The 70,328-nt window shown below is 52.1% G+C and overlaps 2 protein-coding genes across 4 annotated transcripts in view; one reads left to right on the top strand and one right to left on the bottom strand.

Annotated features, from left to right (window-relative positions):
- Window positions 1-5,450, top strand: part of NAGK (N-acetylglucosamine kinase) — a 16,928-nt gene extending 11,478 nt beyond the window's left edge. Inside the window, exons 6-10 of the mRNA XM_084625468.1 lie at window positions 1,037-1,149; window positions 2,638-2,725; window positions 3,617-3,714; window positions 3,872-3,950; window positions 5,041-5,450. Coding sequence (XP_084481594.1) covers window positions 1,037-1,149; window positions 2,638-2,725; window positions 3,617-3,714; window positions 3,872-3,950; window positions 5,041-5,228 — 566 coding nt within the window. The 3' untranslated portion in view covers window positions 5,229-5,450. The remainder of the gene's footprint in view (window positions 1-1,036; window positions 1,150-2,637; window positions 2,726-3,616; window positions 3,715-3,871; window positions 3,951-5,040) is intronic.
- Window positions 5,451-14,731: 9,281 nt separating this feature from the next.
- PAIP2B (poly(A) binding protein interacting protein 2B) lies at window positions 14,732-57,933 on the bottom strand. Of its 3 annotated transcripts, XM_084627628.1 has the most exons (5): window positions 57,813-57,933; window positions 35,474-35,604; window positions 30,168-30,322; window positions 18,405-18,581; window positions 14,732-17,788 (listed from the first exon to the last, which is right to left on the bottom strand). In XM_084627628.1, the coding sequence occupies exons 3-5, from the start codon at window positions 30,312-30,314 to the stop codon at window positions 17,732-17,734; spliced, it is 381 nt and encodes a 126-aa protein (XP_084483754.1). In that variant the 5' UTR covers window positions 30,315-30,322; window positions 35,474-35,604; window positions 57,813-57,933; the 3' UTR covers window positions 14,732-17,731. The 3 variants fall into 3 exon arrangements, with proteins under 3 accessions (XP_084483754.1, XP_084483753.1, XP_084483755.1); XM_084627627.1 differs by lacking the exon at window positions 35,474-35,604 and having other exon boundaries at window positions 57,813-57,927; XM_084627629.1 differs by lacking the exons at window positions 35,474-35,604; window positions 57,813-57,933 and adding an exon at window positions 47,196-47,273.
- Between the last annotated feature and the right edge of the window lie 12,395 nt (window positions 57,934-70,328).

Raw genomic sequence — 70,328 nt, 5'->3', positions numbered from 1 at the left:
CAGCGTTGTCCTTCGGGGGAGCAGTGGCAGATCAGGAATTGAAGGGTAAAAGCTCTTACGGGAACATCGTTGTTATAATATATAATGCACGGGAAATCCAGAATTACGGTTACAAGGCACTCGGATGTAGGGAAACTAGCAGGTATGGGATCTGAATGTCCTTAATTCTGCCCCCCCCAAAGGGAGATGCCCAGAGAGAACCAGAAACTCAGGCTCCCTTTTCCATCCGTAACGATTTCCTCTTGCCAGTGATCTCACAAATGACAGTGTTCTCCGTGTAGCCGTTCCATGGTTGTGCTGGCCCCAGCCTCCTTTGTGCTCCGTGTTCCATGGAGACAAACCTGATCAGACAAATGGCCAGCAGATGGCCGCATCTGATTCTGTGGGGGTCTGTCGCTGGCAGTTCTTTGCAGCTTGCAGAATCGGGCCCTATAACGTCCCGTGATCTAAGACATGAGACATGGAACTAGCGTTTCTCCAGTGGAGACATAAAACCAGTTATAGACCATGGGGCATGTTTTCAATTCTCCGCCTGCAAAGCTGTCCAAGTGGGCTGCTGTTCGGAACTAAAGCCAGGGGCTGTGGATTTCCTAAAGCTCTTGATCTGAAAATAACACTTCTTAGGGCTTGTCTGCATGGGGAATCTATTCTGGAATAAGATAAATGTGAATTTAAAGGGCTGCCGCTATCCTGGTCAGTTTCCCCATGTAGATAAACCCTTAGGGTAGCTATGAAACGAGCAAAGGTGGGAGGCCGGTGTTGTGAAGGGGGCAGAGTTAAGGTTACCTGGGTACTTTCTCTACTTTCTAATGTTTGGGTTTCTTGTCAATTTTGCCTGTTAAATGCACAATTTCCTGGCTCTGTACTGGTGGCTTCTGGGTACCTCCAGCATCCTCGCAAGGGTATTTTACTGACCTGTCCTCTCCACCAAACCCAAGTCCATCACTGGCACTGCTGGATCCGTCCAGCAGCAGCTCAGCTCTGGATTAGTGAAGCCAAGCCTAACCGCCTGCCTCGTGTGGCCTCTGTTCTGCAGCTTTCTGGATCGCACACCAGGCTGTGAAGATTGTGTTCGACTGCCTGGACAACCTGGAAGTGCCGCCCCACGACATCGGCTACGTCAAGCAGGCCATGTTCGATTACTTCCAGGTACCTGGCCGAGTCACGCGGGTGCTGCCGGAAGAGGGCACGGCTCGAGGCGGGGAGATGGGACCAGGCTGGGTCTGGCGTCTCAGAGGGGTGGCGAGCCTGATGCTTTGCTGGGTGCTTGGCACCTCTTGTGATCAGGGCCCCGGGTCATAGCTGTTAGTCTCCTGCTTCTCCAGAGCCCTCTGAAGGGCGCTGCTGTGCGGCTTGCAGCATGGCATGCACCGGCTTCTCTCCTCGGCACGCTTGCCCGTGGGAACGCACGCAGCCTGGCCCCCTGGAGTGACCACGCCTGGGTTAAAGGACGTGGGGGCCCTGTGCCCCCCCACCTTCCATAACTAGATAGCAAAGCACCCCCACCCCATACATCCCCCACCTCCTCAGAGAGCCACATAAGCCCCTCACCCCACACACAGACCCCCGAATGCCCCCTCTCCATCAGCCCCCACTTGTCCTGACAGCCCCCCCCATCCCAGCAGCCTACATCCCACTCACCACAGCCCCAAATACCTCAGTCCCATCACTCGTGCCGTCCCACTCCCACCCGACATCTGCCACTGCCCCCCAACTTGCCACCAACATTCTCCACTCGCCCCAACTCCCTCCCCCCAAAGACTCCCCACTCACCCTGTGGCCCCTATCGACTTGTCCCAGCCCCTCACCCACCACCCTGGGACCTTCCTGGCCACTCTCTGGTGCCTCCCCCAGCGGTTTAGCACTTCATTCCCATCCTGGATTAATGTGGCTCCTCCCAATCCTGGCCACTTAGCCCCACGCCACTCAGGTTTGGCACGGCCGTCCCTCCGTGCCGGGGAGTAGGGGGCAGCCCCCAGCTTGGCAGCCATTGGTACGGGAGGGAGAGGGGTCTGGCTCGGGGAGCTGGGTCTGACTCACCCTTTCAGTCTTGCACTCTCCAGTCGCTGCCTGGTGTCTCCCTCTCCCGCACTGTCCAGCCACCACCGTTCCCACGCGCCGCGTTGCCGTGGGTACCTGGAGCCGAGTGTGCCAGCAGACTGGGGGTGGCTGGGATGGGCAGTGGGGTGGGGACACTGGTTTCTTAATGGCAGCCCCCACAGTCTGAGGAAGGGGCCCCGAGCAGAGGGTCAGGCTGGGACCCTCCCTTCGCCACTTCACACAGAGCAGGGCGGCCCCCTTCCACGCCTGAGCCACGGCCGAGGGGAGGCTCTTCCAGCCCTGCCCACGGTGCCCAGCTTGCGAGCGCCAGCAGCAGCCCCAGGGGACCCTGATCACGGGCCAACGTGGCTGTGGCTTCGGCTTCCAGGTTACGCTCAGTGGCTCCCCTCCCATCGCCCCACAGTGGAGCTTTGCCACACCCGAGCCTGGCTGAGAAAGGGCGGCGAGAGGTTACTTTGTTAAGGGATTAGTTTTGCAGAGTCCAGCTAATGCAGCCCTCGGGCCCTTTCCCCTGCTCCAGTCTGCACTCCGGCTACAGCCACACGCATCATCCCTGCGTATCTTGTGTCCCTCCAGGTCTCTGACAGGATGGGCCTCTTGACGCATCTCTACCGGACGTTCGAGAAATCCAAGTTTGCGGGATTCTGCCAAAAACTAGCCGAGGGTATTGGAGGGACTTTGTCCTGGGTGGTTTTGGTTACTTCTCCATTCCGGTTCTTGGGCGGCACCCATCCCCTGGGTGTCTGGGCACGTGGTAGGGCAGAGACAGCCTGACGGGAGACCTGGGCAGGACTTTGTTCAAAAGGCTGGAATCGCTGGGTAGTAGATTTCTGCTGCTGGCTGCCAGCACAAAGAGGGGGCAGCGTGTGGGAGCGGAGGGCCCAAACCTTGGGCCGTATCTGCAGAGCACACGTATTGCTCTGATCCCATCACGTACTACTTAACTCTGCCTGCTGGGATGGGGGAAATCTGTACACCTCCCATGCAATTTACAGTAAAGCTCCCTGGGGCAGCTCTGACGTGGCTGAATAGGCTGCATTGCAAACGGACATGGGGTGTGAACAGGCCACCCCCCTGAGCGACAGAGTTCTGTGACCAAACCCTGGTCTAGACAGGGCTATGGTGGGAGAGCTTCTCCCGGTGACAGCGGTATTGGCTCTCGCGGACAGGAGCAGCTCTCCTGGCCCCATGCTGGTGTCTTCACTAAAACCCTGCTGCAGTGGTGGACAGGTAGACGCGCCCTGGGTCTCCGCAGTGCAGGCTATAAATTAGCCTCCTCTATAATCCCCTTTTGGTCTCGGTCACTCAGCTTTGAGACTCTTCCCCTGCGGCGTGAAGTCTCCCCGGCACGTGCTCTGCCCTGTTCGTTAGAGAGTTCGAGTCAAATCCCTTTGGCCGCTTTTAAATTATCCGGGTGAAAACGTTCATTGTAAACCGGCTGCTGCCTCTCTCTCTGGATGGGAGCAAGCCCAGCAGCATTGTAACCGGAATCGCTCCCCCTAGTGCCCCTCTGTAGCCACCACGGCCCCTGCTTTCCTTCTCTTCTCCTGCTCAGGTGCCCAAGCGGGGGACCCTCTTTGCGGTCATGTTTTCAACAAGGCTGGGGAAGTCCTGGCTCGACACATTGTAGCCGTGCTGCCAAAAATTGACAAGGTAACGACCAGAGGGCCCGACTCCACTGGGCCTGAAACGCGGCCGAGAGAGCTTGCCAGCCTCAGGCCTCCTGCTCCGTCTGTGCTGTGCAGCATTTTGCCCTGATTCTCAGCAGCACGGGCTTGGGTTACAATCGGTAATTCTGCTTTCCCCCTAGAGCCTCTTCCGAGGCGAGCTGGGGCTGCCAATCCTGTGCGTGGGCTCCGTGTGGAACAGCTGGGAAATGATGAAAGAAGGTGAGCCAGAAAACCGGGCAGAGGGGGAGGCCTTGGGGTGAGGGTGCGGGAGTGGAAGGGATCTGGGTCCTATTCCTAGCTGTGCCCTTGGGCGAGTCACTGAGCCTCTGTGCCCCGATCCCTGCAAATTCTGAGTCTGCTGTCGTGTGTCGCCTGACCCAAAGTTGGGTAAATATAATTGTAACTTGAGGATTAACAGGTTCTTGTCCCAAGATCAGGCCCAGTTGGATTATTATAAAATCATCATATAATTGGGAACCCTGATGTGTACATGTGCAATACTCACACCATAGGAACTCTTTATATGTATTTATAAATATCTAATTTATTAATAATTTAGCAAAGTTATACACACAAACTCAACAAGGCAGATAGAGACAATACAGAAAGTACATTTGGACGACCACACATACACCCTTATCTATCTTAATCTACTTAACCATTATCTTTCTCATCACCGTCATTGTCCTCATCTTCCCCAGTGGCCATCATTCTGGCCTCTCCCAAGGGCTACATCTCTAAGCTTCCGCTGCCCTTGGGATGTTACTTTTATAGTAGGTGACAGTGCTGTGACCAATGCATATTCAATAGAGATCCTTATTTGTATTTCCTCCCCTTGAGGTGTCCGTTTTCTATAGGTTAGTATATGTCTGGTGTTACCCTATTACCAGACACGTCCATTTGCTGTCATGGCACCTTTGCAGTCGGATGTTCTGTCCAGGACCTTCCGGATGCTGGTGTCAGTTATGTTCTGTGAGTGGCTGAGGTTGGTATTCTGGACAAAATTCTGCCTCTTGCCTGCTACTTCCAGTTCCCTAGAACTTACGAGTTACTTAAGTTTATCTATGCCAAAGGTTATAGGCCTCAAGCCTCCCACTATCTACTAAAGCCAAATCGTACAGGATAAAAGCATTACTAACAACTCTCATAAAGCAGGATAAGAAAGCAATGAATAGAATACAGGTAAGCCGGCCCACTGGGCTACACGCCTCCTGGCTCCCTGCCCTTTCACGCGTCCAGCCCACCCACTGCCCTTGAACGGCACCAGCTATATCGCAGCGTGGCCAGCTGATGCTCTCCCCTCTCTCAGGGTTCCTCAAAGTCCTGGACCAGGCCCGGCCGAAGGAGCTACACAGCATCTTCTCCAAGTTCACCCTCTTGAAGCTGAAACACTCGTCAGCGCTGGGCGGAGCCAGCCTGGGGGCCAAGCACATAGGCCAGGCACTGCCCCTGGACTACACTGCCAATGTGGATGTCTTCTACACACACTCCTTCTAGGGCCCCACGGGGGGACTCCTCTCCTCTCCTCTCCCTCCCTGCCCTGGCCAGTGCGCTCTGCCTGGGCAGCATCCGGCCCCTTGGCCCGATTTTTAAAATTGTTTCTTGGTTTGTGTCTCTGTCGCAGCCTGGGGTGGGGGAATCTAGTTACATATCGGCGGGAATTACAGCTGGCTCTTGTATCAACATGTTTTATAATTTGTCAATAAAAGGTAGCAGACACAGCTGACTCCGTCTGTCTCCTGGGAGCAGAATCTGTTCCTTCTTGTAGGACCTACAGGCCAGAAGGTGGGCCCTGCTCTGAGCTCACAGGAACAACTGCAGACCCCTGTAGACAAATCAGCTCTATGCATTCGACGGCAGCAGCTCTCCGAGGATGGGGTGGAGGGGTGCAGGGAGGTGAGTGGATGACAAGCGAACCATCAAGCTGGCTAAAATCCTCCCACTGAAGCGGCCGTGATGGCAAACTGACCGGGAACTTCTGTGGGCATAGTTTCCATTTTCTCAAACTTCTGCGCTCCCTTTTGGCCAGCTGAGAATGTTTTACTTGCCGAAAACTAAAACCACCTTCCTCGAACGAATTTCAGCCAACTTGAATTTTTGCTAAACCTTCTCATGAGGAGTCACTTGCTGATCAGCCCAAGTAGCCAAGGCTGGTGGAGTACAGGGAGCAGGAGGTCAGTTAAATGGTTGGAACAAGGGCCGGTTAGGCCACAGGATTCCTGGGTTCTCTCTCCAGTTCTGGACCCAGCTAGCTTTGGAGATCCACACCGGGAGTCCGGTCGGCTGTTGCGCTCCCAGCAGGGACCTCTGATGGCAGCCCAGATCAGAGTGGGGAGCCAGGACCCAAGGGGGCAGGAGGCTCCGCTGGGGAGTAGGGACCCCAGGTGCCGGCCTGAGCCAGGAGCTTGGGTAGCGTCCAGCTGGGAGTAATGACTAGGCAGCAACGGAATTGACAAGAACGACAGGCAACAGATGTAAGTAATGCACTGTCCAGAGGGACACTGTTGCCCTAACTACATCAACGAAAGCCCTGTGGCTCTCCTGGAGATGGAGTTATGTCATCGGTGTAGAAGGCCAGGGGTTCTCAACCTCTTTCTTTCTAAGTCCACCCCCCCCCCCCAACAAGATATAAAAACTCCACAGCCCACCTATGCTACTGTTTTTCTGCATATACAAGCCAGGGCTGGCGTTAGGGGGTAGCAAGCAGGGCAACTGCCTGGGTCCCACGCCACAGGGTCCTCCGTGACACTACGTTGCTCAGGCTTTGGCTTCAGCCCCAGGCACTGGGGCTCCAGCTTTCTGACCTGGGCCCTAGGAAGTCGAATGCCAGCCCTGCTTGGAGGGACCCCCTGAAACCTCGTCGTAGCCCCCCAGTGGGCCCCAGGCCCCTACTTGAGAACTGTTGCAGTAGGGCACTTACATGGATGGGAGCAAGGCTGTCGTGTAGACACTCTCAGAGCTGAGTCGGTGTAAGCTGCTTTACGTCAACCTGACGCTGTAGTACAGACCAGGCCTTCGTGGTACAACAGTCGGTTGGGGTTGGGGAACCCTCTGACCGAGTTATCAGCACAGCGCTCGTCTGCCCGTAGCTTTACTGGGAGGAAGGTGCCTTATAGCACTACCATTTGTTCCCCTTCCCCTCTGGGATTACGCTTGAGTGTTGGTTATCCATGAGGATAACTACACCGGTGTAGCTAAAGCAGCACACCTTGGCTGTAGGTGAGACACCTTTGCACACCTGCCATCTAGCTGCAGCGAGTACCCCGGTCTTACAGTTTTGGCTTAACCCCCTCCTCTGCCCCCAAAAGTCAACTGAGTATAAAGACGGGCTAGAGCAGCCTTGAGCGATGGGCGGATGTTGCTGTGAAGCCGACACAACTTTCGAAGTCTAGCTTTAGTCCGAAACACTTCCCAGGAGAGGTTAAATAACTCCCCTACTTGCTGTAGGGAGTTATTGACTCGGTCCCTTGGGTAATCGACCGGGAGCTCCTGCGCGGGCAATGGGGCGGTTCCCCCACGCAGCGTGCGCTTCGCACACTCGAAGGCGCCAGGAAGCTATTTGACAACTGGGGAAAGGTGATGGTAACTGGACAAGTGCAGCACCTCACACTACTTCTGCCACCTTTGGAACCTGGCTGTTACCAGCTGACTGTCCCAGCTTAAGTGGTAGGAAAAAAAATGTCCATGGTGAGTGTAGGTTAATGCACAGCGATTCGGGACCGCCTGCTGAAGGGCATAAACACCGCAGAAGCCACCTGGATGGATGGTGCTGCAACACTGGGAGTAACCATTCCACCCAGGAATGAAATCTAGCCCTTGATCAGCACAGAGCAGTGCTTCGCTCTGCCAACCGCTGAGCAAGCATTAGAGTCCTTTTCACTGCAAGGTTTTCTACCCCATGTCAATTGCCAAGAGTTGTAGCCTGGAGCCAGAGTAGGAGTGGCTAGAGTAACCTTTGCGAATCTGGTACCAACTGACTTAATCGGGACTTAAATCAGGGGCAAAATAGTTCTAACACCTGCACCAACCTCCCACAGTAGCCGGAACTTGTGCCTTGCTCCTCTCATCTTATGATGTTTAGTGTTTAAAGCCCCAGCTTCCACCGTCATGTGACTACCGGGGCTCTGCTTTCATTTTAATACAAACCCCAGCCACCAGCAGTGCTAGGCAGCAGTTCTGCAGAAAAGGACCTAGAGGTGACAGTGGACGAGAAGCTGGATAGGAGTCAGCAGTGTGCCCTTGTTGCCAAGAAGGCCAATGGCATTTTGGGATGTATAAGTAGGGGCATAGCGAGCAGATCGAGGGACGTGATCGTTCCCCTCTATTCGACATTGGTGAGGCCTCATCTGGAGTACTGTGTCCAGTTTTGGGCCCCACACTACAAGAAGGATGTGGATAAATTGGAGAGAGTCCAGCGAAGGGCAACAAAAATGATTAGGGGTCTAGAACACATGACTTATGAGGAGAGGCTGAGGGAGCTGGGATTGTTTAGCCTGCAGAAGAGAAGAATGAGGGGGGATTTGATAGCTGCTTTCAACTACCTGAAAAGGGGTTCCAAAGAGGATGGATCTAGACTATTCTCAGTGGTAGCAGATGACAGAACGAGGAGTAATAGTCTCAAGTTGCAGTGGGGGAGGTTTAGGTTGGATATTAGGAAAATCTTTTTCACTAGGAGGGTGGTGAAACACTGGAATGCGTTACCTAGGGAGGTGGTGGAATCTCCTTCCTTAGAAGTTTTTAAGGTCAGGCTTGACAAAGCCCTGGCTGGGATGATTTAATTGGGGATCGGTCATGCTTTGAGCAGGGGGTTGGTCTAGATGACCTCCTGAGGTTCCTTCCAACCCTGATATTCTATGGTTCTATGCAGAGAAAAGCCTGAAAGCCCCAGGCCCAGCCAGCATGTTCAGCTCACGTTTTTGAACTCTTGTAATTGACACTGGTTATTTTATGTGGGGGACACAGCTGTGGGTGGCAGTTCAGGCCAACTGGTAAGAAAACCAGACTTGCTCTCAGAGTTCTCCCCCCAGCTGAGGAAGACAGACAATCCTTGGTGGGGATTCATGACGCAGAAGAATCAAAAGAACATTCTGCAAGGGACAGGTGGACAACAGCAGAGTCAGGAGATGTCACTGCAATCAATGGACAGGAATCCAGTGGAGATCGTTAATATCAGCACTAACAGCACTGCATTGCTGGGTTTCCCAGGCAATAGGTGACTGCAGGGAATGCAGAAGCATGCTGAACAAGAAGGTCGAAGCCATCTTCTCCAAGATCCTTCCTGCCCCCTGAGTGAAGGAAGCCAGAAGCTAGGGGAGAAAAGGCTGCATATATAAGGTGATCTCCGTTGCAGCAGAAAGGCAGCTAGTTCCCTCAGGGACAGGCCAGTTAAAGTAGGCAGGATGGGGGTTAAACTAACAAAAAATAGGAAGGTCACAAGAGGGAAGGTGGAGCACTCATTTAGCACAAAATCAAGATGTTGAGATGAAAATTCATCAAGGAACCCAAGGAGCTGAAGAGAAGAAATTAGGCTAGGAGCTTGGGTAACAAACAAGAGAAAGTGGAATTGCTCATTTATTAGCATAAAGTTGGCATCACTTAAACTTGGTGAGAGGACTCCCATGAGTGGAATGTTAAAATCACTGGTTAGAACTGGTATAGGATTGAGTCGGCAAAAGGGCAGGGGGAGGGCACTCTGTGTCAAAACTGGCATTACCTCTCTCCAAGTCACTGATAACTTGGAAGAAAATGATCTTGAATGCTTATGGGTCAACGCCCTAACAGGAAAAGCACAAGATGGGGGATTAAATGGGATCTTCTAGACACACCAAATCACCCTAGGGAACAGGCTGACTGGCTCCTTACACACGTATCTACAATGTGTAGGGGGAAAGCTGCATGATCATGTGGGACTTCAGTTTGAGTGAAGTATGCTGGTAGCCTCCCACTACCAGTCCTAAAACATCCTTGGGATTTCTAAACAGTAATTTCCTAACCCAGCAAGTGTTGTATCCAACACAGGGGAATTCTATATTCAGTCTCAGCTTGAGGTATAAAGATGAACTGAGCCCAGAACTAGAAGAAATTATGGTAATTTAGGTACAAGAGTTCATGACTTGATCACATAATTTGAAAGCAGAATAAAGTCCAGATTAGTAATATATACTCAATGCTTGAAAGGGGCCCATTTCACAAAGCTGAAAATTATGAGCTAAAATATCTAAGGAAAAAAGAGTGATAATGGAGAATGTTTAAGAACACTTTCCTGAAAAGCCACAAAATTGAGACACACAAAAAAATGATCTTGTTTAGAGGGAAAGTGAAGGCAACTATAAAAAATAATAAATACAAAATGTAACAAATGGAAGAAAGTGGAAGTTGGTAGTAATGAATATAAATTAGAAGCTAGAAATGGCAGAAAATTGATAGGGGAAGCAAAGGGACACAAGGAAAAAAATCTGTGGCCAGCAGAATTAAGGACAATCAGGAGTTTTTAACATATATTAGGAACAAAATGAATCCTAACACAGGTGTTGGTCTACTACTAGATGGAAATGGTAGAATTATCAATAATAATGCCAAAAAGGCAGAAGTGTTGAATAAATATCTATTCTGGATTTGCAAAAACAGATGTTGTATCATACAGTAACTCTTTCCATTCTGTGAGCATCTCAGGAGCATATTAAGCAGCAGCAGCTAATGTTATTTTTAAATCAGCAGGTCCAGATAACTTGCATCCAAGCATTTTAGAAGAGCTGGCTGAGGAGTTCAGTGGACTTTTAATGCTGATTTTCAGTAAGTTTTAAAACATTAGGGAAGTTCCAGAAGACTGGCAGAAAACTAATGCTGTGCCAATATTTAAAAAGGGTCAACAGGATGATCTGGGTAATAAAAGACCTGTCTGTCTGATACTGATCCTGGTCAAGATAATGGAGCAGCTGATATGGGACTCTGTTGATAAACAATTAAAGGAGGGTGATATAATTAATGCCAATCAACATGAGTTAATGGAAAACCAATCCTGTCAAACTAACTTGATACCTTTTTGTATTGAGATTACAAGGGTGGTTGATGAAGGTAACCGTGGTCAGGGATATAGAATTCTGCAAGGCAGCCGACTTGGTACTACCCAACAGGTTCCTTAGAGAACTAGAATAATAGAAAATGAACATGGCACACATTAAATGGATTAAAACCTGGCTAATTAATAGGTCTCAAAATGTAACTGTATCAGAGAATCATCATTGAATGGGTGCATTTCTAATGGGGTCCTACAGGGATCGCTTCTTGGCCCTACTCTATTAAACATTATCAATGACCTGGAAGGAAACAAAATCATCGCTGATAAAGATGGCAGATGACAAAAAGCGGGGAGTGGTGATTCGTGAAGAGGGTGGAGCACTGACACAGAACCATCTGGATCGCTTGGTAAGCTAGGCCCAAGCAAACAATATGTTTTAATACAGCTAAATGCAGATGTATTCATCTACAACCAAAGAATGCAGGCCATTTTTACATGATGGGAGACTCTATCCTGGGAAGCAGGGACTCTGAGGAAGGTTTGGGGTCATGGTGAATAACCAGCAATTTCCCAATGTGATGCTAAAGGGGCTAATCCGAACCTCGGATACACAAACTGGAATCTTGAGGAGCAAAGAGGTTATTTGACCTCCGTATCTGGCACTGGTGCAGCCACGCTTGGAATCCTGGGCCCAGTTCTGGGGTCCACAATTAAAGGGTGTTGATACATTGGGGAGGGCTCAGAGAAGAGCCACGAGAATGACTAAAAGATTAGAAAACCTACCCTATCGTGATAGACGCAAGGAGCTCAATCAGTTTAGCTTTACAAATAGAAGGTTATGGGGTGATACTTCCAATTGATAAGGACCTACACAGGGAACAAATACTTGACAATGGGCTCTTCAATCTAGCAGAGAAAGGTCTAACATGGTCCAGGGGCTGGATGTTGAAGCTAGACAGACTAGAAATAAGGCATACATTTTTAAAGGCAGGAGTAATTAACCATTGCAACAATACCAAGGGTTGCGGTAGATTCTCCATCACTGGCGATTTTTAAATCAATATGGAATTTTTTTCAAAAGGTCTATTCTAGGGATCATTGTGGGGCTGGTCTCTGGCCTGTGCTGTACTGGAGGCCAGCCTAGATGCTCACAATGGATCCTTCTGGCCTTGGAATCTAGGAATCTTCCCTTTCCTTCCGCACAGCGGAAACCACCCGCCACAGCTCTAGGCACTGGGCAGACAGGCAAAGCTTCCTCCGGGAGCACGGCTTGGCGCTGCTGTTTATTCAACAGTTTCCTCTGGCCCCCCGTTTTGCAAATGGAAGAAATGGATAAAGAAAACAGGGCAGGTTTTTCTCATTCATCTTCCTGGGATGGTGAACTGCCAGCAGCGTTGAAGCTTTTCCAGTTCTTATATAGAAAGGAGGTGCAACAGCTCTCTTCTCTTAATTGGTTGTACCGTATTTGAATTAAATGTGTCCCCAACAACCCCCAGACTTGAGAAAAGATCATTTCCCTTTGCAGTAGATCAGGACTTACTTGGTACTGGGGACATCATCTAGCTGCCTAAAGACACAAAAAAAGAATTTTTAACAGTGTTCTCCCCCCCCCCGTTTTAAAAATATAAAACTTCCCTTTAGCCACTGTAAGGCAAAGAAAACCCATTTTCTTCCCTTTCCAGATCACCTTTAAAATCTAGACCTGCCCAGGGTCCGTTTCTGTTAGGGACCCAGGACGCGGAGGGACGACTTCCTAGTCAGACTTCCTGCTTGAGCCTGCTCTAGCGAACACCCATGTGGTTGTGATAGGGCCACAACTCTGGCCCCCCTGAGCGCAAAGATCAGTGTTTAAGACCCAGAAAATGCATCCACGACCGGGCTCAGGAGGCGCAACCATGATAAACAGGAAATCCCAACAAGTCGCTGCAGCCGCTCGCTTTCCCTTCCCAACGGCCCGGCGTTGATGTCGACAGGCCTGCAGGGAACTAGCCTCACTGCATCCACATCTGGATTTGCACAAGTGGCCCCCCAGAACAGACTTCCTGAAGCTGCACCCCAGGTAGTAGGTCACCCATTCTGCAGACCAGCTTTGAGCCGAGCACCTGAAAGGCATGGAAGCACAGGGGTGACTTTAAGCATGTGACTTCGGTGGGACCCCGCGTGAAGTACTTGGCGGAATTAAGGCCTCTGGGCGTAATGCCACCTCTGTCCTGGTGAGGGTGCACAGTGCCGGCACTCCCGTGACTCCTGCAGTGCGGCTCTTCCCTCCAGCGAGGCTCCCCAGCTCTCAGCATCTCCTCGTTCTTAAAATAATTGCAACCCTTACCTTGATCATCATTAAGTAAATTATGAGTAATACTCAGGGCTGGTGTGGGGGGCTCCAGCAAAGCTAAGTTACATGCTTCAGCCCAAGCCCTGCTGTGGGTGGGGTGGGGTGGGGTGGGGGGGAAGGGAGACACTGAAGCCCAAGCCCTGCAGTGCGGGGAGAGAACAGAGGGACTGAAGCATCTAACTTCGCTATGGCGGGCCCCCGGGGAATTGCCCTGTGCGCCACTCCCTAATGCCGGCCCTGCAGTTGTGATGCCCCTAAACCCAGCCCGCGATCCTCCCCCGATTAAGTAACCACCTGCTTTACCGAGCAGTGGGGGGCGGGGGGGAGATTAGGGAAACAGGCCCGTGGCAGCGTGCGGCTGAAAAGCCAGCGGATAGGATAGAGTGGGCAGACACGACATCCTGCTGCTGGTGTGTCGAGTCACAGCAGCCCCGTTTGGAAATCCCCACCAGGCTGTAACAATGTTCAGAGAACTCTGAACGCTCTGCTTGAATCTGCAAGGCCCAGGTGCAGGTCCACAGACACTGGGCGGGGCCGTGGCGATCAGACCCACGAACTCCCCCATGGACAGCGCAAGCCTCAACCACGTGAGCCAACAGGGAAAGGCCCAGCTACCCCTCAGAACTTGTTACACACAACAGGAGAACGGCCAGACTGGGTCAGACCAAACGTCCATCTAGCCCCATCTCCTGTCTTCCGACAGTGGCCGACACCAGGTGCCCCTGTGGGAATGAACAGAACAGGGAATCAAGTGATCCATCCCCTGTTGCTCATTCCCAGCTTCTGGCAAACAGAGGCTAGTGACACCATCCCTGCCCAGCCTGGCTAATAGCCATAGATGGACCTATCCTCCATGAACTTATCTAGGTCTTTTTTGAACCCTGTTAGAGTCTTGGCCTTCACAACATCCTCTGGCAAAGAGTTCCACAGGTTGACTGTGCGTTGTGTGAAGAAATACTTCCTTTCGTGTTTTAAACCTGCTGCCTATTCATTTAATTTGGTGACCCCTAGTTCCTGTGTTATGAGGAGTAAATAACACTTCCTTATTTACTTGCTCTACACCAGTCATGATTTTATAGACTTCAGTCATATCCCCCCTTAGTCACCTCTTTTCCAAACTGAAAGGTGCCAGTCTTATTAATTGCTCCTCCTAGGGAAGCCGTTCCATACCCCTAATCCCTTTTCTGAACCTTTTCCAATTCTAATATATCTTTTTTGAGATGGGGCAACCACATCTGCACGCAGTATTCGAGATGTGGGCGTACCATGGATTTATATAGAGGCAATAGACTATTTTGCCTACCCCTTTCCTAATGATTCCCAACATTCTGCTCGCTTTTTTGACAGCCGCTGCACATTGAGTGGATGTTTTCAGAGAACTCTCCACAATGACTCCAAGGTCTCTTTCTTGAGTGGTAGCAACTAATTTAGACCCCGTCATTTTATACATATAGTTGGGATTATGCTTTCCAATGTGCATTACTTTACATTTATTAACACTGAATTATGGGTGTCTTTTCCATAACGAGGACTTGTGAAAGAACAAGTTGACACAAGGCATCCTACTGGGATCTTGATGTTTGTGGGAGTTGCCCATGGATTAGGAGCTTACCCGGCCCTTAGAAAGATCTATGAACTGCACTGCACAACTCCAAAAAGATTTATTTTTAATAATGCGTATCTTAAAAATGTACAGCACGTCATCAGAAAGTGTTTTCAAAAGTCAGAAAGAAGCCAGAGCAAGGTGGTGGTGGGGAATTGAGAACTCAACCAGTGATACAAAAGAAGTTTGACCTGTATGCCCACCCTTACCACTCCCGCACAGTCACGTGGACATTATTCTCTCATGGCAGTGGAATCCACGCTGACCCAGAAGACTGGGCTGTTCCAAAGGGCAGCTGGGATTTGAACATTTTTGTTCCCGTGCCACAGTCCATTCATAGCTAGATGCGTAGCAAGGCGTGCGCTCTGGCTCCAGATAATGGAAAAACCCCTTTTAGATGGGGCAACAGAAAGTAGGCACTAAAGGCAACGGTTGTACCCAAGAACAGGAGGACACAACACAACCAGGCCCAATCCTGCCACTATGTAGCAATATTCATACAGGTACCTGCAGACTTCAGTAAGACTCCAGTTTGAGCCACTTCCGATCCTGGGTGAAGTTTGCAAGGGAGTTTAGTGCTGGTTGAAGGCGTCAGCCCGACAGCCACGGAGATTGGATCTCTCAGTTTAATCCCAAAGCAGGTCCCATACAGAGAGCAACAATGCCATGTGCTTCGACTATGCCGTAAGGGGTAGTCATGCTCCATGGATCCTTCTTCTAAGATTGTCAACAGGCGCAATGGGGTTTGCCAGGTCAGTGGGAACCAGCCTGAGAACCTCACTCACTTCACATAGGCCAGTGGGCAGCTCTCTGATGTCATTAAATTTCCAGCCCAGGTGAGATCTGAAAGGACTCCAGAATCCCCATTGCCAATCTAATGAAAAAGTTCCAAGGGACGATATAAAAAGCTGCAGCAGGGAGAGGAGATTAAAAACCTGGTCGCACTCTGAAGCTGGGTGTTTGTGGCCTGTGTTGTACATGGACAAAGCAGAGAACCCCAGTCTACTTCACCAAGGCCAGATGTAGTAAAAAAAGCAAGCGTCAGCCAAGGCAACCTCACTGAGAGACAGCTGGGTCCACCTGGCGCGGAGGTTGCAGACCTTGGTTCCCAGAAGGAGGAAACCACCAACCTCCCAGAAGATGGTTTAAAACCCAAAGAGGCTGGGGCTCTGCTTTGGGGAAGCTGAAGCCTGGATCCTGGCCTCCTGCTGCAAGAGGAGATGGCTTCGGCTTGGCACAGAGGAGAGGGAAGCTGTGAGCTTGTCTGTTACAAATGGAGCTGGGCCTGCGGTTTACCAGCTCATGTGAAAATTCCTGGTATCTGCTTCTAGAGAGCTTGATCCTGCAGGCCCTCCGTCAGCCCAAGGACAAGGTGGTGGGCAATGCCTCCTAAAAGCTGCTCCCTCTCACCTTTATGCTGAAGGTTCCCCAGCCTTCCATACGGCCCCAGCAAGTCCATCTGACAGCTCACAGGGGACTTGCTCTTCCCACTCCTCCAGACTAGTCTGAGGCTGGAAATCCCTTCCTGTTACAGGAGGTTCCTGTGTTTCCCAGACCATGTGTCTAACCGTGGCTTGGAGGGCTTCAGAAGTGACATCAACTCCTGCAACCCAGGATGCTTTTAATCTCTAAATACCTGGATGCCTAAATTCTGAGGGGACCGTACCACTGCTGAGACACTCCCCCAAGCCCAATGGTTAAATCCCAAACCATGGGACCATTCAGAAACACTGGTTGACAATATGGGCAGAGTGTCCTGCTCCCAGCTGGTTCCCACAGGTGTCCTGGAGTCTCTGGTTTGTTTGCCAACAATTCTCATCAGCTCAAAGCATTCGTTATCAAAAGCCAAATTTGCCTCCACACCCACCGAGCATCTCACATGGCAAGAGGCAAATTGTGGGGCACAAGTCAGGACATCAAGCCAGGCCCTTCCTGTCTGGGGAAGGTGATGACCAGCAGCCCCAATGCTTCTCTCAAGCCAGGGAAGCATTCTCATGAGACACTCGGGCATGCCCAGGGAGCAGACAGACCACACTCCAAATAGCCAGGGCCTGATCTTACAAGCTGCTGAGTATCTTCTTCTAAGGGGAGCACTGCACCGTACAGGATGGGGCCCATAAGGAGCGCACCAGACGTGGATGGATCATTCTCCTCTCCAAGGAGGGTTTGCCATGTGAGCTGGAACACAACTCCCCATAGAGCCGTTCAGCAGCATGCTGGGGAGTGGGGAGTATTTTAGTTCCCTTTGGGTTTGTTTTTTGTTTACGCCAAAAGGTGGGTCACTTTGCCTAGTGATTTGTAAACAGCAGATGCTGGAGGTTTCAGAGGGGCAGCCTGCAGCACTGAATAAGCCCAAGAACAGAAACAAAAAGCCAAGGCGAATGGACATTCTGTAGAAGGAGCCATTTCCCCAGTGGTCGCTTGGCCTCTTGCCGATCTGATCTCCCTGGCTTGAGAACTTCCACCAACAAGAAAAGCAGGCCGGACTTCTCTCCTGGTCTGCAGAGAGTTACCCAGTCTAGGGGTCGGTGCACGCAAAGGAAGGGCGTTTGTTGTGCTTCCAGAGGAAAGCTGGGAAATCCAGCAAGCTGGAAGGATTTGCGTCGCAGCCTCATTACGCTTCAGCTTTTCTGAAATCCCTGCTGAATGGAAATATGAAGCGTACCCAATCCGGATCCTTCCCCAAGCCCCACCCTTCCCCACAGCATTTCCTGGCATGCTGTGGATGGGAAGGAGAGCAGGAAACCTGCTTTCAAAAATGGCCTCTGCTAGCTGGTTTGAAGCACACACCTGGACTTGGCTGTCGATGGAGTAGCAGTCACAAGATAAGCCCGCAGGGCTCCGAGTCCCAGAAAGCCGCCTGCCCAAACAAGAGATGCTATAAAGGAAAAACAAAAAGGTACCCGATAAGCTTATAGAGCAAGATTTCCCTGCATCGCGGCGACTCCATTCACGTGCCGAGTTCAACTCTAGCCTGGATCCTATCCCACCCCCCTCTCCCACTCCAAAAGCCAGGGACACAGTCTGTTCAAAGTTTGCCTGAAGGTTCAGTACTTCACTCCAGGAACAAACTCCTTGGCGTCGGGGTTCAAGTTGCTTTTGCTCTGAAATGGAGAAAAGGGAGATGGATCATTCCTCTCACCGTGCATTTCTCTCCACCTCACCCCCCTCTCCTCCTCTCTACCCAGAGATCTGGCTACTTAAGATGCCATGTAATGGGAACTGATGCAGAGCATCTCCCCTGCCCCCAGTCTGTGCTGCAGGATGATAACACCCACAGGCCCCTGCAAGGCCCCACAATCAGCAGTGTTTTCCAGATCAGGAAATCCCAGTACAGATTATCTCAGATGCCTGGGGTTACCCAAGTGATGGGCATAGCTCATTGGTATGACAACCAGCCACCCCGCCTCCTGCAGACCCAGGGGAAGCCCTGCAGAACGTAACCCCTCAGACATACCAAGCTGGGATGGTTACTCCTGGCCTGTGGGACCGTCATGGAAGGAAATGGGGACTCATCAACCCTGAGGGGGGTGTATTCTCACCATGCAGTGCATGCGAATCCCACCAGTGCTAGTGAGGATTACACAATGGCTCAGTAAACCCCACCAGCGAGAAGTGCTCTGCCCTCATTGGTGCTCCCCACCCTGAGACAGGGCCCTGCTGAGGGTAGGGAAATCCCCAGGGACCACTACCGCACACAACCTGCTCCCAGATCTTTACCAAAATATCCTCTGAACTGCAACTGTCGCCCACCGAGAGGCCATTCAGCTGCTGCTGCAGCTGCCCGATGCCCTGGGGCAGGTCGCGTGATGGAATGAACCAGTCCTGGTCCTCTTCATCCAGCATCTCCTGGAAACAGCGGTCAAGGAAGTCCTGCTCCTGCAGCTCCTCCTCCACCTGGCCAGGAAGGGGAAAGAACCATCAGGGCTGAGGGTCGAACGCCACCTGCCTGAGTGCACCCAGCATGCTCAGCACAGTATGTGCTACCGGGGAGGGGTCAGACGAGATGATCACAGTGGTCCCTTCTGGCCTGGAAATCTATGAATGAGAGTACATCTCCCCATGCCCTGGAGAAAAGCTGTGGGATGGACACTTTAGGAACATAGGTGTGGCAAAGCCATGCCACGCTGAGACATGCTTTTACCATGCCGGAGCCACGGTTTAATCCTGGACTAAGATCTGGCCGTGCCGGAGGCAGGTTCTTAACACCTTTGAAAATTAAACTTGGGGGCTTACGTAGCTGGCCTGAAAGTGACTGGCCCAAAGCCCACCCAACAGGTGGGTGATAGAGCCAGAAACAGAACCCAGGAGTCCTGCCTCCGAGGTGGCGAGGCAAAGCCATGTGTAAACATGGCCCTTAGGGTGCACCGACCGTGTCAGAGGGACCGTGAACGGCAAGCAGCAGTCAGTTCAGAAGGGAGCACTACAACTTTGGGTCCATCTACACGCCCCACCTAAACTTGCCAGCACGGCACTCCCTGCCACAGCCACGGTGCACATGTTCAAGCAGAGCTTGCTCATCGCATGCGTCGAATTGGGCATCCAAGCCAATTAGAGGACTGTGACAGTGGAGGTTAGGGTGTAATGTGGATGGGGCTCAAAGCAGGAACCCCAACCTTTGCAAGGCATTAGCCCTGGGAAGGCAATAGGATTCTACAGCTCTGCCTTCAATTGCTTGTTTGCTTCAGTCTGCACCGGCCTATTATTAACACGCACTACAAGACGGAGCGTTTTGGACAATTACTGTAGAACGCTGGGAGGGAGTGTGCTCTAGTGGCAAGAGTAGCTGCCAAGGAGCCAGGACTCCTGGGTTCCATCTTTGGCTCTGCCACCAACCTGTCGGGTGGGCTTTGGTCAAGTCACAGGTTTCAAAGCTGGGGACCTAAGCAGCTGGCCTGAGTCTCAAAAGGCACTAAGGACCCGCAGCTCAGTGGAGTATAGGCTGCCGCTCCAGTCTCCTATCTGTGCCTCAGTGAAGTCCACATGGACCACTCATGGGACCAGTGGCTCTTCACGAGAACGAGGGCCCAACTGGCTCACGACGACGCTGTGGGCGACACCTGGGAGCACTCAAGTGCTCCAAGTGGCAGCCCTGTAGCTAATTGGCAATGGAGCAGCTGAGCTAGATAGAGGCTGCTCAAGCTGTATAAAGAGGGGCACAAAGGATCTCTCTAGAGAGACCCAGCAGCTGCTGCAGGCTGGAAGGAGCCCACAGGAGACAGAGCAGGCCTCTGTGAATGAGGGCTCAGAGTGCAGGGTGAGACCCAGAGAGAACTGCCAGGGTCCCCCAAGAAGGGGGACAGTGGCACGGCTCCTGTCATCAGGTTCTGGGGGGAGGAGAGGGCACTGGCCTACAGCATCCTAGAGGGGGAAACCGGCTTCTGGGAAGGGAAAGGAAGGAGAGGTCAAGTGAGAAGAAATCCATGGGGAGCTGAGTAGACTCCTATGGGGGAAGTCCTGAAACAGGGCTCCTACGGGGGAGCAGGGCGACCCCAGGGCAAACTGCCAGAGACCCTGCAGATAGCAGGCAGCATGGGCAATCCGGCTGCAGAAGTAGCTATTAGTTTGGCCCACAAGGGGCAGAGGAAAAACTACTTGGATTTGTTAGGATTTTCACTTGGACCTTTCTGTTACTCCGGAAGGGGACTGAACTTTTGACTTGGCTGGACGGCTGACACCTGGAAGACCCGGCGAGAGGCAGGCGGTCAGCATGAGGTGCCGGAGAGCAGTGCTCTTTGCAGCTTCGCACCTGGACACAAGGGGCACACTATGGGTGGAGGGTACACTACCTTTCAGGCCCCTTTCTGTCTCTAGCGCAGCTCAGCTCCAGGGTTCAGTGGAACATTAGATTTGCACAGAAGTGACAAAACCCACTGCAGAAGTAGCTCAGCCTGTCACTTTTGGTGTCATCCCACAGGGCAGCTCAGATAAACATTCCCACTCTGTGTGCAGGGAATAAGAAGTGAGACTCTTGGAGTTTGCTCTGGGAGCGGTCCATCAAAGAACACATAATCACTCGTTAAACCACACCAGCAGTGTGTTTATGCCGACACGTGGTGGCAGGCTACTCCTACGGAGTGCACGCTGGAGAAGAGGGAACTCCTCCACTGGGGCTCAAGCTCTCCAACACAGCCAGATGGTGGAGGTTCACTGGCGGTCTAGAGCAGAGATCCACCAGCCACAGCAGGAATTGAGGACAAAAAACGTAACTGCAGATATTCAAAATCAGGAGGTAGAAGGATTGAAACACAGAGGATGTTTTCAGAGAACTATCCACCATGACTCCAAGGTCTCTTTCTTGAGTGGAAACAGCTAATTTAGACCCCATCATTTTATATGTATAGTTGGGATTATGACAGGTTTCAGAGTAGCAGCCGTGTTAGTCTGTATTCGCAAAAAGAAAAGGAGGACTTGTGGCACCTTAGAGACTAACCAATTTATTAGAGCATAAGCTTTCGTGAGCTACAGCTCACTTCCTCAGATGCATATCGTGGAAACTGCAGCAGGCTTTATATATACACAGAGAATATGAAACAATACCTATTCCCACCCCACTGTCCTGCTGGTAATAGCTTATCTAAAGTGATTTCCAGCACAAATCCAGGTTTTCTCACCCTCCACCCCCCCACACAAATTCACTCTCCTGCTGGTGATAGCCCATCCAAAGTGACAACTCTTAAATAGGCTTAAATAGAGACTTGGAGTGGCTAAGTCATTATGCAAGGTAGCCTGTTTCCTCTTGTTTTTTCCTACCCCCCCCCCCCCAGATGTTCTGGTTTAACTTGGATTTTAACTTGAAGAGTGGTCAGTTTGGATGAGCTATTACCAGCAGGAGAGTGAGTTTCTGTGTGTATGGGGGTGGGGGGATGTGAGAACCTGGATTTATGCAGGAAATAGCCCAGCTTGATTGTCATGCACATTGTGTAAAGAGTTGTCACTTTGGATGGGCTATCACCAGCAGGAGAGTGAATTTGTGTGGGGGGGTGGAGGGTGAGAAAACCTGGATTTGTGCTGGAAATCACTTTAGATAAGCTATTACCAGCAGGACAGTGGGGTGGGAATAGGTATTGTTTCATATTCTCTGTGTATATATAAAGCCTGCTGCAGTTTCCACGATATGCATCTGAGGAAGTGAGCTGTAGCTCACGAAAGCTTATGCTCTAATAAATTGGTTAGTCTCTAAGGTGCCACAAGTCCTCCTTTTCTAGTTGGGATTATGTTTTCCAAGGTGCATTACTTTCCATTTATCACCATTGAATTTCACCTGCCACTTGGTAGCCCAACCACCCAGTTTTGGGAGATCCCTTTGCTACTCTTCACTGTCAGCTTTGGACTTAACTATCTTAAGTAATTTTGTAATATCAGCAGATTTTGCCAGCTCACAGTTTACACCCCTTTTTCCAGATCATACTGGGTTTTCTGTTTTCCCAGCCTCTCTGATCACCCCCACCCTCCTGGTCAGGGGGTCGGTAGTATATTCCTACTGCTATGTTCTTATTGTTTAAGCATGGAATTTCTATCCTTAGAGATTCCATGGTACAGTTTGATTTATTTAAGATTTTTACTGTATTTGACTCTGATTTCTTTCACATACAATGCCACTCCCCCACCAGTACGACCTACTCTGTTATTCCTATATATTTTGTACTTTGGTATGACTGTGTCCCATTGATTACCACTGTTTCACCAAGTTTCTGTGATGCCTATTATATCAATATCCTCATTTAACACCAAGCACTCAAGTTCACCTGTCTTAATATTTAATCTTATTACATTTGTATATAAGCACTTATAAATTTGTCAATACTTAGTTGTCTGCCTTGATGTGATATAAGTGAGTGGGACTCTTTTTTGGTCTGACTGTTTTTCTTCAGCTCCTACCTTATCAACTTCTATCCTCCCTCTTTACTAGGATGTAGTACTTCCCACCCCAAAGGAAGTCTATGTCCAAACTGCATGCTCCTCTGTACCTGTTGGCTTTCCCCTAGCCCTTAGTTTAAAGACTCCTCAATGACCTTTTCAATTTTACATGCCACAACTTGATTCCATTTTGGTTTAGGTGGAGCCCATCCTTCCTGTGTAAGCTCCCCCTTTCCCAAAAGGCCCCCCAGTTCCTAATAAACCTAAAACCCTCCTCCCTACACCAATGTCTCTCATCCATGCAGTGAGATACTGCAGTTCTACTCTAGAACTGGAAGCATTTCAGAGACTGCTACCATGGAGGTCCTGGACTTTCATCTCTTACCTAGCAGCCTAAATTTAGCCTCCCATGACCTCTCTACCACCTTTCCCTATGTCATGGATACCTACGTGTACCATAAGAACATAAGAATGGCCCTACTGGGTCAGACTAAAGGTCCATCTAGCCCAGTATCTTGTCTTCCGACAGCGGCCAATGCCAGGTGCCCCAGAGGGAACAAACAGAACAGGGAATCATCAAGTGATCCATCCCGTCGCTCATTCCCAGCTTCTGGCAAACAGAGGCTAGGGACACCATCTCTGCCCATCCTGGCTAATAGCCATTGATGGACCTATCCTCCATGAATTTACCTAGTTCTTTTTTTAACCCTGTTATGGTCTTGGCCATGACAAGTGGCTCCTCCCCAGCACTGCACACAAGTATGTTTAGATGTCTTAAGAGGTCTGCAACCTTCACACCTGGCAGGCAATTCACCACTTGGTTCTCCTGGCCTTCACAAACCCAGCTATCTATGTTTCTAATAACCAAAGCCCTCATGACTATTACCTGTCTCTTCCCAATAACTGGAGTCCCCTCCTCTGGAGGGATATCCTCAATGCGAGGACACGGTGACACCATCTGAAAGGAGGGTCCTAACTATGAGATTGTTTTCCTCCATTCCAGCTTAATATTCTCCTTCTGAGACATTCATCCTTCTCAACAGCCCCGCGGTTGTCAGAGTGGGGATGGGGCTGCTCTGCCATGTCCCTAAAAGTCTCCTCTGTGCACCTCACTGTCTCCCATCGCTCCTCCAGTTCAGCCACTCTGGTCTCCAGAGCCCATAGTTGGTCTCTGAAGGCCAGGAGCTACCTGCACTGAATGCACACGTATGCCACAATCGCGCATGCAGCATTCAGCGCAATAAACCGGATATCCTCCCCTGCCCGCACTCTGCTGCTGGACTTCTGCCGGCATTCTTTTTACTCTTGTAGGACGTTTTTGTTCTTCAGTAGGGGTGAGAAGTGATATCGGTCTAAGTTTAGAGAATGTTTGTTAGGTGCCTCTCGCGCACACACACACACACACCCCCTCAAACTCCTGCGCAAAAGTCTCCTGTTTGCTAGCTCCTCTGGTTGCTTAGGAGCTGGTTTCTTAAACCCCTCTTCTCCCTGAGCAGCCCCATCCCCGGCAAGGGATCCTAAACAGATCAGGAATCTAAGGACAGCAGGCTAGAGCCTCCTTAGGAGCTCTCAGCCTTAGGTAGCAGGCCCCCACGCTCAGCACACAGTCCCCTCAAGCAGACCACACTCCAGCGAGGCACAGCAAGCGAGCAATAGAATCCCTCTGCTCTGCTCCACACCACAGCTTGCATCTTCTCCTGCCGTCCACCCATACATGGAAAGGCTTCGTGGTCCCAGTACTCCTGGCTCCCCACCCCCAATCGAATCCCTCCTAAAGACTTGCTGCTTCCACATGGCCCAAAGGGACTAACCACCCCCAGTCAGCCAGAGGCCTTCTCCATCACAACGCTGCATCACAGAACAAGGCATCGGAAGTACCACCTTCCTTCCACCTCCCAGTGCATCTTGTCTTATCTGACTAAGCCCTTCAGGGCAGGCACTGTGGTTTTTGGCTCGCATAGCCATCAGGGCATAAGCAATGCATTTTAAACGCCCAATAGCCCATTTCACAGATGGATAAACTGAGCCATAGCAAGAGAGCGCATCCTGCCCATGACCACATAGGACACTGGTGACAGAGCTGGGATACTGTGTGTTCTGTTCCCAGCTCTTAGTCCCATGCCTTAAACACAAAGCCACCCTTACTTCTGCACCACCACTGGAGGGGGGAGTCTGACCTGGCCCTGGGAGCGGCCCGTGCAGGGGAAGAGGAAGTCCCATCCCTCCGCAGCCCAGCCAGGACTAGCAGCTAGAGCCTGGCGCAGGGTCGGCGCCCCCAGCCAAGACATCCCCAGCCCTGCTCCTCCCCAGCACTCAGGGGTTATAGGGGCCTTGGGCTGGCTGTATGTCGATGGGTAACCACAGCACCTCTCTGTCCACGGTGCCCTGGGCAGTCATCCACGTTGCTCACCCACAAGGCTGGCCCTGCCCCTCCCCAAAAGTGAGGGTACCTCCCCAGACCAGGCCACCCTTACTTCTGCGCTGCTCCTGACGGAGGCTCTGCCTTCAGAGCTGGGTGCCCAGCCAGCAGCCACCGCTCTCCGGCTGCCCAGCTCTGAAGGCAGCGCAGAAAGAAGGGTGGCAATACCGCACCCCCACAATAGCCAGATTTCACAGAGGAGATCAGATTTCACAGGCCATTGTGTGTTTTTCACGGCCGTGAATTTATAGGGCCCTACTTATAACCTACTGCACCAAGCAGGCAATTCATCAGGGAAGCAAATGTGCCACAGGGTCTTTAGCTGGACTCCAGCCACACCCTAGCTACTTCAGAGCCACATGGCCAATTTAGTTACAAAGTTCTTCTTAAAAAGTCTCAGGCTATTCCCCATCCAACAGAGGCTTGGCAAAGATTATGAAGGCAGGGGGAAGCGCTCACCTCTCTGCCCCAGTAGAAACCCTGACTCACTGCAGGCCACAGGGGAGCAGGGTCTGCTGTGTCTGGAAAGAGCCATTCCTTGACCTTGCAATCGCAATAGCATTTAGCAAGCCCTTGTGAAACTGCAAGCCAGAGGCCTGCGTTGGAAGCATCTGTCAGGAGACAGAGCCAAGCCCAGCCTAAGCCTGGAGCAAAAAAAAAAAACAAACCCAACACTTCAATATGTGATCTGGCCTGAAATCCTACAGACCAGCTCCTCCTGTCAGCTCAGGACTGAGTTAAGTTTCCCCACAGTACAGGGCCCTTCAGCTGTAACAGCTGATCAGAGACTTCTCTGATCTGAAGGTTATTCTACAGCAGGGGTAGGCAACCTACGGCACGCGTGCCAAAGGTGGCACGCTAGCTGATTTTCAGTGGCACTTACGCTGCCCGGGGGGCTCTGCATTTTAATTTAATTTTAAATGAAGCTTCTTAAACATTTTAAAAACCCTTATTTACTTGACATACAATAGTTTAGTTATATATTAACGACTTATAGAAAGAGACCTTCTAAAAATGTTAAAATGTATGACTGGCACGCGAAACCTTAAATTAGCGTGAATAAACGAAGACTCGGCACACCACTTCTGAAAGGTTGTTGACCCCTGTTCTACAGCAATGCAGGCTAAAACCAAGTCTCCGCATTAGCCTTGTAAGCCAGCTCTGGGACACCTCCCCTGGGGGCAGGTCATTCCCTAGCTGTCTCCTCAGGGTTTCTAGAAGCTTACTCTGCAACATCTAGTGGTACAGGCCCCTAGAGTCAGGATACAGAACTAGGTAGGTCCTGGTCTAACAGGGTCTGGCCATCCCTATATTGCTGTATTCTGCAAGAAGTTTATTGCAGATTGTCTGACGAATGTTAACTTAGACTTATTTCAGCAGTGACTGATTGCCACAGAGCTCCCCCAGTATGCACAGGACTGGCATCTGCTGCTGCAGCTGTCTGATAGATGAATATCATCAGATCCAGATTAGTCCCCCAAATCAGCTGGTTAAACAACTGGACTGCACAGAGGCTGCGAAAGAGCGCAGCGTGGGCTCCCTCCAGGTCCTTGAGACTAGTGAGGAGAAACAGAGGTGAGGAGAAACAATGAGGAGGAGGAGGAGGAGGTTCCATGATTGCCAAACTCCCCGCTCCCAAACGAGCTGACTCTGCTCCAGTACATCCCACCTCGTGCATTTTTATTCCTAGAGCAGCCTTCTTGCTTCCTCTTTCCTGTCATTTAAATACCCATCAGTGTAACCCTGCCACCCCACGCCTGCTGGTTGCTTTATGCAGGCGCTCAGAGCCTTCCTTGCACGTCAAGCCCCGCTCTGGATCCCACCCTCCTGAGGATGCGCAGATGAATGCACGGTACTGGGTCTCAGACTGGCCACAGTAGGTAGAACCCCGCCTTAACCCAGTCTGAGCTACAGATCCAGGCAGGAGCATGGCCCCCGAAGGCTGAGCCAACTGCACCTCCAGCTACCGCGCAGATTCATTCAGGGCTTTGCATTTTTGCTGTGGATACTGGAACGATGCAGCTGAGCTGTGGAACAGACACAGTCGAGTTGGTCATGGAGATGCCAGTGCTTTCTCCCGAGCTACACAGGGGGGTTGGTTGCCTGGTGGGAGGGAGACACTTATGGAGTACAGTACTTCACCTTGCTGGGAGCAACGGTGCTGGGCACCCTTGCAGGTGCTTACGTGTAGAGGCGGGGGGGGGGGAGGGGTATTACAAGGAAACCAGCAAAACCTGGGGCTGACAACGCCCAGATGTGCAAGGGAATAGCCACACTAGCAGAATCCGTACCTGTAGCCAGCAGATGTCCTGGTGCTAAGCCAGGAGTGTAGACAAGGCTCGCACGATTACACTATCCGGTCAGGACAGTCTGAGCTCGGAGACTCACAGGCTCTAAGGGGATCGCTGTTAATCCTAGCCTGCCCTCCCGCGTGACACATTCATTCCTGTATGAACTGGAGCGGATTTTTTAGAAAATCATCCAATCCTGATTTAAAGATTGCCAGCGATGGAGAATCCACCATAGGCCGTGGGAAGTTGTTCCGGTGGTTAACTGCCCTCACTGTTAAAAATGTGCCTTATTTGAGGGGCTCTTAAAATCTCCTTCGCACCTTCCCCCAAGCATTACAACTCCACCGACTCCCCTCACTGCTTGTTCTAGCTTCCTCCGGTATCGAACCTGCGTTTTCTCCATTACAACCAGAGCCCATTGCTTCCTGTTCTTCCCCCTGTGATGTGCAGGCTCTCTGGGTCAGGAGCCTTCCTTCCGTGGGAAAAGGCCCATTGCTGGAACAAATAAGGGAGGAGCATGGCAAGGAGCCTGGGGGCTTGTGAAGACACCCAGACACTTCTCTGTTTGGCTAGCACTGTGTGGAGGAAACAAACACTCCAGAAAACTGGCAGGGAACAGGGAGAAAGTGAATCTGGGAAGGATTCAACCCCAAGTCTAGGGACAAGTCACCCAGTTGGGACTGGCCACAAGTCAGGTCTGTCTTGTCGCTGCCTGGACCTCCAACCCCCACAGGGATTGAGGAGGGTGGGGGGAAGGGGATGGTCTCTTAACACAGCCTTTTGAAGGGATGAAACTATCAGTGGGAAACAGAGCCAAGCCCAACTCAGGCTAATTCCACTCACTGCAGTGGCATGACCCACAGTGATGGGCTGAGAGTTACCTCTGCCTCGGATGACATAGGTTCCCATCTCTATGGTTCACCTGAGTCTGTGACCCAATCCAGTGCTGTCCCCCTGGAGGGCTCTCCCCGAGAAGCATCAGGATTAGAAACCGTTCAGCGAAACCTCAGACTGTCCCGAAAAAGCTGGCTGAGCTTCTTATGCCCCTGGGACCAGTTTCTACTCTCCACGGGTGCATCAAGCCCCCTGCAGGCTGGAATACACACTCCCAGGGACAGAAGCCTGACCGCGCCATCGTCAAGGCTGTAACGCAGATGGTCCCATCTAAAATGGGCAACACCTGGCAGCTCTGCAAATCCTGGTCCTTCCCTGTGCCTTGAGGTGCTCCTGCAATACAAGTTATATGGTCTGGCTGCCATAATCCCACGCATGCATCTCCCGTCCAGTTTAGATCATTGGGATAGCTCCAGATTCAAAGCCTGTCTAGTCGAAGAGCTGAGGCTGGCAAAGCAGGCGAATGCAGGAAGGCACAGACTGGTTTCCCTTTGCAATCTCACTGAAGAGTCCCAAGCAATTGGACCCCATTCCACAGTCAAACAGATCCCCAGCATTCACCCTGGAGTTTCATTCCTCACCCCATGACTCCTATCTATTGCCCCTTAGCACCCCCCATCCACCTCCATCCATAGTATGCTCCCTTCAGGGGAAAAAAGACAAACTGAATTCAATATAACACGGCTTATGAGCGCTTCCATGGGGCTTCCAGCAGCTGAGCACTTTGCAAACATTCTCTCTAATTAGTCTAACACAGTCCCGCCCGTGCAGCTGCTCGTGGGCGGCTGCTGTGTCTAGTTGCAATTTTAAAAAACAAAACAAAAAAACACGTGAACCATAGTTCAGTAACGACTGTTGCATAATTGGCGTGACAGGACTACGGCTCTGCGCTGAAGGGTTAATGTGAGCCCTGGAGGCTGGGGTTTGCTCCCATGGGAACAAGCTTAAACATTCCCAGATGGAGATTTTCTGCTGAGAACATTAAAGACTGAGGAAGTTCCCCTTTTGGGGCATTGGGGGAGGGGAGGGAAGCATGGCCTCCATCCAATCGCTCCTGCCCTCAGCTGGAACAATCCCCCACCACACAGGTACACTGAGGATACCGAGTGAGTGGGGAACTTCAGGAAAGCAGCAGGCCTTTGTCCGCTCTCTCCAGCAGGAAAGTTTCAGGTTTCCTGCCCATAGCAGGCGCTTGCTCAGCCAATGGAACGGCCAGCAGCAGGCGAGCTCATTCCCCACCCAGCTCAAGCAGAGTCTAAGTTTCCTCCAGCTAGAGGCGTGTGCTGTTCCCTTCTGCAGAGCTCCGGCAAGCTTTCCCCTGCCACATCGCACAGGCTTGGCAGCGGGACGAAATCTATGCGAGGCCAGGGGAGAAGCAAGGGGATAAGACTGTGTGTTGGGAATGGGGAGACTGCCTAAAAACCAAGCCCTGCAGTGCTCCCACCTCATCATCATCCAAGTCACAAGCTTCGAAGCAACATGTTACAAGCTTCTCATGGGACAGGAGAGTCACGCAAAGTTTGGATCATCATTTATCAAGTATTTTGCAGACCATTAACTCTCTCCTACCACGGTTTCCTCTGCTCAGATGCCATTTGCTCAAATTCAGAGCAAACAGCTTCTAAGGTTATTGCAACAACACTGTGACCCTCTCCAGTCCACCTATTGGCAAGCACCTCCCGCTCAAGTCATTAACCCCTTCCCTATGCACGATGCTGTTGGAAGTGACCTGTGATTTGGGGCACGTCCATTTTTGGATGCCCAACTCAGGCCTGATTTTTCCAAACTGGGCAGGCAGGAACTGACTTGCTTAAAATTCAGAGCAAAGTCTGGGGGAAGGGCATGTCCTTTCTGTCACCGTGGCCAGATGTTATTGGAGGATGGGAGGGTGGGGAGAACAGGAGCAGGTTGTCCCTCCTCCACTCGTCCCCCGGCCCGTTTGCACACCCAGTTGGAAGTGTGATTTGGTTCAGGAATGAGGGCTGCAGAGAGATATGGAGCCAGCTGCCTCCCTCTCACCTGTCTGTTGAAATCCTCTTCATTCTCCATCCACATGTACTCTGCGAAAGGGTTGTTCTCCTTCTCATCGTGCCCGTTTACAACCTGCTCGTCTTTGGATTTCGTGTTGGATGTCGTCGTATTGGCAACGTTGGAACCATTCATCATTACTGGTTCTGTGGGGAGGGGAAAACAGGGAGCATCAGAAGGAGGGAAGCGACAGACCACGAATAGAATCGTAGAATATCAGGGTTGGAAGGGACCTCAGGAGGTCATCTAGTCCAACCCCCTGCTCAAAGAAGGACCAATCCCCAACTAAATCATCCCAGCCAGGGATTTGTCAAGCCTGACCTTTAAAACCTTTAAGGAAGGAGATTCCACCAGCTCCCTAGGTAACCCATTCCAGGGCTTGACCACCATCCTAGTGAAAAAGTTTTTCCTAATATCCAACCTAAACCTCCCCCACTGCAACTTGAAACCATTGCTCCTCGTTCTGCCACCTGCCACCACCGAGAACAGTCTAGATCCATCCTCTTTGGAACCCCCTTTCAGGGAGTTCAGGACTTCCACACCATCGCATGACTCAACCCCAGAGCAAGAAAGGAGGTACGTGTGCCGTGCTTGGGTCTCGCCCCACCAGGCGGAAAACCTGCCCAGCATATTGAGGATGATCTGTGTTGTCCGATCTCACAAGATGAGAGCTTCCAAGGTGTACAGCACCTGTCACTTGTCTCATTACTCCAGCACGCACTGCTCTCCTGGGGGATGGATGTGCAGTGCCCAGGAGATCCTTAGGGATCTATCAGCATTTACACTCAGTTAATTGAGGCTTCATCTTTCGGTCAAAGTACCTCATGTGGCAGCAGCACATGCTGCCCGCAGGGGAAGTTCTGCTAGCCCGGTAACCGCCCCTCCCCGAGCAGCGGCAGCGATGCTGACCAAAGCTCTCGTCTGCACAGCTACGTGTATGCTGGGGGTTTGCCAGCTTAGCGTGTCACCGGGGAGTGTGGTTTTACACACCTGACCGACATAGCTCCACTGACAACTTTGTAGCGTAGCCCTGACTTTAGTGACTCGCCTAGGGCCACACAGAGTCAGCAACAGGGCTTGGAACAGAAGCCAGCTCTCAGATTCCCAGCCCTGGGCTTTCCCACCCCATCCTCTTTAGCCGACTTAGAAAGTAAAAACTAAATATGCTCTTTGAACATTTAAACGCAGGAACGCTCAGGAGTTCAGGTTTCAAATTCTCTTCATGTTAACTCCTCCACGTTGCCCCACATCTGATCCCTACTTAACCAGTTCACCATGCAGGAGGTACAACAGACGCAGGCTAACATCGCATGGCGAACCTTAAGGGGGCAAACACACCAAACTTAACCTTCTTGCCTTTACTACTGAAATGGATTCCATGGGGCAGTCCTGGCCTCTCCCCTGACTGGAAAGGGGAGGTTACATGACTGAATAGGTGAGTTCATTTCTAACGTCCAGGATGGTTGCAAACCGGCTCATTTACAGGCCCATCCCTAGAATCAATATCGCCAGCCCACACACTTAACAAAAAAACCCACCAACAGCAAAAACCAGGACTCAGGCCTGCAGAAATTCTGAGAGTAACTTAGAAGTCATGAGACTTTTTAAAATAGGTGGTTTTCTTCCCCTCAACGTTCTGGTTTCTCAGCCTGTCAGGATGCACCTGGGTTAGGTTTTTAAGCCGTCTCCTATAACCAGTGATGAGCTGCCAAAATCTTAACAACGGGTTCCCTCCTCACCCCACGAGGGGGTTGTTGCCCACCCCCGCCCCCTGGGACTCCTGCCCCATCCAACTCCCCCGCGTTCCTTGATGCCCTCCCTCCCAGGACCCCTGCCCCATCCACCCCCCTCCCCTGTCCCCTGACTGCCCCCAGAACTGGGCAGGACAGTCTCATAGGCCACCATAGTGGGTGCCCACCACACCCCTAAGAGCCAGAGGCACCTGCCAGGGGGCGAGGTGGGGAGTCCTGGCGGTGCTTACCTAGGGCAGCTTCCAGGAAGCATTCGGCAGGTCCCTCTGGCTCCTAGGGGTGGGGGAGTGTAGCTGGGGGGGAACAGGAGGAACGGCCGCTCACCCACTGATCACATCAGAAGTGGTGCCTTAGGTGCTGACTCCCTGGGTGCTCCGGGGCTGGAGCACCCACGGGGAAAACTGGTGGGGTGCAGAGCACCCACCGGCAGCTCCCCACCCCGCGCCCGGCCCCAGCTCACCTCCGCTCCGCCTCCTCCCCTGAACGCGCCGCCCCGCTCTGCTTCTCCGCCTCCCACAAATCAGCTGTTCACGCGGGAAGCCGGGGAGGGCTGAGAAGTAGGCAGCGGCTTCCTGCTCAGGCCGAGGGTGGCAGAGGTGAGCTGGGGCGGGGAGCGGTTCCTCTGCGCCCCCCCCCACATCCCCCCGGGTTACCTGCTGCGGCGCGGGCGGCCCTCCTCGCGCCACCCCGCCCCAGCTCACCTCCGCTCTGCCTCCCTGGGCCTGAGTGGGAAGCTGCCGCCTGCTTCTCAGCCTGCTCCAGCTTCCCGCACGAACAGCTGATTCGTGGGAAGCCGGGGGGGGGGGGGGGGGGGGGCACGGAGAAGCAAAGCGGGGCGGTGCATTCAGGGGAGGAGGTGGAGGCGAAGTGGAGGTGAGCTGGGGCGGGGAGCTGCCGGTGGGTGCTCTGCACCCACCAAATTTTCCCCTTGGGTGCTCCAGGGCTGGACCACCCCTGGAGTCGGTGCCTAAGGCGCCACTTTTGGCCGGTTAAATTTAGAAGCCCCTTTAGAACCGGTTCTCCCTCGCAGAACAACTGGTTCTAAAAAGGCTTCTAAATTTAACAACTGGTTCTAGCGAACCCGTGCAAACCGGCTCCAGCCACCACTGCCTAGAACCATGAGAGCTAGAAACTTTTTACACAAAAGCTGAGACACACATTCCCATGACTTCAGAAGCTGGAGCTTTAATAACTACAAATATCATGAGACACACTAAAATTGCATGAGGCGAAACACATCTATCTCAATTCCTACTGTGAATGGAGGGGAAAACCATGGGAAGAGAGGAATGCGAGATGTAGCAGGCTATATAATGTAAAATACTATTAAAAAATCAAACCCCACAAATTAGTTACAATGTGTCTGTGGATGTTTAGTCTTCCCTGGGGTTTTGGGTAGCTCCAACTCTGACAGATGCCATCTTGCAAGGCAGAGGAAAAGTGGGATGAGTCTTATTTGACTCAGCCCCATGCACTTTTCTGGCCACATCCAAAACAGGTCTCATTCCATAGCACCCTGTCCCCGCCCACAACCATGCTGAAATGTTCTCTCCTCTTAGAATCTGGATCACAGCTGGCTTCAGATCTGGACTCTGGGCAGCAGACTGACACAGTCTTCCTCCCCACCCCACGCTTCCCACAGCAGCTGGAATTCTGCAATACTCATTTAGCACATGTACTATGGGGGAGGAGGAGAAGCAGCCACATTTCCTGTAGGAGAACAAGGCCTGAAATACTTACCCATCATCATTTATTTGCCAGAGAACTAGACCCACTAGACAGAGGTGGATCCAAAGCATAAGGCTGTGTGGGGGCTGAGAAGCCCAGCTCCCCTGCTGCTGGGATTTCTACCCTAGATCCTGACTGGTTATTCCATCAGCCTCTGGCTTGTAGAGGACTCTGATGTGAAGCTCCACACCCACGTTTTAGCTTCAGGAAATAAGGATCTTTCCTCTTTCACCTCCCTCTACCACAGCCGCCTGGTATGTGGGGGAGAGGCCAACCCCTCCTCCACGAATACCTCTGCTGCTGTTCCAGTTGTCCCCAAGCAGTAGCAGGAATCAGCTTGTCCGGCTGCTGTCTACAGGGTTCTCGACAGTAGCGGAAACTGACCAGAATCTTAATGTTGCATCTGTAGGGCAGAATAGCAGGAGCAGGGGCCCTGGAACTGTCTGTCTGCAGACTCTGGAAGACCGCACCAGGTCCCATTTGGAAGGTTTAGCACAACCAGAAAAGCTGAAGACGTTTTTGTTTTTAAAATGACTGGTTAAATGCTGCAAAAGTTAATAGGGTGGGGTCCTCTTCCTTGCTAGGGCAAGCTTCCCAACCAGGCATCACTCAAAGCCTGGGGGGGAAGGTGGTGGAGAAGGCAGGAAAAGAGTTGTGGAGCAGAGGGTCGAGGGGAAGATTACAGAGGCAGGGTGGGGGCAAGAGGATGCTGAAGTTTTAGAACACAATAGAGTTTTTCCTCCCCTTTAAGAAATCCAATCCAGTCTCCCCTTATTTCTCTGCTCCGCTGAGAAAACAAGATGTTTACACAGGCAAAGCCAACCCCTCATGCAGGGTTAAAGAACTGGCAGGGATTACCGTTCCTTAACACTATCCAGAGTAAACCCTTCTATGCAAACACAGGGATGTGGCAGGGACACTGATCTTAGCACCAGGTGTGAGCCAGGAGGAGCTGTACCAGTAACTGCAGAGATTGGGGCAGTTAAAGTGGCAGCACAAAAATCAAGTGCCCCAAAAATAAAAACAAACAACAAAAGGCAGCTTCTGCCATCCACCCACACCTGACAGCGTTGATCAGCTGTGCTAGGTGTAATCCCAGGCCTGTTCCCTCAGTGCAGCTAGACCCACGCCGAGCAGAGCTTTGCAGCAGTTTCCCAGCGGCAAAAGGATTCCTCCATCGCTTTGCCAGGCACTTGAGAACCAAATGTGAGCTCCCCACCACGTGACAGGGCCCGCTATCTGCATCATCACTCCCTCCAGCAATGGGGAAAGGAGTGCTACCCTGCTGAGCAACACCACCAGTAGGCAGGAAGAAACAACTGTCTACAAAGAAATCGAGGGAAAACACTGAGCCCTGATGAGGTACACCGTGGAAGGGACACACACCAGGCCAGGAGCTCAGAGGCTCAGCAAAGGCCGGGAACTTTGAATTGGAGAAAAGCAAGATGTAGCCAGAGAGACAACTAGGGCTGGATTAATCTTTTGTGGGCCCCACGCACCGTGCTTCGCCTGTGCTCCACCCTGAGGCCCTGCCCCCACTTTCACTCCACCCAATACTCTACCCTGAGCCCCTGCCCGTGCTCAACCTCATTTCCCCAAGGGTGGAGGGAAGGGCGGAGAGGAGTGAGCGGGACCTCAGGGGGAAGAGACCGAGTAGGGGTGGGGCCGAGCGGGGCCATGGTCCAGGTGCCGGGGCCTCTTCTGAGTTTGGGCCTGGACCCATGATGTCATTTTAAACCTGATACCGGAGACAGCTAGTTACTGAGTTATGGGGTCATGCCCCACAGCACACCCCGGCTGTCTCCCTTTCTCACATACCTTGACGGCTGTGCTTCTCTTTTCCTTCCCACCATGCCGGAGTCACTCAAGAGGGCATCTCAACACCAGGCTACAGATGCAGACCATACAGGCCAGATGGAAGAAGGCAGCTGTTTGTTTGTAAAGGTGACCTGCAGCAGGAGGCAGAAAGTGAGCCTATACCCTTCTTCATGACCTGCTTGGTCATTCCACTTTGGAAATCCAGGTCCCTAGCTAGGGACATTCTGTGATGATTGCCAGGATCCTGTTTCACTAGTTCTCTAAGCACTGAATGCCATGAGATAAAGTCCTCCCAGCCAATGGCTCATTTTCCTAGCTCGTCGCTTTGACCACGTCACCTCTCTCTTCACAGTCCTCCACTGGCTCCCCCTGCTTGAGCACAAACAAACAAACTGCTGGTCTTCACTTTCAAGGCCCTTCACAGCCAGTCCCCACCCTACCTATCTCATTTGCTACCAAGCTGTTGATCCTCACTCACAATCAGCCCACAATAGCAGTCTCCAGCACCCATTTGTCAAATTTTCACACACCCTCATGCTTTCTCCAAGACTGCCCCTCATGCGGGAAGGAGCTCCCCATGAACATCTGCAAAACTAATGTATCGTCCTCCTTCAAACTGTCCTCTGCCACGATGCTTGCACAAAACTGACAATGGTTAAACTGCTGCCGTGCTGGACCACCACCACCTGACCATGCTGATCATTGTTTCCTTCTGCTCATGTCTGTCTCCCATCTCTTGTCTTATGTTGAAACTAAGTCCCCTGGGGCAGGGGCTCGGTTTTATTTTGTTTCGTTTCTAACCAAGAAGTACTGTAGCTAAGCATCACCACGTTACAGCTGGGACGACGAGATAGACTGGCCAAGGCCACACGGAAAGTCAGTGGCGGAGTTAGGGTTGCAGCTAAAACAAGACAGCAGCCACCACACTACACTCAGACTCCCATCCTTGCTGTTATTAGATTTTGCGGAGAAACTCAGTGCAGACACACTTAACCATAGAGAAGTGCACTGTTCACGTGCCAACAGAGCTCAGGGTAAGCTCTTTAGGCATGCAGTAGTTCTCCAAAACGGGCCAGATTTTTGGAGCTTAAACGTGCCCACCCTCTGCACACCAACATCATAGATCATTTGAAAACTTATACTATGCGTATTTAGATGAGGTCTGACATGGAGCTGTCAAATGTCGCCATCAGCCTGCAGGCAAGACAAAATAATGGTACCCAAAAGGAGAGCCATTTTTTGCACAGTTCCAGAAACAAGACAACATGACTACAGTGGTTCATTTCAACAACTTACTGCCGTGGGTTACTGGTCAACGCAACCAAACGATAATGTATGAAAAGACTGTTATTGGTTTTGCGTGGACAAGTTCCGCCCCCGCCCCAAAACAATGGGGCTGTTTAGCCTGTGGCAAAAATGGCGACTATCAACATTTTGCAATATCCTAACACGAAGTGTTTTCATGTCGCATATTCTTAATTGTCAGATATCTCACAAATCATTTTCTATATTTTCAGTTGAAGTTCACTGACCAGATGAATCTCACACTGAAGGCTGTGCACTAGCCACAGTAGATGCCGTACCTACAGATTGTACTGCATAGCAGGTATATGTAAAGTATGGGAATTCTTAACGTGATGCTTCTCCATTGGTAAACTTTTGTATGTACATTGTAGCATCCAGTCTGCCTGGTAGAAGGTTTTAATTTGCAATCACCTACATGTGCTGTACTAGCCTTTGAATTAAAAAGTTAATTTCTAGAATATGTCAGACACACTTATGCACAGGTCAGTATTAGCGTTAGACATGACCATACACAGCTTCATGTTATGAATATGCAAACGCTATGACCTAACAAGAAGCAAGGAGGACAAAGGCAACAAACAAGTCCTTGTCTCTACATTGAAGAAGATGAAGATCATGTTACAGCTCTCACCGACCATATCATTGATAAGACAAACCCATTTGGCCCTGAATCACATCCAGAGGTGCTTACCAACATATCTACTAGTCTGCATGTAACATCAGATGTATCAAGTCTCCACAGACAACAGCAGATGTTGGTGAAGAACAAATGGAGAGATCTGAGAGACGTGCATTTGATTCTGATAAGTCATCTAGCTTCAGCTCCATCAAGAAATCTGGCATCTAGACATTTGCTGACGTGGCCAGACCATCACATTTAAGTCTGAAAAGGGAAGGACAATCACAGCAGCTGTCGGTCCAGAAATTGTTTTTTCTGCACAGCCCTGTTCTTTGCAAAATGCCTAGATGATGTTTCAATGGGAACTGGGCTTAGTCACCCAGTAAAATTGGTGTATCGTCCCTCTTGCTTGCTGATGGAACTATGAGAAGACCAGACAAAGCTGAATTAGACATCAGCTGGAAGCTCAAGTGAAGGAATCCTGGAGCTAAGAGCATGCCACAAAGAAACCACAGTGTACACCAGAGCTGCCCTGGCTGTCTCACAGGATGGCTGGAGACTAATGCCACGCATTCGATGATTTGGCTGCTGGGTACTTGAGGCAGGCCTGAAAAGGGTATGACAAAGCTAATTCTGTAATCCAAGTCTGACAGACAGGACAACAGTACCCTCTGAAAGCTGCAGAAAGACAGTGCCAGATAGGATCTAGGGTTGGATGCAGGAAACACCAGGTGGCTGATGGACACCCTGTGCCTCCATGAGAAAAGTTTCCAAAACTGAGGTCCAACAAGTAGTCCTTCTGAGATATATGGTTCAAAATCCACCTGAGCATGTAGGAGCACACCCACCACAAACACTCCTCCTAGCCGGATGCTTTCCAACGGCGTAGCACATCCATCACCAGTGGCGGTGTTGTAGAAGCCCAAGACCTGTACAGTATCAAGCACACAAGGATACTTCCTCGCACTGTACGTGCCACTACGGCTTTTGGCTCCTTGGAGTCAAAGGAAGCATAGTAATTAAGTCACGTGGCACAGATGTTTTGGTCCTGGCTGTTCACTAGCTTCCAAAACTGGAACACACAGACACCGTGTGGATTGAAACAAGAACTATTACCAGCACAGCTGACAAGCATCACTCATACCTGTGCCGGCAACTGGGGACGCACCTCACTCCCGACTTCTGCAGTGAATCTCCTCCTGCTGTACACATGTGAACAGGAGGTGACTGTGTCATCCCTACTGGGTGTGCGTAGCAAGGCGACCAAATCAGTGGGGCCTGCCACTCGCCTGCTGTCAGCGTCATACACTTCCGCTTGTGCGCCGCCAGCCCCCAGCCAACTTCTCCTGGAGCACTTGGAATGTTGCACGGCCCAACAGCTGGATCGAACATGTCCCCTTCGGACGCTAGCCAGGCCCAGCCCTTGGGCCTTGGCCACAGCAGTTTTCTGCACAGGGGGAGTGAGAGATGCTGTGAGCTAGCATGGTGCTGGATACCAGCCAGGCTGTTCTGACTGCACAGGATTTCACTGAGCTAGAGCCAAGGCCCCGAAAGCCAGGAAAGCACTAAGGAAGGGTCACTGGCTGACACAGGCCTTTGCCGTTAGATCTGCAGGCAGGCTGCTGCTCACACAAGCAGCAGGAACTGTACAGAACATGAGTGGACTGCATCCTTCAGCAAGCTTATTGCTAACATGTACCACAGTGATGGGCGTCAAAAAAATACCTGCACAGATAGCCAGAAGGGAAAGAGTTATGTGCAGGAGTCAGAGCCACTGGTCCTGCACCGACTGTTTTAGCTTTGCAGGTCACCTTTCACCACGCTATCCACTGACTTCATTGTAACACAGCTGTGTCAGTTAGCGGGGTACAACTCAAAATTGGCCTGTATGTATCTCTCAGAGCAGGGAACTGGGAAGCAGGGGTGAAACCCTGGTTTCACTGAGGTCAGTGGCAAAACTCCCATTGGCTTCATCGGGGCCAAGATTTCACCTCAGGACTCCAAGGTTCTTTCCCAATGCTAGCTACACAACAAAAGGCAAAGTCACTTAGCTGCCCATGGTCTCTCTCCTGGAAGAAGAAAGTAAGAATTCTGACTTACGTCTGCAACGTTACAACCACTAGTTAACATTTGTCTGACAGCTTGTGATTCTCAATATCCACGGAATTTACCTCAGAGTTCACTTTTAGGCCATCCTTCATAGTACAATTCTCCAGCATGTAAGATTTTAATTTAAGAAAACACATTTCTAGGCCTCACATGGTTCCAGGGACATCTCTGAAAACAAGAGCAAATATAAAATGATGCAGTCCTGCCTGCCTGAATCTGCAGACAGTCTGAAACAATGGCTCTAAGAGGGGTGAATCACCCCATTCATCTCAACAGGATGTTAATCCTGAAATCTAAAGATGGCACTTAAATGTTAACATTCTGATTCTTTCGCAACAGATCTTTTTCGTCAAACACTTCCCCCGCATGCAGCGAGTGTGCTTATGACACAATCCCAAACTTCTTTCCCCTATATGCTGAAAGCCCAGTTGTGCCCTGTGTAGATAAAAAGTCCACCAGCTTCCCACCCTCTTGACAATCGCTACAACGCAGTGACACTTGGTCAGTACAAAAGCGAGCACTGTCTTAAAAAATGTAGGATCAGCACAAAATCAAACTAAACACAGGGACGACAGTACAGAATGGATTATTTATTTTCATTCCGAATTCTTAAAAAAAAACACACACACACACACACACAAAAACCCCTCCATTTACTCTAAATGAGCATGTCTCAAAATTGCCATTCTGCAGTGTATGGAAGAGTCCAGCAATCCTGCGGCAGAATAAAGGTCCTGTTCACAGCTGCATTTGCCCTGCGGCGCCCTGCACAAAGGTCTCTTTGCATCTTCACAGTATTTTACTATAAAAATCTATCCGGCCACATACTGGTCTGAAGTCACACTGGTGTAAATCTGGAGCAACTTCATTTAACCATTACTCCATATGCATTCTGGCATAACCCAGGCCAGAATCTGGCCCAATGGTTTCATAACACCCCCCATCAGACTTAAGATGCAATCACACATCAGGCAGCTTTGCTCACATTGTTCACCAAGTATAGCCACTCGTACTGCAGCGTTTCAGAGCTCTACCTCACAGTCCTCTTGCTGTCCTTATCACATGGCACTCCAGCTCCAGGTTTCAGCCAGAAGGCGCCTCAGAGCTCGAATGCCAGAGCTTTTTAATGCTCATCAACAGTTTGATCTTCTGGCATCCGCGTCCCCTCAAAACCCAGATTTCCAGCTCCAGCCAACTCTTGCCATTTCAGCAGCTCTGCTTCTTGCAAGGGGCTTGCCTATGGTCACACCAAGGTGGATTCTTTTCCTTGGGGTTTCAATGCCAGGTCATGCTTGCTCAAGCTGCTTCCCAGTGAGCACAGCTGAATTCAGCCAGGTTGCACAGTATGGTCTGACTTGATTTCAGAGAGAGCCCAGCACACCAAGAAGGTCCATCTGAAGACAGCAAAGCTCCTGCCTGCTTCATGCTTCTAGAAGAGGTCTCCTTCATGCCAACGCTGATATAAAACGGAACCCAGATTGGGGCCTAGCACTCTTCAGTGAGATCTGCATTCAGCCCTGCATGGCAGGTATGTCTCACACTCAGTTCTGAGAGAGAGAAGAAAGCACCATTAGGGTCCATCAGAGCACAGCATTTAGTGGCTTCATGCAGCACTTTGCTGATATAAGAAAAACGAGAGCAATCTTCTGGAAAGGAAAGCAGGCAGCCCCTTCTCCACAACACCAAGTCTGTGAGACTTGTTCCACGCAAAGCTCTAATACTATTGGCCTGGTGATGCCATGGGCTGAGTCCAACATCTGTGCCTTCCCCTACCCAGGCTGCTTGGGACTCTTGCCCAACCCCTCACCCCATCCCTGGCAGTTCTGAAGAGCTCACCACTGTCGTCTGAGGTGCTAATAATGCTTTGCACTTGGAAAGCACTTATCACCCAAGGATCTCAAAGCCCTTTGCAAAATATTAGGGCCGAATCCTGGTCTCACTGAAGACAGCAGGATTTTTACAAGTTAGCATTATTCCCGTTTTACAGATGGAGGAATGGAGACAAGGAGAGACTAAGGGTACATCTGCACTGCTATTCAATATCCACGGCTGGCCTGTGCCAGATGACTTTTGCTAAGGGGCTGTTTAACTGCGGTGTAGACGTCCGGGTTTGAGCTGCAGCCTGCGCTCTGGGACCCTCCCACCTTAAGAACATTTACTCCACAATTAAACAGTCCCTTTGCCCAAGCCCGGCCAGCAGGGTCTTAATTGCAGTGTAGACATACTCAGCATGTCTGTGGCACAGCCGGGAATAGAAGCCAGCTGTCCCAGCAGGCCCCAGTGCTGTGCTGTCCTGTCCTGTCACCCCAAGGCCATCCCATCAGAAGGGCACTCAGAATATGCCCCACATCCGATTCAGGATGGACAGAAGTTAACTTAAGGGTCTGCGAGAGGACTTTGTCCCATACAAAAGCCCAGTGACAGTGTGACGGAGGCTAGCTCGCACCCATCGTCTGGGTAGCCGCATACCACCTGTTCCTCCTCCGAGGAAAAAAGTCGTATGGGGCAAGAAAAAGAAGAGATGATGGGAGGAATGGAGTGCTAACACTTTCTACCTTTCAGTCCAACGGCTGCAGGTTTCTTGATGCAGGTGTGTTCTTCTTGCTCCTCCTCCATCCCTTCATCCTTCCCTGGATTCCGATTGTCTTGCTAGGCAAGATTTCCAAAGCAATTCTTCTCCTCCTCTTCCACCCCTGCATGGCCTGAGTACTATTGCTTCAACAGACTGCGCCAGGAGCCTGCAGAGCTGCTTCTCTGCGGGATTTGCCCCGCCGCCAACCTGGATCGCTTCCCAGGTCAGCGTTTCACTCTCAATGATCCACAGCCCAACCCTCTCCCCCTCCTCCACTTCACTGAGTCCCAAGCACCAACCGCTGCAGGTTCTGTTCTAGACAGGGGCAGGTTTCGAGCATTTGTTCAGCTTTGGAGAAGCACTTCCAAGATTTATGTATCTATTTTTAGTCTCCACGCTACGCCAGGTTAAATGTGAGCTCTGCCCCATGTGTTATTTATCTGACAGTCCAGAGCAGAACTGCAACCGCTGGGTCTGTTGAAACTCTGCCACTGCGTTCTCACCTCCTGACGGCATTGCAAAGACATTGCATGGCAATCTCTCTGGTTTAAGCAGCGACTGTCACAGATCCTAGCGAGCACCCTTTTCTCACTAGGAGGGGGAATCCATGCCTGGATTCCCAGGAGTGTTTCAAGCTCCTGGAGCCTGAATGGAGTCCAGCCACTGCCCCGATCTTGGTCCCTAGGTGCTCTCTCAGACCACAGACCTATCTGACAACCCTCAGTGTTGGAACCTGCTGTCCAGCCACCTAGGCCCCCTGGGTGCAACGCTGACCCTTCAGACCCTCTCCCCTGATTCTAAATGCACCCCTCTCCCAGAACTCCACTCAATAGATGTGAAGCTTCTGGCTTACAGCTGAACTCTCGCTCAGAAATGCCCTAGCTGAGAAGCAGTCAGCACACACATGCTTTGACACTCTTCCAACTTCATGCTCTTTTATATTTAATCATGTAAAGGCCTGTAGAGTACAGATCACACAAAACCAGGGAACAGCCTAATCGCAATATCCCCCACTAGGTCACCCTTCCCTTGGGGGATCATCTGTGGTCCATCAGGAGGGTTCTCCGCCTACTGGCCTACAGTGCCCCTGCCACCGCCTCCCTCATCTTAATCTGATTCCGTTTATAGACGCTTCTGGGGACACCTGCCTCTAGGTGAGCAGCTGCAACATCCTTCATGCCCACGGGGAGACGAAGCACAATGACCCACACGGTACAAGGAGAGCTGTCAGTTTCCATGATCAAACCAGTTCCATTTCACAGAGCCTGAAAGGCAGGGTGCAAAAGGCATGGGACACTGCATGCTCCAAACAAGTGGAAGGGAGTCTAGGGAAAAGCAACAAAAAGGATCAGGAGGGACTGATCTGTGAGCAAAGCCTGCCTGCTAAACACCTACAAGGATTGGGTGCAACAAGTGTCCACAATGCTACTAATGACATTCGAGAAGATGTCAAACCAAACAAGGAACAGACTTGAGAAGCTGCTGTGTTTGCATACTGATGGGCCAAGGTGTCAGCGTTTTGGCATGGAAAGACCCAAGACATTCCTCATCTGATTCATGACACTGCACACAATCTTGAGACAGCACTTTGAGAGGCCATGCGGACTACCTATGTGAAAACCCAACTGTAAGGACGCCCTGGTTGAGTCTGCGGGATTTGAACTCAGGACCTTTGGATCTAAGAGCACAAGTCTCTATTGCCTGAGCTATCTGCCACTCGCCTACTGTCAGCATTATGCAGGTCTGCTCGTGCACCAACGCCAGCGCCCAGCCAACCTGTCCTGGAGCACTTTGAACATTGCACGACCCAACAGCTAGCCTGAAGGATCTAAAAGAAGCAGGTCCATCAGCTCAGAGGCAGTCGCTGACTCAAACCTTTGTAAGCGGTCTCGCCGCTAGAGGGCGACCGAGCCATGAACAGCGGGTTACACAATGAACAATGCTGATACAAGTATCATTGGCTTCAGCTGCTGCTGTAGCTTTGGCAAGTGATAACATCTAAGGTTCAGCTTATCTGGGTACTTTAGCCAGCCGGGAGCTGTAACGTGAATGTGAGAAGACACTGTGTTGATTGGTGTCTCTGGAAAATGCTGCTGCAGATGTCAGCAGAAGCTACAGGTTAATTAAAGAGCACAAAAGTGTACATTTTATGGAAACAATTATTGGCTTGATGGGAGACACAACAGTGGTGTCAGATGTTTTAAAAAGAGACGAAAGTTGCCAAACAGAGCTCTGCTGTGTACTGAGAGGCACGTATGTGTTTAGGACTTACTCACCAGCCAGATCCCCACCTACACGCCATCGGTAATTGGTACAACGAAGAAAGCTTTAAAGAGGTTTAAACCGGTCTGGGAAAGACGGAGGGAGAAAAGGAACTGGAAAAACTGCCTGGAAGACATTTCAGAGCCCTGCACCAGACACCGCAGCCATTCAGTGTCTGACTTACGCCGGCTTCACAGGTCCAAAAAACACAAACGGGGGGTGGGGAGGGGGTGTGTGTGTGTGTGTGTGTAAGACTGTAAATCACTTCTGTCGCAGTTGTCCCAACCATGATCAGGGCCCCATTGTGCTAGGTGCTATATAGACATGGAGGGACACTGTCCTTGCTTTGGAGATTTTACAACCTCAACAGACAGCAGGAGAATTAAGAATTATTACTCCTGTTTACAGATGGGAAAACTGAGGCACAGGGTAGATTAAGTGACTTGTTGAAGGTCAGACAGGGAGTCTCTAGCAGCGCAGGTCCCAAGTCCCCCTAGTCCCAGTCCAGCACCTCAACCAGAAGGCCACCCTTTATCAAAATACTGTGGGGGTCAGGGGATCCTTTACATGCAAACATAGGAAAATCCCAAAAGGTAAAGATACACTTCAAGAAACTAAACACAGATGTTGTATGAAGATGCTGCAGTCTCCTTCCTCTGAAGTATTAGCAATGGCCACAGGACACCAACTGGGGTAGGCCAGTGCTCTCAGGTGGCACCGAACTCTCTCTGTCCCTCCTGAGGGCTTGGCTGGTTCCTGCTCACATGCGCAGATACTGATCAGTATCTGTGGGGCTGGGAAGGAATCCTCACCAGGGCAGATTGGCAGGGATCTCGGGAATATTCCACCTTCTCCTGCAGTGTGGCGTGCAGATCACTTGCTGGGATTATCTGGGTATCCGCCACTGCAGGGGCCTTGATGCCCCTTGGTCCATCCAATTCTCTGTCTGTAGCACAGAACGGTGGAGTCTCCTGGGGGCTGTAATTCTTTGGTCTAATTCCTGTTGTTGAGTTAGTCTGAAGGTGGCGTGGGTGCCCTGTGCCATACAGGAGGTCAGACTACATGATCTTGTGAGCCTTTCTAGCCCCAAACTCTACGACTCCCAGGTACATGTCTCCATCCAGTCCTACTTGACCACAAAGACTAACCCAGGATCAGGGGAGGACAGCCTCCGGCTGAGCAGTGGGGCGAGGGGGGCAGCGGTACCGCACATAGAGGAAAGAGGGCTTTTCCACTGTCAAGATGATCAGCGTGCAGCCGTATGCATGTTCCATGATTTGAGTGGGGAGAAGAGGCCAGAATGAAAGTGGAAGGAACTGGGGAACAAGCAAAGGGCCAAGAGGCAGGAGAGGCTGAATTCTACCCTGTTACCTTTTGCTTCAGTTTCCTCACCCGTTTCACATGGGTATCATGGGAATCAACTATAGTTAATAGCTCCACAGTGCTTCTAATACTTAAGTCACTGTATAAAAGCCCAGTTAAAGCTATCTGACGGGCTAGCACTGCATTTCCACTGCACTTAGAATCATAAGATAGAATATCAGGGTTGGAAGGGACCTCAGGAGATCATTTAGTCCAACCCCCTGCTCAAAGCAGGACCAAGCCCCAATTTTTGCCCCAGATCCCAAATGGCCCCCTCAAGGATTGAACTCACAACCCTGGGTTTAGCAAGCCAATGCTCAAACCACTGAGCTATCCCTCCCCCCCACTTCCCCAGGCTTGTGTGCTTTCTTGTGTCTTCATTAAAATGCAACCAGGACTTGGCGCACTCTGACTTCCATGCTTGCTTTTTAAAAAATCACAATTGTGTATTAAAGATTCCTGCCCCTGGTTAAGCTGTTTACGATCTTAACCCTACCACCTTCAGCGGCATGCAGAAAAATTTGGGCTTGTGCCATTTTTGATTCTTTGCAACAGATACAAAGACTTGAGCAGTTTTTCTGGGCTGCTCCAGGTGACACTTCATTCCCATTTTGTTAGCCAAGTTGCCTCTTCGCAACTGATTATCACAGAACCATCAAATTCAGCTTAACACAATGTATTCTCTGTGCTCGCCACGGCGCCAGATCATAGCTCTCGTCCCTACAACCCAACAGGTCACGGAGCATTTCCAGCCTTTTCAATTAAGGTGCGAACGCTTACAATACAGCTCCTCCAAGACCCCCAAAAGTCCTCCAGCAAAATAAGGGAAAAGCAGAGCCAGACCTCCTGAGAATTCGAAGGTACAGACAGAAGCCAGAAAAAGCACTTAGAAACAGGCCTTCCGTGTCCATCTTAATTAACAATCAAGTGCAAAGGGCCAATTTCATTGGCCGAGCAAAGCAAGGTCCTACACAACTTGATGGCATCTGTCTCTAAGGGGATAACTTTTGAACACTGCGTCCAATCAATTCCAGGGAAAGCTCTAGGCAACGATGGGCAAAACCCTGTTGAGTCTGGTGAAAAAAAAAAAATCAGAAAAACAGAAGGGGGAAATGAGGGCCACATGGAGCCCCTGGCTCCTGGTCAGCAGAGCTAGCAGCTACAGCCACCTCTGTAATAGGCTACAGATCAAAGAACCAGCCAAGGACAGCCACTAATACCTTCTAGCTAACAGCCCCGATCTCAGCTCTGCCCATCCTCCCAAGAAGTATCTAAAATATTGACCACTCCCCACCAGAATGACTTACCTCTCAGCAAGAAAAAATACTGATGCAGAGCCCCTGACACAGGGAGGGGGGTTGTAGGGAGTGCCTGACAGAATGGGCTGGGAGGGGAACACCGAAGGAGCTTGTCGGGGGAGTGGAAAGACGCTCAGAGCCCCCGGTGGGTGCAACGCGTGAGACCCTCTAGTTCCCTTTGTAGCTGCCCTTTACCTGCGGAGGGGCTCTTGCGACACGGGAGAACGAAGTTTCCCAGCTCAGTCAGCTACTTCACTTCCTTGGTAACCAGTGACTAAGATGGAAAATATATTGAAGTCTGCTTGCCGCTACCTGCTCAGAGCGAAGGCACAACATACCCACGAGCGTCCCGCTGTTGGCGCAATCCCCTCTGCCTGCGAGAGAGGCTTTAAACGCTCCGTTCTTGCTCCGTGCACCAAGACCGAACTCATGAGAACAAGCAAAAGTGACTCCACCCTGATGAATCTTAGCCACACTTGGCACGCAGGGAAGCTGGAGACTCTGAGCCAAGAGATGATGAAGGACACGCACTACAAAACCCATCCCTCCACTGCGGCCTAACTAGAAGCCAGCCCTGGGCATGGAGTAGGGATTCCCACCCACCCCCATCCCCGGTGTTGCAAAGTTCTTGCTCCAGCAGGTTATGCTGTGCACGGCATATCAGTGCATCTGTGGGATGGGGAGTCTTTTGCCCCTTCCCGAGAACCAAATGAAAGAAAGGCGGCACCGAATGTGGTGCAAATTCAATGTGGGTTCTAGGCTTGGCTTTGCCACTTTGTGTGACCTTGCTGCCTTACTTCTCATCTCAGATTCCACCTCTGTACAATGCAGCTAGAACATGGACCCCACAGAAGGGTCACAAGGCCTAATTCATTGGGGTTTTAAACACCAAAGGGGGCGCTCACATTCTACAGCCTACAGAAACTGGTCTAGGGCCATTCAGTGGGGAATGTCAAGGATTATGCACCAGGGGCTAGTAGGTGAGCTAGGGATCCCACCACTGAACTCTATAAAGAGCGCTGGGAATCCTTGTGTTTGCACACTGGCTGATCATTTACTAAAGGACACTCTGCTTAGACACAGAAAACCAGCTCTCCTCTCTTTGGATACTCGCATAGCTCTCCACCTCTAAGAGCAAAGGTTTTCTAGGCCAGTACATACCACCCCAGCTGTACAACATATTTCAGGCTTCAAACCCTCACATTTTAGCTGGAAAAGTCACATCCAAAAAAATCCATTACATCTCACTCGCCCAAGCCCCTACCATCACTGCAGAAGGGCTCTCTAGAGTACAGTATTAAAGTTTCTCAAGCAAGGGGCTCCTCCATGTTTCCTAGGAGTCTATTCCACACCATCTGACTCCCTGCGGAGCTATGTTCACCTGGACATCCCCCCACTCAGCTTAATCAAATTTCTACCGACCCAGACTGTGGCTATGCTGGATGTTTCTTAAGATCATTATTAGCCTGGTGCAGCCGCACTACCAGTAGCCACAGCTGGAGAGTGAGTGTAGACAGCCACCAGCATTTGAACCGTGGGTTCATCTAGCTGTGCCCCCAATATGGGCCCAGACGATACCATGGTGTATCTACATCGGCAGATGTTTATTCCAAACAAATTGGGAGCTTTGGGGGGGCGGAAGGGGAGAGAAAAACCAGCCACGTCACAGGTTGACTTCGCTCAAATCCTTCCCAAGTTTTAGTCTGCCTCAGTTTTTGATGCAGCAGCGTATTGTAGAATCCAGGTACAATCAGACAAAGCGTAGTCAGGGCTCACAATGGTTTCAGGATCGGAGCCATGAAACGAGTGACAACAAGCATGCAACTCCACACTAACAGTCTTCAGGGGTTAGGCTAACCCTAACCCTGCTGGTCTGCCATTCCTCAGGCACAAAAATCCCTGTCTCTGCAAGGCAAACCCAGCTACGGGTCTAGAACATCCCTTTGCTCCCCTTCTATGGGTCACCACTTTGGTTTAGGACCAAGAGATTACAGGCCTAAGTGAGGGCACCTGGATCTGGGCTCCTATCCACTGCTAACACAGGAGCACAAGTAACATAATAGTTTGTTTACATCACCTCATGCAAATGACTAGAATTCCTATACTCATCTCCAGTAACTACACCGGTGGGAGTTATATATACATGCTTGACTCATAAGAAGAAATATTTTATCTCCCCGTCACGCTCTCCCCCACACACAAATAAAGACCCCTTTTGGGCCGAGACTAAGCATGGGTGTTTTTTAGGCTTGGTAGAATTCAGTTTTTACTGTTTATAATTTCGACCAGTAATATCAATGTTTATTTTGAAGCATTTTTTACTTTTGTCGAGTTAAATGTGCACAGCTGTGGAAAATTATGGAGGGATCAGACATTAATTGCTTAATGACAGCAAATGTTGCGATTCAAAAGTGAAAGCTTTCGAACCATTAAAACACAAACTGTCAATATCACATGTCAAAATATACAAAATAAACATCCTTAACTCAAATGCTAATTAGTTCTCAAGCAGCATTTTTCTTACTTTGCCTCTCTGTATGTTTTGATCATGTATGGCAATTTTTTTCATCAGTGTGCATGTACACAATGAAATCGACATTCACCGACATTTGCCGATAACAATCGAACCCTTCCAAGTCTAGACATTCTCAACCCAGGATATATATAAAGTTCCAAGCAGCTGAGTGAACACAGAGGGAAGATTTCATGCAACCTGAACTATGGCATTTGCTGTCATGAGAGCAACAGGACCGAATGCCAGCATGCACCAGATTCACTTGGCCATCCCAATCACTTGACCAGCAAGGAGGCACAAGGTCCAGCCAGAGAGAAAAGTCGTGTGTGACTGGCCATGATGTTCTCATACCAATATACAACTTGTCGCTGCACGTTACAGTGGAACCTGAAAAACCTGCATGTAACAAATACCTGAAACATGCAAGGCAGGGAAGGAGCTAAGCAGCATAGAGCCTGGTCAGTCCCCTTGTTCTTCCCCCAGTAAGACAGACATGATTCTGGAGACAGTGGTGCTGGCAGTTCAGCAGGAAGCGCTCTGCTCTCTGACTCAATTCCAGAACCTCTGGCCAGCAAGTGGCAAGGGTCCCTGTGGTGGGGGGCAGGCTGTCTTTTGGGTGAAGATTAAAACAGCCACTGGTGATCACTGAAGACCCCATGTCCCGAGATGAAAAGCTGTTAGCCCCAGCGTCCAGGCCCCTTTCCAATGTGGGATAATTATGTTAATGAGGCACCAAGACTATTGTGTCCCATTCAGAATTTTAGGCAGCTTTAATTACACTCTGCAGCATCTTCCACCACAGAATCTCAGAGCCCTGTGTGAATTAATGCTTTTACACTGTGGGGGCTGTGGAAGCCTACCCCCACTACCGAAAGTGAGCAGATCTGATTCTGGCTCTGCATAGAGGGGATCAGGCAGCATGGAGAAACACTGGAAACTTAGTTTCCTTTGCTTTGTTTTGTAGTAGATTGAGGTGCATCAGCGGGGCAGGACATAGAGAGCAGGAAAGCTGCAGGTCAGGACTGAGGTGTAACGGCAAATTTGTGGATGGGAGCCAAGGGATGGAATAGCAGGGAGTGCTGTGGGTCAGGATTGAGGGGACAAGGGGCTGGCACACTGAGGTTTGCAACCAAGATTAGTTGGGATATGGAGAGACTGGGAAGGGGGTGGGGGGGAAGAAGAGTGTGATATTTGCACAATACCTGCCCACAGACCGTGCATCATTCCTCATGAGTACTGCTTCCACCCCCAATAAAAGTTCATTGGTCTTTCTGCCCTTTGAGCCTCTCCGTGATTTCCTTGGAAGACACAAACAGACAAAACGAAGGAGAAACCCACAAAAGGAAGTTCTGGCACGAGAGATGCACCAAGGTATTTCAAAACTAATGGCTGTCTGGTAACCTGTCTGGTAAGCTTGCAGCTGCACGGTATTTACTGAGATGGCTCCTCCATCAGGTGCACACCCGCTTGTTATGGTACCATTTCCACAAGAGGCAGCGTGGGTGCTGGCTCAATAAAGCCCTCCAAAGCCTTCAGCTGGAAGCCAGGAGTTCCTAGACAAGGAACTCCACAGAGCAGACAGAGGGGTGGGTGATATTTTCAGCTGATACCACCAATTCTGACACCGTCCCGATGAACATGCTAACTCACTGCAAGTAGGCCTGGCAGGACACGTGGCTCTGAGCCTCTACTATAGGCAACGGCTGCCTCGTCAGGCACTCTGCGAGGCACCTTTTCGTTAGGTTGTGTGCAGCTCTCATAACAGGAAGGAATCCTCATGGGTGAAGAGGTTCATTTCCTTCTGCAGATGTAAGCCACCCTAGCAGGCTTGCTGGTCTTTAACGTCTGACCTACACGAGTCATTACGCTGCACACCACAGGTCAGTGCAAGGATGGCAATGGGGATGCAACCCCGAACTCCTTGCTCCAACAGCGATGGTTCCATTTAGGGCTGTTGAGGAATCGCAATTAACTCACAACTATTAATCGCGCTGTTAAACAAGAAAACACCAATAACAATTTATTAAATATTTTGGATGTTTTTCTATATTTTCACATATATCTTGTATTCTGTGTTGTAACTGAAATCAATATATTTAAAAACATAGAAAACAGTCAAAAATATTTAAATAAATGGTATTCTATTATTGTTTAATCACGTGATTAATTTTTGTAGTCACCTGACAGCCCTAGTTACATTAGCTGTTAACACTGTAGGGTCTAGGACATGTGGTAGTCCAGTTGCAATTCCATCCAGGAGGGGACAGTGGTTTGTGCATGCACACACTGCCTACTTCCTTACAGTATATTACTACACACATCAGCTGTGCTCTGCAGTTCTCACACAGCAATATTCACACTACCCCAGGTAAACCGGACAGAGTCTTAAGACGATAAACACTGAGGATCTTAGTTTTTCCAGTGCTGCAACCTTGCTCAGTGTCTATCTAGTTTTCTTAATGTGAGCCAGTGCATATGGCAGCGGTTGGACTAGAAAGTGCTAGTACTCCAGATCCCCTCAGAGGTTGCTGCTGAAGTTACTACCAGTGAAATAGTTAACGTTGACATTTAAGTGTCAAACGGGGGCACGACATACCTTGCAGGGCTGTTGTTTCCAACTGCCTGCAGACATGGGCAGACAGCCCTGCAACAGGTCCCATTTGTGGGTCTCTTTTCACCCAGAAAGCCTAGGACATTTTTAATGAAAGCTTGTGGCACCTTAGAGACTAACCAATTTATCTGAGCATAAGCTGAGCTGTAGCTCACAAAAGCTCATGCTCAAATAAATTGGTTAGTCTCTAAGGTGCCACAAGTCCTCCTTTTCTTTTTGCGAATACAGACTAACACGGCTGCTACTCTGAAACCTGTCATTAATGAAAGCTGTGATTCTGCAGAAACCAGCGAGGCCACCTAAGAAATACTGGTGCGGGGAAACTGAGCGGTAACACCTCAGTCCATCTCCACATACGCCAGCAGACAGTGCAGCGACAAGCTTATCTTCCAGGGTTCTGCCCGAAGCACGCTCTCACCCGGTGTCACATGAGAAGACAGGCCGAAGCAGGGCTACAGGGCTCTCAGATATACCCCCAAAACTGGACTAAATAAAGGATTTCCATTTAGCACATATAAAACCAGCAATGCCAGAGCCAGTTCAACTTCTCTTCCGAGACTCTATGGCCATCCTTAGGCCCAAGGCTACAGAGCAAGTGCCTTGCAAACATTACCCTCTATGGCTGAGCAAGGGGTGATACCAAGAGGCTCTGGAAGGAGCAGTGTCCACAGGGACCATGATCAGGGCACAGCCGGGCTGAAGGAATAAGACAGTAACATTCTTTGGGGAAGGGAAAGCAAATCTCAAGAGCTCCAAATGCCTCCTGAGAAGAGGGTGGAGAAAGCCCTTTTACAGGGGGAGCACATCCCTATCAATTCATCAGACCACTGCTAGCTCAGCATAGGGCTGGGTGACAAGTATATTACTTCACTTCTGGGCCTCCCAGAATCAGCACTGGGGAACTTGCGTTATGCGAGAAGCAGCAGGTTACAAACAGATGGCTGCCCAGCAGCCCAGAGAGGATGATCGGGGAGCAGTAGTATTTCCCACCTCCACCCCTGAGTCTGTTAGTCCTGCCCCCAAAAGGCTCAAACTGCAGGGAGATTAAGATTTGGAGGAACCTTCAAGGTGGTTAAAAAGGGATCAAATCATCCTAGAAGATCCATATCCCAGATTGCGAGTTCAAAGGCAGGACTGTCCCTCCTCTCTCCTCCACCAAGAAGGGAGGACACATAACTGCCATGACAGTGCGTCATCCTGTTCCGAGTTTCATCCCTTTTCACCCTAGAGCACAGTTAAAGCCACCAGTGACATGCTACTTCCTCAGGGATCCCACGAGGAGTTAATAATATGGGCCGCTTGCTCAGGCCTCTGGCACAGCCAAAGCCAACTGCGCTTGGTTAGAATGTTTAATCAATCGCCGCATCATGCCCAGCGCGCCAGTACACAAGCCCATTCGTGCCGGCTAGGAGAGATGAAAGCAAGAAGAAATTCAAAACTTTTTGACAGCTCCAGACCACAAAGGCCTGGCAAAGAGAAGCAGAACAGACATCGATGCTGTTACCATCCCGGGTGGCTCCCGTTCAGCCACTACAAAAAGAACGTGCCAGGAGAGCAACAGCTCCCGAGACACCCTGGGGGTAAAGAATTAATTAGGTGTTTGTGCCTTAAAGAAATCCTTCCGATTTCTTAAATCTCATGGGGAGTCCATGAGAATCTCTCACAAGTAAGTCACAGAGTGGGAGCCCGGAGAACCCCTGCCTGTCTGTGCCCATCCGCCAGGACCCATACAACCATGGCCCCATCCCCAAAGGTTGTGCAAGGAGACATCATTGCTTTAAGATGATTTTCTTTAGGTACCCAAGCTCACCATGCTCTTGGGACATGCATCCCATGGGCTACTTGACAGCTCCCTTGCCATTTAATAAACTCCTGGGAGTAGGGGGAAAAGTCCTACACAACATCATCTGCAGGGAGAGTAAGTCAGGGATCTAATCCTACCAGGCCCGGCCCAGGCAAGGGCAGCCAAATCAGGAGCTTCATTCTCCTTCTGTCTGAGGCGCTTACTGTGAGAACCCACTTTGCCAGTTGAACTAGATAAGGATTATGACAACCTCCCCTGTCACTGCGACATCCTAGGGCGACCAGCCCTGTTCGGGGGGAGGGCAGGGGTGGTAGTAAAAGGTCAAGCAGCAAGTAGGTCCCCAAGGAAGAACTCTGGGGCAAGTTCTGGACAGCTCAGCCGAGGGATGCCACGTCCACTCCTGTCCCACCCATTCCCAGTGGCACCTGGGGTCAAGCAGACAGAAAAGGCAACCAAGAGCACACTGAGGAAGAGAACAGGAAGTGTATCCAAGGGAGTCCCCCTGTGTGTGGGGGGGGGGCGGGGGGGAACAGATGTAGGGGAGGGCAGACACCAATGGGAATCCCAGGCAGGAGGGCTGGTCCTAGGAGGAAGGGGCAGAGCTCAGTGGAGCGGGCTAGTCCTGGGGAGGTGGGGGTTATCCTGAAAGAAAGTCACAGGGGATGGGGTGGGGTGTTCCATGGAAGGGGCTGTTCCCAGGGGAAGCGGGGGATCCCGATGGGAATCCTGGTCAGGAAGACTGGTCCTAAGGGGCTTTGATGGAGGGAACAGAGCAGAACTCAGCCTGTTTGGGGTGGGGGGGGGGTGTTTGAGAATCGGTCCTGGGGAGGACAGAACCCAGAGGAGGGGGGGTAAGTCCCAGCAGGAGCACGATGGAAGGGTCTGCCGGGGGGAGGGAGGGACAGACCCCAAAGGGGGAAAATGGGGGGAGTCCCAGGGGGGCCGGAGTGGTCTCGGTGGCAGGGGGGACAGAGCCCAGAGAAGGGGGGACATTTCCCAAGGATCCCAATGGGGGGCAGTCCAATGGGGGGGCAGAGCCCTGGAGGCAGGGGAGGAGCGGAGGGGGAGCAGTCCCGGGGGGCAGAGGGGACAGACGTCAGAGAAGGGGGGCATTTCCTGGGGGATCCTGATGGGAAGCGGTCCCAGGGGGAGGCGAGGGGGGAGCAGTCCCGGGGGGGTGGGGGGAGGGCAGAGCCCAGAGCAGGGGGCATTTCCCGGGGGGGGGGGGGTCAGAGCCCGGAGCAGGGGGGGGTCAGAGCCCGGAGCGGGGGGGGGTCAGAGCCCGGAGCAGGGGGGGCGTTTCCCGGGGGATCCCCGGGGGGGGGGTCAGAGCCCGGAGCAGGGGGGGCGTTTCCCAGGGGGGGGGTCAGAGCCCGGAGCAGGGGGGGCGTTTCCCGGGGGGGGGGTCAGAGCCCGGAGCAGGGGGGGCGTTTCCCGGGGGGGGGGGTCAGAGCCCGGAGCAGGGGGGGCGTTTCCCGGGGGGGGGGTCAGAGCCCGGAGCAGGGGGGGCGTTTCCCGGGGGATCCCCGGGGGGGGGGGTCAGAGCCCGGAGCAGGGGGGGCGTTTCCCGGGGGATCCCGGGGGGGGGGGGTCAGAGCCCGGAGCAGGGGGGGCGTTTCCCGGGGGATCCCGGGGGGGGGGGTCAGAGCCCGGAGCAGGGGGGGCGTTTCCCGGGGGATCCCGGGGGGGGGGGTCAGAGCCCGGAGCAGGGGGGGCGTTTCCCGGGGGATCCCCGGGGGGGGGGGGTCAGAGCCCGGAGCAGGGGGGGCGTTTCCCGGGGGATCCCCGGGGGGGGGGGGTCAGAGCCCGGAGCAGGGGGGGCGTTTCCCGGGGGATCCCCGGGGGGGGGGGTCAGAGCCCGGAGCAGGGGGGGCGTTTCCCGGGGGATCCCCGGGGGGGGGGGTCAGAGCCCGGAGCAGGGGGGGCGTTTCCCGGGGGATCCCCGGGGGGGGGGGTCAGAGCCCGGAGCAGGGGGGGCGTTTCCCGGGGGATCCCCGGGGGGGGGGGTCAGAGCCCGGAGCAGGGGGGGCGTTTCCCGGGGGATCCCCGGGGGGGGGGTCAGAGCCCGGAGCAGGGGGGGCGTTTCCCGGGGGATCCCCGGGGGGGGGGGGTCAGAGCCCGGAGCAGGGGGGGCGTTTCCCGGGGGATCCCCGGGGGGGGGGGTCAGAGCCCGGAGCAGGGGGGGCGTTTCCCGGGGGATCCCCGGGGGGGGGGGTCAGAGCCCGGAGCAGGGGGGGCGTTTCCCGGGGGATCCCCGGGGGGGGGGGTCAGAGCCCGGAGCAGGGGGGGCGTTTCCCGGGGGATCCCCGGGGGGGGGGGTCAGAGCCCGGAGCAGGGGGGGCGTTTCCCGGGGGATCCCCGGGGGGGGGGGTCAGAGCCCGGAGCAGGGGGGGCGTTTCCCGGGGGATCCCCGGGGGGGGGGGTCAGAGCCCGGAGCAGGGGGGGCGTTTCCCGGGGGATCCCCGGGGGGGGGGTCAGAGCCCGGAGCAGGGGGGGCGTTTCCCGGGGGATCCCCGGGGGGGGGTCAGAGCCCGGAGCAGGGGGGGCGTTTCCCGGGGGATCCCCGGGGGGGGGGGTCAGAGCCCGGAGCAGGGGGGGCGTTTCCCGGGGGATCCCCCGGGGGGGGGGTCAGAGCCCGGAGCAGGGGGGGCGTTTCCCGGGGGATCCCCGGGGGGGGGGTCAGAGCCCGGAGCAGGGGGGGCGTTTCCCGGGGGATCCCCGGGGGGGGGGGTCAGAGCCCGGAGCAGGGGGGGCGTTTCCCGGGGGATCCCCGGGGGGGGGGGGTCAGAGCCCGGAGCAGGGGGGGCGTTTCCCGGGGGATCCCCGGGGGGGGGGGTCAGAGCCCGGAGCAGGGGGGGCGTTTCCCGGGGGATCCCCGGGGGGGGGGGTCAGAGCCCGGAGCAGGGGGGGCGTTTCCCGGGGGATCCCCGGGGGGGGGGTCAGAGCCCGGAGCAGGGGGGGCGTTTCCCGGGGGATCCCCGGGGGGGGGGTCAGAGCCCGGAGCAGGGGGGGCGTTTCCCGGGGGATCCCCGGGGGGGGGGTCAGAGCCCGGAGCAGGGGGGGCGTTTCCCGGGGGATCCCCGGGGGGGGGTCAGAGCCCGGAGCAGGGGGGGCGTTTCCCGGGGGATCCCCGGGGGGGGGTCAGAGCCCGGAGCAGGGGGGGCGTTTCCCGGGGGATCCCCGGGGGGGGGTCAGAGCCCGGAGCAGGGGGGGCGTTTCCCGGGGGATCCCCGGGGGGGGGTCAGAGCCCGGAGCAGGGGGGGCGTTTCCCGGGGGATCCCCGGGGGGGGGTCAGAGCCCGGAGCAGGGGGGGCGTTTCCCGGGGGATCCCCGGGGGGGGGTCAGAGCCCGGAGCAGGGGGGGCGTTTCCCGGGGGATCCCCGGGGGGGGGTCAGAGCCCGGAGCAGGGGGGGCGTTTCCCGGGGGATCCCCGGGGGGGGGTCAGAGCCCGGAGCAGGGGGGGCGTTTCCCGGGGGATCCCCGGGGGGGGGGTCAGAGCCCGGAGCAGGGGGGGCGTTTCCCGGGGGATCCCCGGGGGGGGGTCAGAGCCCGGAGCAGGGGGGGCGTTTCCCGGGGGATCCCCGGGGGGGGGGTCAGAGCCCGGAGCAGGGGGGGCGTTTCCCGGGGGATCCCCGGGGGGGGGGTCAGAGCCCGGAGCAGGGGGGCGTTTCCCGGGGGATCCCCGGGGGGGGGGTCAGAGCCCGGAGCAGGGGGGGCGTTTCCCGGGGGATCCCCGGGGGGGGGGTCAGAGCCCGGAGCAGGGGGGGCGTTTCCCGGGGGATCCCCGGGGGGGGGGCAGAGCCCGGAGCAGGGGGGCGTTTCCCGGGGGATCCCCGGGGGGGGCTGGGGGACCGGGACCCCTCTCTCCCGCGCGGTACCCACCTGGCCGGGCTCCACCTGCGCCGCAGGGGCCTCTCCGCTCGCCGAGGCCGCACACGCTGCTCCGCTGCCACACGCACACCACTGCCCGCAGGCGCTCCGCTGGCTCCGCAGGCTGGCCCCGCGCCCCATTGGCTGAGGTGCCTGTCACTCGCCCAGCTCTGCTGCCCGAGGGCCCGCCCCCTCTTCTCCATTGGTCGCGACGCGCACACACATTCGCCCCATTGGACTACGTGGCTGTCGAACCGTCCGCCCCCCTGAGCCCCACCCTCTCCGGCCCTGTCCCGCCTCTCCATTGCCTCCTGGGGGCAGCCTCTTGCATCCCATTGCTCGGAACGTGCCCCGCCCCGCTCCCTCAGAGCCGGCCTCTTATCCTCATCAGGCCGCCTCACCCATACTCCACTCTCTATTGGCCTAGAAGCCTGTCACTCTATCGGCGCTTCCCAAATCCCGCCTCCAGAGCTATTTCATTGGTCCTTTTCGCCACTGCTCCACCTGTGCAGTCAAGGGAAAAGAGGCATATGGGCGGTGCTTATTGGACGATGGTCGGTTCCACGATTGACTAGCTCAACGCGTCTCCCACGTGGGGCTAGGGGACGGGATTCTTGGGGAGGGTGGGGGAAACGAGTTTATACCGGAACGCCTCCATCGCCTAAGGCGTAGTCTGACTGGATGAAGCAGCTGTCGCTCAACGTTGCACCTGGCCAATCAGAGGAGGGATTACAGGGCGAGGGCTCCGCCAGCGGAGCTGAGTTTTGTTTCGAGGCCGGTGATTAGGGGAGAAGGGGCGGGAGGGGGGAATCCGTCGGCGTCCAGTGGCCGCGGGCCGTGTGGAGAGTGAGGCGTTGGGGGGAGGGGGGGCAATGTCCGGCCGTCGCGGGTCCCGCTCCAGCCCCTCCCCCAGCCCCCTCAGGCTCAGCGCCCGGCCGCCCTCCCGCCCCGGGGCTGCAGCGGGGCGCTGATGTCCGGCCGGGCGCTGTCCGCCTCCCCCTGAGGTGGCCGCACAGAGCCCGCCGGGGGCGCGCTGCCGGGGCCTGTCGGGTGTTGGGCAGCATCGGCCCCTTCACGGTGGGGCTCGCAGGGCTGGCCGGTGACCTCCAGAGGTCCCCTGGGCCCGTCCCCTGCACGCCTGGCGGGACTGAGGCTTAGCTAGCTCAGGCCCCCCCCCCACTTTAACAACCTGTGAACCCCCTCCTAAAAACCAGCCTTTCCAGGGAGTCTCTCCTTGGCCTGAGTATGAACTGGGAAAGCAGGAGCCCTGGAAGGGGCTGACATTTGCTTTTATGGCCCGCTGATTACACGCGATTCGTTATCACGGTATTTTTATCACACTGGTGCAAACGCCAAGATCTCGCTTTGGTAGCTTGTATCCCTTTGAATCAGGCTGTTGTAAGACCAGGCTCCTGTCTTTCACCAGGGAGTAGCGGCGGTGGAGCAGCAGGGAGTTAAGAAGCCAACTCGAAGAGTTCCTCCCACGCAAGCACTCGGGTCTTGAGCAGGCCCGGCAAACAGCGCCCATCAGAACAAAGCTTAAGCTTGGTCTGCGTCGCCATTTAAAAAACAATCCTAGCTGCCTCGTTAATTTTAAAAACAGGAAAAAATATCCACCTCCCTTTCCATTTCTTGTAAGAAGTCTCGAAGTTTAAATCTCCTCAGGGTGATAGATATGTTTGCTTTGGTCTGCTTAGCTCTTGGAAGTCCGGGGCCTCCAGGCTGCTGGCCCCGTGCTGCCCAGGGTCCCTAGGGACAGCTCTGTCCACCATTAAGGAATTTTTTCCCAAGAACCCCTTGTAACATTTCACAAACCCCCAGAAGTTCATGAACCCCACTTTGGGCACCACTGATCTAGACCATCTCTGACAGGTGTTTGTCCAACCTGCTGTTAAAAATCTCCAATGATGGAGATTCCACATCCTCCCTAGGCAATTTATTCCAGAGCTTAACCACCCTGAGTTAGGAAGTTTTCCCCTAATGTCTAACATAAACCCCCCTTGTTGCAATTTAAGCCTATTGCTTCTTGTCCAATCCTCAGAGGTTAAGAAGAATAATTATTTTCCCTCCTCCTTCTAAGGATTGTGAAGAAAAAACTGCAGAAAGGATCTAATAGCAAGAGAAACACAGGAGGAGGAGAACTTTATCTAGAGGTGCAGATCAAAGGTTTGCTTAAGTACATTTGGGGGAGAAAGGGGACACATGGGCTCCTGTCAGAGTAATAGCCGTGTTAGTCTGTATTCGCAAAAAGAAAAGGAGTACTTGTGGCACCTTAGAGACTAACCCATTTATTTGAGCATAAGCTTTCGTGTGCTACAACATGGGCTCCTGTCACTAAGCAAGACAAAGGAAAGCACTTTTGCTTTATGAAAAAAGGGGTCTGGTTGAAAATGTTGGAGAGAACTTTGGGTGAGAGAAAACTTCTTTAGACATGAGAGTAACTTGTTAGTTTGGTGTCAAGTATCAGAGGGGTAGCCATGTTAGTCTGTATCCAACGAAGTGGTGGGACCCTAAAGACTGACAGATTTATTTGGGCAGATTTATTTAGTTGTTAGTTAGGTTTAGGCTTTGGAAACTAGGTTATGATTTTATTTACATTTTACCATTTGTTTCCACTATTCTTACTCTGTCACTGCCAACAAATACATGTGAACAAAGGACAAAGACACTGTGTGTGTTGCTGTCACTAGAATCTCTGTTCTTTGATAATAAACTTATCCTTGTTTTCACTCTAGAACTAGCTCAGTGCCCTAGTGTTAAGCAAAGTGCTGGTCATAAGCTAAATTTTACAAGCTGGTGGGCACAGTCCCTTTGGGAACAGCAGGCCTGGTTGTTCTGGGAGTGTGCAGGGGAGAAGGGGGCTGGACGCAGCAGAGAATGCTGTGTGCCTGTCGTTATCTGTAGAGAGAGGGAGGCCTAGAAGGCCGTGCTTGTGGTTCCAGAGGCTGGTGGTTTCAGGAAGCAGCAGACACAAATGAGACTACTTCACATGAAGGGCAGATGGTGGTGAGGTACTTGGTACCCCTGGGGAGTGTCACAAGCACCTGGAGCCCACTCCAGGCATAGGGAGCACCCAGCCGCCATAAGCACCCCCAATCTCTGCTCCAGCTTTAGGGAACACTGATTGCACATGGGACCCTCCAGCCCCTGGCCTAGAGAGCACCCAGCCTCCAGGGGCCCCTAGCCCCTGCTCAAGGCCTAGTGGACCCCTAGCCCTGATGTGCATTAACATCCTCCTCTCCCCCACCCCATTTCAGGCTTAGGAATTACCCATGGGTCCCAAGCCCCACACCAGGCTGAGGGTGACACTAGCCTCAGAGAGCACCAGACCTAGATGGGCACTGACTTCCTACATTAGCCCCAAGTTGTCCCCAGCCAGCCCACCAGCCTCTGAGGTCACCCACTCCCACCACCAAGGGTTCCTCCTCCCCTTCCCCCAACCACCCACTCAAGGGTACACTGGCCCCAGGGAATACCCAGCTCTCACAGCAGGCCTAGGATGCCCTCCCTTCACACACTAGCCTCTGCGGGTATCCAGCCCACACCTGCAATGGTGGTATTTTATATCCACTTTCTCCTTGTGTAAATGATGAGCCAAGGTGCAGGAGCTCTGATAAGTTTATGGTCTACAGCTCAGCTCCTGCAACCACTTATGAGCATGCTTAATTTCACATACAGGAGTAGTATAAAGTTAACTGTGTGCATGAGTGTTGGCTGGATTGGGGACTAGTGAGTGACTTCTGCTCTACAGTCCGAAGCAGAATGGTAGAGGTCCCTTATACATAATATTATGCTGCAAGGTGTTAATGATCACCATCAAGCTGATAGGCATTTTAGACACCTCTCATTCCAGCTAAATTGAAGATGCAAATAAGCTCCTTTATATAGTGATCGCTGTAAACAATAAGAAGCCACCACCCAAGGCACTGGGGCCCATGGCAAGACCTGAGCAAGAGCTGGGGGACTGATTGTAATCAAATGCTGGGACATTGATTGGTTGCAGCGGTGTGTGTCCATGTGTGTGTTAGAGCCAGGGGAAAGCAATCAGGAAACAGAGAGAGCTAGAAGACAGACAGACAGAAAGAAAAGCAGTGGTGAGTGTGGCTATGAGAGGGAACTGAGAGAGAACTCTGGAACACAGGACTGGCTGGGAAAGGCAGGCTTGGAAATTGTGAGCTAGGGAACTGCCTGCGGTTGTTTGTTCCTACTGCATTCAGGGAACCACGACTTTGGGTACATGCTGTGTAAATAAACAGGCTTGCACCAAAGGAATACCTGATTTGTACCAATATCTCATCCTAACAGAAACAACCTGATAAGGCTGCAAATATTTGGCTAACTGCTCAGATCAAGGGCAACACTATTTTAACCTCCTATAATGTAACAAGATTCTTATTTTCCACGTATATGCCCCAAATCCTGTTTTGAATCTTACTGAACTCTTGACCTCAATTATATCTTGTGGTAAGGAGTTCCGCTGGCTAATCGTGTATTCTGTAAAAGAAGTCCCCGTTCAGCAGAAACAAGGAATTTGTTTTGACTCAGCCCACTGTCGCTACGGCAGAGCCATTCATACTTCACCATGATCTGAGGACTTAAATAGCTCAGACATAGGTGAGAGGTTTTTTGCAGGAGTGGGTGGGTGAACTTCTGTGACCTGCGTTGTGCAGGAGATCAGACTAGATGATCATAATGGTCCCTTCTGACCTTAGTATCTATGAATCTAAGTGTTTATCTATTTACCTTATCTGGTCAGAGGAGAGACTGATTTGGATGAACTGAATATCCCCCAACACAAACAGTGCTGATTAATTATAATATATCCTTCATCTTTTTAAAAAAATACACAGGCAATTAAGTGTAAAGAACTAGCGTGAAGGTAATGGTAAGGTCAGTCTAAGTGCTCAAAAATCAGGAAACACCAGAAATGGAGGTCACTCCCGAAGCACGCATTTGGCTTCAGTGAACCCGGAGAAGGCTGTATTTCCTACTGTGCTTTTCTTCTTTAACGAGACATATTGGCATTTTATTTAACTGCCCTTCCCCAGCTCAAGGTGCTGCTGAGCCCCTACAATTCACAGGAGGTGCTCAGCAGCTCCGAGGGTCAGTTCGCAGGGGCTTGTGGGCAGCATGCAATTGGTGCTTGCAAGGTGCTTTCAAAACACAAAGCACCAGTGAAGTGCTAAGTAATCATACTTCTTTAATTATTAGTACTTAACTTTCTGTGTGCCTGCAAAAAATTGACAATGAGTAGGCTGTTGGTGCGCTGAGCCCTGACCATCTTGCTGACCTGTTTTTCTGTGTGCGCTCCAGTCTGTCTGTATCCTGTTGTCTCTTGTCCTGTACTTAGATTGCAAGCTCTGCCCTCTGTTAGTTCTGTTTGTACAACTCCTAGCACAGCAAAGTCCAGCTCCTCAAGCAACACCCAGGGAAAGGACAGTTCCTAGCACTCAGCTTTCTCCAAAGCCTAGTGGTTTAATTAGAGCCAGCACAAACTGCACCCCCCAGAGGGCAGTGTTTGAACTTGGAGCTGATTATTATTATAAATGTTTATTCTTATGTTTCCTGATTGCTACCAGTATGCTGGGTGATGTCCAATGCCAAGAGAAAACCATGTGCCCTGTCCCAAGGGGCTAATTAGACAGACACTCCAGTCCAGACACATGATATACAGGAGACATCTTGCTGCCTCTCTATGGAGTGGTACTGTCTCCTGAATTGGACAGAATAACACAGCTAAAATATCCAGCTTCCCTGGGTGGGCCCTGTGCAGCTGATGGAGCAGGATATGGGCAGCAGAGTTACCCAGGCCTGCACCGTCCCAGGTGTACAGAGGTAGGACAGGAACTGCAATGCTGTGGAGAAAGGGGAGCAATGGAGCAGCAGGTGCTTATAAAGGAGTGTGTGGGGAGGAGTCCCTTCATAGATTTTAAGGCCAGAAAGGATCATTAGTAAGTTTAACCTTCTGTCTAGCACAGGCCAGAGAGTTTCATCCAGTTACCACTTTATTGAGCCCAATAACTTGTGTTTGGCCAAAACATCTTCCAGAAAGGCAGCCAGTGTGTATCGAACATCAAGAGATGGAGAACCCACCACTTCTCCTGGGAGTTTGTTCCAATGGCTAATCACCCTCCCTGCTGAAAACCAGAGCCTTATTTCTAGTTTGACTATGTGTGGCTTCAGCTTCCAGCTGCTGGTTCATGTTCTGCCTTTCTCCAAAAAGAGCCCACATGGTCCAGGTGTTCGCTCCCTGTGACGGTACTTAGACACTGTGGTCAAGTCATCTTTTTGAGAAGCTACACAGATTGAGCTCTTTAAGTCTCTCATTGTCGGGCATTTTCTCCAGCCCTCAAATCATTCTGGTGGCTCTTTTCTGCACTCTCTCCAATTTGTCAACATCAGTCTTAAAATGTAGACCCCAGAACTGGATGCAGTATTCCAGTTTCAGTCACCCCAGTGCTACATGCCAAGGAAATATCACTTCCCTGCTTCTACTCCTCTGTTTATACAGGTCAGGATTTTGGCCACAGCATTGCACTGATCCTATGGATCATAGAGATCAACAGGACTGGGGGAGGTACCATGACTCCTTCCCCAGGAGTCACTGTCCAGGAAGGGTACCTCACTGAGTTTCCCCCACTTTACTTCCTCTTGCTGGCTCTTCCATGGGGATCCTGTGAAGCTCGAGTGTGAGTACCAACCTCAGGGCAGACTGTTAAAACCCAGGGCACAACCTGCAAACTGGTTGAGTTCTACACTTAGATTTCATGGGCATTCCTGCACTTTGTGGGGGAGTCTTTCCAGCAACATGCAGCCATGGGATCTTTGAGGAGTTTGTCGTTCATCCAGCACCATAACCAGAGACACGGGCTGCGTTGTAAGAATAATCAGCAGCCAAATGGGATTGTCACTGTGCCGCAAACAGGTACTGTGAATTGCACAGGGAATCCATCCAGTGTATCCATCATCTCTGTAGCTGTTCATATTGCACCCATTGGGCACTGGAACAAAGATCAAGCGGCAGAAAGCTCACTTGATCTAAAGGAGACTCCCCATTAGCTGTTTGCAGTACAGTACATGGGCTCTGACACTACATACTGCTTGGTCCATGACCTTCTGTAAACAGGCACAGAAGCTGCAGAGAAGCACAGGCTGCATTGAGAGATTTGCTAGGGACAGGTGCAGGGACACTGAGGGTAGGAGATGGCCAGCGAGGAGAGGATCAGCTCCCTTGCTTCTCTGGGGAGGGCAAGTTATTGGCTCAAGATAGTTTTAAAAAAAGAAAAACTTATCTGAGCATGAGCACCTGTCACACACTGAGCCTCTCCCAGCCAGCCCAGAGCCCCTCTCTGGGCAGCCAGCCTTACCGGATTGACAGGCAGCTGCTCCTGGGGCAGCACCTTCCACGGAGGGTTAAGAGGACCCTGAAGCAAGAACTCTCGGAGAACAGAGAGCCCCTTGTCTGGAGGAGCTGCAGAGCTGAAACTTCCCTTGCCTGCCAAAGCGGGGGAAGAAAGGAAGGGTGCTCTACTGGGAAAGCAGCCTCGTGTTTACAGCTTGTGGGATACAGAGATTGAGACTGGGCCACTGCCAAGGGCAGCCGGGCTGCTTGGAGTCCAGGTGCTACAGGGAGTCTCCTGGCCGGTCAGGGCTACAGGGATCCTTTCAGAGTCCTTCCCTTCGCCCGAGACAGAGGACATTTCTGGAGGGGGGTCCCCATTGGACACATCCATCTCCAATCCCCCGAGGGAGCGAGGCAGTGGTGGCTTTCAGATTCTTTGCTCTCACTGGTGGATTGATGCTTGGGGGGCTGCCGGAGGGCAAAGGGGAATTCATGTGGGGGCTGTCCCCTCAGCTGATTGCCAACGAGCGGCAGGGAAAAGGAAGTGTCCCAGGGATGCGCCGGGCGACCCGCTAGAGCCACGTCTTGGATGGGAAAATGCAGCCCGGTGACAGAGCGGTGGGCAGCCAGGGAGTCGTGAGCAAAGACAAGAGGGCAAAGGGCATGGAGCCCCGCAGCCAGCTGCCCTTGGACCCTCTCAGACGGTAAGTGCTGCTCCCTCCTGCACAGGAGAGGAACTGTTCCCCCTCAGGGAAAAGGGACACACTGAGAGCCCCCAAACCAGTAATGCGCAGGGACCCAGTCTCTGCGGCTACTCATCTATTTCCTATAGCACCACTGCTACAGGATCTGCCCACCTGAATCTGCGGTAGAGTCCTGTGGCACCTCCTCGACTAACAGACGTATTGGAGCATGAGCTTTGGTGGGTGAATACCCACTTCCTTGGATGCATGGAGTGGAAATTTCCAGAGGCAGGTATAAATATACAAGCAAGAATCAGGCTAGGGATAACGAGGTTAGTTCAATCAGGGAGCATGAGGTCCTCTTCTAGCAGTTGAACACCTCACTACATGCATCCGATGAAGTGGGTAGTCACCCATGAAAGCTTATGCTCCAATACGTCTGTTAGTCTATAAGGTGCCACAGGACTCTTTGCCGCTTTTACCGATCCAGACTAACACGGCTACCCCTCTGATGCTTGCCATCTGAATCTGTTCCTCCCCAGGGCACCTTTTTCTCTGTGTGCTGGGGAGAAGGGCTGGTTACTTCTGGACATCATCCCTCAGCCCGACCCCATGGCCCCAAGCTCAGGGACCATCCTGGGGACCCAGTCTCTGTCATCCGCTCAGGGCTGGGGGAGGCAGGTTACAGCCTGTGAGCCAAACCAGCCCCACTGGGGGTTATTCAGGAAGTGCCAGCAGGTTCCACTACAGGAGACTCCTCCAGTGGTGAGGGGCAGGATCTCAGCAGCCAAGGAGACAGGCAGTGGCTTTGCCCTCTGAAGCTGTGCACGCCCCGAGACCATCCCCACAGAAGGCAAGGGTGTTATGTAGAGGAGTGGTGGCTCCATGCTGTTCCCAGCTCCCTTCCCACTCCCCGTGTGGAGCCCAGCTATGATGCACTCCTATGAAATCCCTGCTGCTCAGCGATGGAGGGAGGGGCAGGCAGCAGGATCAGCCCCTTGGGGAATCCCCAGGGGCTTGGAGGAGGAGGATGCTATGAAGAGCAGCCCGCTGCCCACAGCAATACAGCTCCAGCTACCCGGAAGGGGCTGCCCTGCAGGGAGCCCAGGTTCAAATCCCACCACGACCAATTTCTGCAGAGACACGCCCCTTCCCCACCCTGGGCCAGCTTCCCCAAGTCTGCATCACCCCCAGCCGAGCTATGGGGGGTGCCAGCTGAGCAGTGCCCGCAGCCCAGCAGCACCAGAGGGTTAGCAGAGGACACAAGCAGCTATTGCCACAGGCCACATAGTGCTCTTGTTCCTGGGTAGGTCGCAGTCCCCTCTCATGTTGTCATGGAGCCCAGGGTCTTGGAAGCCAATTAGCTGCACGGCTACCATTCATTCCTCCCCACACCCAGGGACTTAGAAACACACCAGCCTACCCCTGGGACAAACCTGGGAATCTGCCATACCCCACTGCCGAATTGTACCCCTGAGCTAAAGGGGCACCTCAACTGGCTTCCCTCTAGAGCTGCAGGAGAGCCCATGGCCACACCCATCAACCAAGCTGGGGAACCCCTGGCTGCGTGAACAGCTGGGACCTCCCTCCTGAGCAGGCTAGTGCTAGGGGACTTGCCTTCAAACCCACAGCCTCAGCTGTGCCAGGGGGCCCCCTAGGGGAAGACTAAGGTACAGAGGGGATGATATTGAATGTGGGGCAAATTGAGCTCTTCCCCTTGGGGAGAGTCACATGAACCCTTCCACCTCTTTGTGGGACAGGACGAACAGCAGTGGAATCTCTTTAGCAAACCCCACTTACCGCTGGGAGGGGTTACACGGAGGAAAGTGCTCTTCTCCTGTGGACCCCTTATCTGCCCAGCGGGCCTCAGGCAGGCTGGCACTCTAATCAGGGATAGCCACAGTTATCCAAGTCCCCGGTTGTATAAAGGTTGGGGTCTTCCCTGAATCCTCTGTCCCACTGTGCATGTGTGTCCTAGGGGGAGCGGAGCAAAGAATTTTGAGGAGATTTTTTTATGATGATTTAAGATGGCCCTTTTTCCCAAACTGACTTTTTTAAAGGTGTTTTTTATTTTCATTTCCCCCCCAAAACATTTTCTGTTCTTTTTTGACAAAACCCCCACCTGAAACGCTTTCAGGTTTCGGTTTTTCTTTTCTGATATTTTTTCCCTCCTTCTCTCTCTCTTTTTTTATTGGCAAAATGGGAAAAGGGGGATGGGGGAGAAAAACGGAACATTTTCAAAACCAGAAATTTTCTATAAAAAGTTGGGGGAAAAAATATTGCATAAACCAAACCTGCAGAATGCACATTATTTCAATGTTCTCAGAATATTTTTAAACAATCATTACTCTTTTTTTTTTTACCCATTCTGGTGTTTGGTGTGTAAAAAGCAGCTCTGTTCCTTAGATTGTAAGGTCTGTGGGGCAGGGACTGTCTTTTTGTTCTGTGTTTGTACAGCACCTAGCACAGTAGGGTCTTGGCCCATAGCCAGGGCTCCTAGACACAATAGGAATGCAAATGAATAATAATAATGAACAGTGCTCAGAATTGTGGCTGGAGAGCCTTCTCGGGACGAGTTCACCAGCTAACAGGGCTTCGCCCCAAACTGCATCCAATTGCTAATCTGTAATTTGCCTGTACAGTTTTATGCCCATGCAATCCCACTGAACTAACACATAACACTGACTGGAGTAATGCAGCAGTGACTCAGATTTAACTCAGTCATCAATGTGTGTAGCAGCGGGAGGTCAGCGCTGCTTGAGTGCAAATTATGGAGCCATTCTCCCAAACCTCCCTTCTGCAGTGCACACACAACCATGCGCATGCTGCGGAGGGACGGAGCATTCCCAGAGAGCTGAAGGAATGTTTTATGCCCTTCAGTGCTCCTGGGTAGTTCAGGGTGTTCTGACCTCCAGTCTCCTGGAATCCTCGCCAGCTGTTTTAGGCTTAAAGAGCCTCTATTTACAACCCTTCTTCCCCTGTGTGTTTTCGGTCCAGAGGGGAGGGGCTGATCTTGTGAAGTCCCTTCAGTGGGGGAAGAGGCTGTTGGGCTGAGATGGTTGTGGGGGACCAATCCTGAATGTTGCTGCTCCCCTTGGACCTGACTCTGTTCTCATTTACACTGATTTTACACCTGGGCCTCTCTAGTGATATCAGCGGAGTTACTCCTGAATCACATCAGATTCTGGCCCATTGACTAAAAAAGTCGAAACAGGGAACCAACGTGGTATATGGATTAGATCAAGGAACTGGGAGCCAGGACTCCTGGGTTCTGTAGCCGGCCATGCTGCTGACTCAGGGCCCAGCTGCTCCCCCCTCCTCCCTGAATCTGGTTGGAAGCTATTTAGGTGTTCAGTGTCACAACACCTAAATGATGTGGGAGCCTAAATCTCATTTGCAAAAGGCATTTAGGAGTCTAAATTCCTGGAGTCTGGGCCAAGGTCTGCACCTGTTTTGGTCATTAGCGATCCCAAGACACTATTCACAAGAGCAGGATTGCTAACCCCAGGATCTTGATCAGTTCACAGTTAGAGAAACCAGCGCCGGGTGAGTGGTGCAGACTCTATTTTGCTTCCTAAAAACCCCTTTGAAGTTTCAGTCAGAAACAGTGTTCTTCACTGCTTTTGCTAACCCATTGTGCTCTGTTGAACAGCTGCTATCTTTTAACCAGAGGTGACTGCATTTTAGTGTTGGGTGTTCCAGGTTGTAAAGTTCTTGCAGCTATTTTAGAGATGAACAGCACAATAGAAAGATGATATTTCCTTAGTCATTTTCTCTCTCTCTATCTCAAGTATCTATCTGACGCCCATCAATAGCATCAGAGCGCCTCACACTTTTTAATACATTTCTCCTCCCAGCTCCCTGTGAAGCAGAGACATGCTATTATCCCCATCGTACAGATGAGAAACCGAGGAACAGAGAGGCTAAGTGACTTGCCCAGGGTCACACAGGCAGAGTCTGTTGCAGAGCAGGGATTTGAACCCAGGTCCCAGGCTAGCACCCTAATCACTGAACCATCTGTCTTCCCACCGGCAAATTATCTGAGACAGTTAATTACCCTTTTGCCTCCTGGTGCAAGTCTGTCTCCTGGTGCAGAGACTCAGTGTGAGAAGCTGACAGTATAAATCCTCAAGAATCCCAGCACCCTTGGGACAGGAGATGCTCTCCATATGGAGCTTGGCCTCATTCCCCTGCTCTCTTTGGAACAAGGCAGTAATTGACCAGGGGGAGCGGGGTGGAATGAGGAAGTGGGAGGCAGGACAGAGAGGGGAAAACATTACAACACGTCCAGTCTCCTAAATGTGAGTCATGTACGCTGGCAAGGAGAGGAGACAGCACATTGGGAAGTCCAGAGCTGCCCGTGCCTGGTTTTGGAGCTGGACGACTTGGTTAGGAAGAAATTGTAATAGGAGCGTGCTGCTCCAGGAAGGTGACAATCCCCAGCTGTGGCTCTCCCCAGCCGTCTCTAACTGTCTGAAACTGCATCACAGGGACAAATTAACT

Source organism: Lepidochelys olivacea (assembly GCF_965140295.1).
Source record: "Lepidochelys olivacea isolate rLepOli2 genome assembly, chromosome: 4".
NCBI classification, from domain to species: domain Eukaryota; kingdom Metazoa; phylum Chordata; order Testudines; family Cheloniidae; genus Lepidochelys; species Lepidochelys olivacea.
Note: the sequence above shows the minus strand (reverse complement) of the source record. Positions and strands in the feature narration are given on the sequence as shown.

Excerpts from the sequence above, each read along its gene's own strand:
- PAIP2B (XM_084627628.1), bottom strand. The coding sequence starts at position 30,314 with ATGATGAATGGTTCCAACGTTGCCAATACGACGACATCCAACACGAAA. Across the intron at positions 18,582-30,167 it reads AAGAGGATTTCAACAGACAG|GTGGAGGAGGAGCTGCAGGA; the intron begins GTGAGAGGGAGG and ends CTTCCTGGCCAG. Across the intron at positions 17,789-18,404 it reads GCAGTTCAGAGGATATTTTG|AGCAAAAGCAACTTGAACCC; the intron begins GTAAAGATCTGG and ends TCTCCATTTCAG.